Source organism: Triturus cristatus, chromosome 1_2 (assembly GCF_964204655.1).
Source record: "Triturus cristatus chromosome 1_2, aTriCri1.1, whole genome shotgun sequence".
Lineage (NCBI taxonomy): Eukaryota > Metazoa > Chordata > Amphibia > Caudata > Salamandridae > Triturus > Triturus cristatus.
In genome coordinates, this window is record NC_140580.1 from 464,314,013 (window position 1) to 464,386,101 (window position 72,089).

The window sequence follows — 72,089 nt, forward strand, 5'->3', positions numbered from 1 at the left end:
TGCCTGAGGAGCACTACTTTTATACATTACCGTATCAAGAGTTGAAGCATCGACAATCTTACTTGAATAACACTTTCATCCAGATGCTGCATCATACCCACGTTGCTACGAATGCTACGAACTGTTGGATATGTGGGATGATGCCAGCTCATCAGAAGAAAGGAGGAACGCCATTTATACCACTTCCTTTCTCTCATAATGGCTCTTGTAGAGCATGGTATACTTTGCTTTTTGCCACTCGGAAACCGACAGTGGGACGATTGCTTTTTAGACTTAATAAAGAATGCCATCAAGACAAGAATGGGTATCCACAAGCGAATGGGACAATTTGGGAGTGGGAAGAGTACCGACCAGACAATGAATCCATTCCCTACATCTTTACGAACACAAGAGACACTGTAGGAAAAGACAAATTTGTGATCCAAGTAGCCCAAGCTCAAGCGGACCTGTGTGTCCAGAGTGTGGGTTTCATCCCTGTTGGTGTTAGTGATTGCATTACTGTCTTGAATATTGATGGGTTGAACAATAGTACCTTCTTAGCCTCCCATAATACGTACTTTGTGTGTGGAAATAAAGGTTATTACCGTCTGCCGGCTGGGTGGTCTGGGGTATGCTATGTATCATTTCTATTACCTCCTGTATTCTTAGCTCCCGCATCTTATCATAAGGATTTGAAATTATTAAATAATGTGACTGTAAATAGGTATAAACGTACTTTATCAATTGACGATGTAGATCAGACTGATACCAGTCTGCAACAGTATATTGATTTTAACTTAGGACTGTTTTTCTTTGTTGGAGCCGCCCTGAACAGTAGGAAGATCCGAAGATTAACAAGAGTGGTAGAAGCTGTGACAAATCAGACTGCTGCTGCTCTTGGGAATCTTACGGAGGAATTGCAGATCACCAGAATTGTTGCATTGCAGAATCGTATGGTGTTAGACGTTATGCTAGCTGATAGAGGAGGAGCATGTAAAATTATTGGAAGCAGCTGTTGTGTGTTTATCCCTGATCATACGCCATCAGTTTATAATGCCATCAATAAACTGCATAAAATTGCAGCTGAGATCCATACAGAAAACGGCACTTGGTCCTTTTCTGGATGGTTTTGGGCGTTAATTACCGCCTGGGGATGGAAGGTTCTAACTGGTCTCTGCATTTTTGTAGCGGTTCTGTTTTCGTGCTGTATCTGCGTTCAGTGTGGTCCCTTGCTCTGCTCATTATGTATATCATTCTGTATCCCTGATAAGAAAGCTATTGCTGATGTTGCCCACCAAAAACGTTTAGCTAAAGAAGTTGAAGAAATGATGACAATTGATATATATGATGATTATCCTAACAAGCCGGATGTCTTCAGTAAATGCTGAAAGGGTCGTCTGTTGTAAATTGAAACAACGATGTGATTAAGCATTTACTAAAGACATTAATTCCTCTGTTATAGACCGTGTTTTTTCTGTTATGTTGGCCGAAGCTTGGACTCCATTTTGTATTGTCATGCTTCCACGTGTTCCCCACGAGAAGAGTCCAACCTCTGTGTTAGTTGCTCTTGTAATCTGCCCAGTAACAGTCTATAAATAGCTCCTTTGACTATCTGGCACATGCCCAGACTTGACCACATCTGTTATCAGTTAGCCTTGCTTGACCATGTTTTCGCGGGCTCAAGGAGTGTGTTAGCTCCGCCCACATATTGATTCAGTATCGAAAATGACCATAAATGGTAATGTTCTTCGTCTTCATGTTGTATCCACCCACTTATGAGCCCCTCTACTGTGTATAAAAGGGGACCATGTACGAAGGTTCTTTGTACTACTCTATGCAATACTGAAGAGTGTTGTGTGGATTGTAGGACCACCCTTAAGGGTTAATAAATGCTGTCTTTGTACTTTGCAGTTTCCGTGCCAACTTCCTTATAGATTCCATTACAGGAGAGCGAACCCTTGTGTCCTGCGGGCCTAGCTGGGGCCTGTATTCATCACTACCATAGAGGTGTCTGAAATGTGGCAAAGTGAAGGTTTAGAGACTGGTAAGTAGGTTTCCTTACCAAGTCGACATGGCAGTCAGGGACTGCACGCAGGCGCCGCGGTGGCAGGCCTGAGACACATTTTGCACGCTGCTTCTGTGGGTGGCACAACCAGTGCTGCAAGCCCACCAGCAGCAGTTAACTTACACGCCCTTGGCACACGCAGTGCACTAGACTAGGGTCTGAACAGTAAGTCAACCAAGCCAATCATGGTAACACCAATCAATATAACAATTTAACATAGGGAGCACTTGCACTGTGGCACTGATCAGCAGTGGCACAGTGCCCAAAGCAATAAACCAGCAAAAACATCGTAAACAGAGGAGGCAAACAGAAAAAAATGGAGGAGAGACTCATGCCAATGATGCCAGGTCTAACACCTCCTATCTCACATCACTGTGCCATAATAAGAAACGACATATCCCTAACTCCCCCTCCCTTGGCCCGATATGGGCATCTAAAGTGATTACAACAATATCTGAACTCTACGATAATACCAAACCGCCCACCTTACTACAACATAAACACGGCCTCTCCAATATGGACTTTCATGATTTTCTCCGTATTAAAGCTAAAATCTCCAAGCTGGGCTCTATCCATAATTATCCCTTACTACAGAAACTCTAACAAATACTATTGAATGGCCATGCTTCCTAACACCTCTATAGAATTCTCACCACCTCAAAATTACAGCGCCACACACTGCTCGCACAGAAATGGGCCTCCTACTTTTCTTCTAAGAACCTTGTTACTCCAGAACACAGACACATGGGCTAAAATAGGATCACATCTACTCCAACATAAACTGATCCCCTCCCTAACCCAGACCAAATTCTTCGCTACACACTTCCTTCACTGGACCCCAGTGAAATTATTCTGCCTAAACCTTAAGGATGCCAACATGTGATGGGCATGTTACTCATTCCCCGGTAACCAAAAAAACATGTTTTTCTTCCTGCCCTCACCTACAATCATACTGGCAATATATATCGCCCTATATTTACACAAAATATTTAAAACAAATATTCCACTGTTCTTCCCGCTCATTATACTAGGACCACACCTGTCAGATCCCCCAATAGATCTTCTTGAAGCAGATCTCTCCCTTCTTGACCTATTGCTTACCATCGCCATCAAGTTATACTTATTAACTGGAAATCTATCAATAACGTATTGTATCATCCTTGGGGGGCCTAGGTTACCGATCTGAGAAGTACTCACAATACCCGATCTATACTAAAGTCTGCCTCGTTACCGCACAACGTATTTGGGATATGTTAGATCATGTTATGCATAACTCATCATCCAAGAGGGAAACCTTCCAACTTTTTCACCAACCACATGCCCTTCCATTGCCAGCTACCTAGGCTGTTAAATCTTACCTCGATACACATGACTCTTCTCCTTCTCTCCACCCTATACCTTTGCTCATATCAGACACCACACTAGAAACACTTCTGAGTTATGGGCAACATACATACTCATTGAATTGCTTTTTATAAGACCCATTACACCTCTTTCCGTTCCTCACTTTATACCTTTTTCCACTCGTTCACGAGATACTTTCAACTATATCCACTTGTCTACAACTGATGTTAACCTACGATCATATTCGCTGACAGGTATAATGTACATTGTTGTGCATATCTTGATGATAATGCTATTTCATCTTGTTTCTTCCCCCTTTGTTTTCTTAATTATGGATTGTTTGCTTTCTATTAAAAAGACAGATAAAACATCTGGAACACAAAATAAAGGCTGTAGCTTAGAACTTGCAGAAATTTGCAAGGATACTCTCCATCTTTCCTATAAATATCTAAAGCATGAAAAAATGAACATGTTGCCATAAATATCTCCTTTCTGCCTGTTATCACTATTCATTTAGAAAAAAACAGGAACAGAAGAAGGAAAAGCCACGGTCCAATTGCACTGCCTCATATCTATGTTTATAGCAAAGAGTCAAACCATGGAATGAACATGTAGAGATCACTGAATGGTCACCAACAATTGATCATTCAAAAGAGAGACGAAATTGAATGGCGTGATGACTCGAGTATTCATCACTCTGTAGAAGCAAGCAGTGGTGTCAATCTTTACTCCACCCCAAATCAGATTTCCTTAGCAAAGGGTCCAAATATTATGGGGACTTGAAACCTGCATTCATACATCCGGACTACTTCTTGAATGTTCATTCTCTTGTCACTCTATGTGAACCTCCTTTTGTAATTCGAGGCTGCATAGGTGTTGCTTTGCACTGTATGCATGGTTCTGTTGTTTTCTGTGAGTGCGAACCCCTGAGTGTTACTTTGTGGACACGGGTACTTGGCTCTCCTTGACCTGTTTTAGTATCTTGCTACCTGATACTATGATTAATAACTCTCCTTCAGATCTCGACTCATTGCACTATTTGACTCTCTTGATTTATACCTCACACTCGTTATTTCTCCCTTTTACACTCTTTTGAAGCATATTTTCCTTTCCTCCTTGTCAACCAAGCGCCTAAGGTTGGCTACAAATTACTGCTCTGTTTCTAGAAAGGAGATTCCATTCATAAGACATGTTACTTTCTACTCTCTGATCCCCTTTTTCGTTTGTGGCATTGTTTTAAAATACATCATTTTTTAGACAGAGGGCTTGATCCCAGCAAAATAAGAATCTTTGTATTTTTAACTGGGTGTGCCGTATTACAAATATTGAACTACCCTGAGGACAGTCGCAAACTTGTGCTGCCAAGGGCAGTGCATTAGTGAAAAGAGGACCAGCTGTTTGGAGCAGCTGGTCAGTCTTTCTCTGTGCGGGCGGCACCTACCTGCACTTCAGAGGAGGGACAGAGATCCTCTTGCAGGCGGGTGCAATCAGTGACTGGACCTGCCACTGGCAGATCAATCGGACACCCCTTTCCACCCCTTCAGGGTTTGCCCTCAGGGGCACACTGACTGCACCACCTCTTTGTGGCACACAGTCAGTGCGCCTAATGAGAACCTTTTTGCCCGTGTGCCCATGTCTATTATAGGGTGCATGGAAAGAGGCAAAGTGTTTCCTACGTTAGCATGGGGCCACGCCCCATACTAAGAGAACAGACCATGAAGTTAGCACTATATGTTCACTAGTCCTCTTTGTTTTACTGACGAGAGAACACAAAAGTCAGCTTCCTACTCTGTAATACTACATTGCCCTGGGTTGCAGAAAACAGGTACAAAAGCCTGTTGCACCTCCATGGCCCTGAAATTCTGTGTAGTCTAGCAGCAAATTTATTGATGTGATTTAGCTCCTATATGTCTGTACAAAATGTATATGAACCTAGGGTCTGTCTGATTTATTTCGTTCTCTATCAGCTCTTTATTTTTTCAGAAAGAATTGTTCACTTAATAGATGCTGCCGGAGCAATATTTCGCTTCATTAATACTGAATTTAATATCACAGTCAATTGTTTGACACAAGAGAGGGCAGCCTTCATTTGATTTAGTTCAGATGGATAATAGGTGTAACCTTTCTCAGATGCCACTCCGCCACTTCTCTGATATCAACAGACGAGATCAAGGTGGAGAGGTGTCTGGTGCCCAAAAATTAAAATTTCCAAGAAGAAAGTGGAGGAGGCACCTAGAGAGAAAATACATACCAAGTTAGAAAAACCCTCCTACATGGTGCAATACAAGAAACGACACAAATAGATGTCATAACAAAAACGAATAATAACAAGAACGATGGAGAATTCTGAGAGAAAATAGGGAATAGAGTGCAAAGTGCTGAAGAACGAGACAGAGAAGGCTATAGTAAAGCAGTGTGTATCAACTGCATGCATTTGCCACTGCCCAACCTATTACAGGAGACTCTTGATAGCACTCCCTAAGGTGACACACTTGACAGACACCATCTAAAGTGGGTATTCATAGATTTAGGTTCATAAATAGAATGGAGTGGGATAACCGACTAGTCCATATGTACTAAAGATGTCCTAACGCCTACCTTGTGTTCTTGTTCCTTTGTTATGTACCCCAGTGTACCTCAATCGAGGCCTAGATAGCTGCACGACCTTTTACCTACATTTGTCTTACCTTGCTCTGCATAACGGTTCTAGCACTGATATTTTACTCAGTTATGTGATGAATAAATGTCGATCAGTTTGCTTGAAACTAGCCTCATTTATTATGCATGAGTATTCTTAGAAAAGTCCCTGCACATGACGTACATAACAGGATTAACATACTCTGTATAAGAGTCATGATCATCTTCATCATAGGGCGAAAGATCTACTTTGCATACTTGCAGACATTGATTTATGCTCATTTACATAATAGTTCTCAAAAACAATCAATTGTGTAATGAACCCAGAGGCTATCTTTATGGTATAAAAGAACAATACCAAAATGAGATAGGCAGAGGAGAAGCTACCACACTGGCATAAGACGCTGAGGTCCCTACACGCAGAAACTCCAGCACGCAGTGGTCTGAAATCCCTTGCGGGTTGTCCAACTCGAGACAAAGACTGGGTCCTTTGTTCTCTCCATCAGGTAATGGGGTTGGCTCTTTCCTAGGGGACTCTTTACTTTACACCCATATGCAAGCTAGTTACACCTAGGTAGGGTTTGCATCGTAGGAGTGCGCTTGATTACTGTCATGTACAGTGGTGGCTCGATGAGGGAGTGCTTTGGGGCGGTAGAGGGTGCGGGTGAGGGGCAGGGTGGGGGGTAGTGGAGTCCGACTTATGACGGACAGGAGTAAGGTAAGTAAATAAATAAATAAAACTATTTACCTTGTGCACGCTGCATCGCCAATTCGGCAATGCAGCGTGCGCAAGGTAAATTGTTTTACTTATTTATTTACTTACCTTACTCCTGTCTGTCGTAAGTCAGACTCCACTACCCCCAACCCTGCCCTCCCCCGCCCCGCCCTGCAGCACTCCCTCGGCGAGCCGCCACTGGCCATGTATATATATATGCCTGCATATATTCACTGTTTTAGCAACATGGTAGAATTCTACCTTTTATTTACTCTGTTGGTGCTTGTAATCCTATACATTCGTTTCGGTCTAATGATTGTCGCAGCAAACATGTTTTATACTAGAATGATGCTGGTTCAATAAATGCTTATTGAAAAATGTCTTCATTGTTTATTCTGTGTACCTCTCTGAGACTAAGTAAGCGCGATTGACTGAGTGAAAAGTAATGTACTATTTCCACGATCCCTGAAGGATCAAGGGTTGTCATGTTCGATAGTAGCCAGAAACTATTCGCTCCGTGGTAAGGTTAGGGGGCTTATAGTGGCACTGTGAGCTAGCTGATCTAAAGGCTAACATATCCTTTGGGGGTGTCTAGAATCAGTCTGGACATCAATCCCTTAGTTTATGTTGTCTAAACACGCAGATCCTATGTATTTTTAGGAACTACATGACACCTTTGCTTGTCTCGTGAGTCATGCATACAATTTTCTTCTTTATAGCCTGAGGCCAAATGGACCATTGTCGAAATATGTGTGGCCCCAGGATCTAACTTCCTCACCACACAAGGTGTTTATGACCCATCGTTGAAGAGCCTTATCATGAAGGGGACAATGAGGGTATTCCAGTGACCCAGCTTGTTTACGCCTTACCCCCTTTGTTTTCTTGCAAAATATGAGACAAGCCAGGGGAGTAAGACAGGGCACCACTGAGTCCTCCAAACGTAGCCTGTTGTTGATAGGAAACCTCAGGGGAGTAATGCACATCCGTCTTTTCTGGGTAGCACATCGCAGTCCAGCAACTGCAAGCCCACGGTGGAACACTTCCATCACCTTTCAATACAAAATATGGAACTTTTCACATTCTCCCGCTCAAAATCATAAGCATGACATCCCTCTCATTCCAACCCTGTCAAGATATTTTAGGAGCATATAACTATCAAATACCACTGTGCCCTATGAGAATAAAGCTTGAATTCGGAAGCTACAAAATGCATTCTACCTTTGAATAAGTGGGGCTACCAGGGTGGTTTAATTGACTTGAATTATGTCTAAAAAGTGTCATATTAGTCCATAACCTCACAAGGTCGGCCAAGGTCCCCAGTCTGAAGACCTCTACTAGATTTATAGACCCTTGATTGCCAAGCAGGGATCTCTGTTAAAGCTCACTACTCGGCTTAATTTTTCAGCAACAGCCCCTACTTGAAAGTGAGGGCTTCTTCCCATCCCCCCCCAAGAAAAAACATAAACCCTTCATTAATATACAACAGGAATCAGGTATACAAAACTCTTGTATTACATGTTAAGGGGCCATTTCGAGCTCAGTTTAACCATGATAGCGGTAATGCTGCATCACAGTAAAGCACATCCATACCGGTTAGCACCAGCAAATTGCTGATGCTAATTCTGGGCCCTTTTTATATTGAAAAAAACATAGGAAAATTGATTCTACATGCCATTCCCTATTTAAATCTAACTTTGTGGAACTACAGAGAACACCTGCTGGTGGAGTACCTCTTTATCAAGGTGTGGTACTTTCACACCTTTCAGAGAACTCTTTGCACCTAAGCTAGAACCTCTGCAGTCCAGCAGCCCTTCGCTCCCCATCCATCGTAAAAAGATTTGGGTCATTTGCTTTGATCATTCACTCAGTACCCAGGAACATATAAGAGTGTCAAGGATGTTTAAAAGAGATGATTCCTGGGGAGCACCCCCACTCTAGAAAAAGATTCACACCTGGTGCATGTTTCCATATGTGAAAAGTAACAGAAGGTGAGTTGGTCATAATACATGCCAGCATTGCCCAGCCTGTTGTCTAAAGAAATTAATGAGTGCAGCTGGTGTTCCATACTTTTGTGGTATTTCTGTTTTGCATGTAAATTGCTTCATCTGACCCTGTTTTGCATGTAAATTACTTCTGCTGTCCCAATGTGCTAATGGTACCATTCGATGAAGATCCTTAATTCCAAAACTGTGCATAAAATGTATACCCAACCATCATTTACAAGTTTAGAAATGCAGCATATCAGTAAAAGTGACTGGATCTTTAGAGACTGGGGGGGCTATTTATGAAAAGTCACACAACACAGCAAGTCACCTTGCTGATCTGCACTGTGTGACAGGGAACAGGCAGGAATGCACTGTATCAAGGCAATATGACACATTCTTGCTATTTCTCCAGTGCTGGTGCCCTTTTGGCAGCCTAGACCCAATGTAGGGACCCTTGCACAGTGTTGCAAGGGTGCCTGCATTGCAGGCAGGATTGTTTTTATGCTGGAAGAGGTACCTACCTCCACAAAAACAATCCTAAGAGGCATATTCTTCTTTCTATGTGTGCTGCAGAATGCACACTCTCCCATGCTCCTCTCCTGAGAAGGGGTATCTTTTTGGAGCATTCTCAGGTCTACCAGTTATGGTGAATCTGTCAATGCGTCAAAACCCATGAGAGTTGCGTGGGAACACCCATGGAACGCCTTCCTAAGGCAGAGTAAGGTAATGCAGTGATTTACTCTGTGTTGCCCTACTCCAGATTTATGGAGCCACTCAGGGACATGTGAAGTGGCCTTGAGTGGCTTTGTAAATCTTATTTAAGGCTTGTGTTGCACATGTACCATGTTGCATGGTGCAAATGCGTTGCAAACCATCTTGTAAATAGGCTCCTCAGCATTTTGTTTGCTCTGCTGAATTCAACCTATAGTCAGGCATTGCTGGCTATTACATTGTTCCTGAATGTTTGAGTACACCAGCTGTGCCATGCCATAATGCAGGGCCGGACTGGGAACTCAAAGCACCCCTGGCAATTTTGTAAGACCAGCCCCAGGGGTGGGAGGGGGTTGGTGCAAGTGTGAAGCACTGCTACTTTGGTTACTGAGGGCAATATTGCAGCACCACTGCAAAACCGGCCCCCAGTAACAAAACTGGTCCCCACTGCTTCAAAACAGGCCCCTACCCTTCCAGCCTCTCGGGGAAACGCCCGATGCCCGGTACGGCCACTCTATCCCTGCCATAATGTTATCACTTCTGCCATATATTACCACTCTGTTTCGAAGCATATGCTATATGGGAGGTCAAAAGACTAATCAGCTGGTTAGGAAGCAGAAGGGCAGTCCGTAATCTGACCAAGTCGGCCACGGTCCCCCGTTAGATGACCTCTACTTCATTTAGAGACCCTTGATTGCCAAGCATGGATCTCTGCCGGAAACGCACTACTTGGCTTTCATGTTCTGAAATAACCCCCACCTGAAAGTGAGGGCTTATTTCCAAAAAATAAAACCCCCAAAAATCTACCTGATGTGCAAGTAATTCGCTCCTTGCACACAGGCTCAGACTGGGAAACAAAATAGGCCCAGGTACCAAAATTACGATGGCCCCCATAGCGAAGCAGGTAGGCCCAGTTTGAAAAGCATGAAAATTTGTAAAGACACACGGTATAGGTGTGTCTTGTATGATATAGGAGACAGCATGCATTTGTGTTCGCCGCAGGCAATGCTTGTGACAATATCAGGAAAATCAGCAGTAAAAATGTGGCCATTAAGTAGGGTCACAAACTGCTAATAAAGTTTAAAATACCGGCCACATACTGATCTTTCAGACCAGACATCATGCACTGCCCGATTGCCTTTTGGCCAGTTCGACCCTTCTTTCCTGACAGGAACATTTTCTGCTTTCCAACCCGGGATCATCATTCCTACCTTTCAAGATACTAAGCCGCTTTTCCATACGCATCAGCTTTCCAAATGTACTTAATCCTGGCAAGACCACAGCGTTATAGGACCTGCACTCTTTTGCAAGGCCTCTTAAGTTTACCTCAGCTATGATGGCAGTCCTTCCTTCCATCAATATTGGGAGTCAGAGCCTTCCTCAAGGTTGATGAATTTACTCCTTTTCTCTATTCTTTATGTTTTCTTTTCTGCTTACAAAATATGTGAGCTAGAGAACAAGAAACATATTAGTCTTGGCCACAACCTCAAATTCCTCAATGCATAACTATTTTTCTTATGCCAGTTAAGTGATTTTGAAAATAATGACATCTTTGTTTCCATATTTTGCATGTTGTGAATCATATGAAATGTGGGTCATTGTTTGCAGGCTATTTTGGATCAGATACTTAAGGTAATAGTGTTTAATTTGCTAAAGTGTATTGCAGTGTTTAAATGTGTTTTGGTGTATTTCAGTAGCTCTAGTGATCTAGACAGACAGGCTAAGAGGAAGAGAAGACAATGTCTTGTTATTTTATCTGTTATGATCTAAAACGTTATTCCCAGACTTGCTCATGCAGATGGACTTGTAATGGAAGACAGGTGCCTATAATAGTAATTTCTTTCCACTTATGGTAGCTTGGCCTGAGCAATGAATTAGTCCTCAGAACACACCAAGAAAGAATAAAATAACCAACTTAACGAAGCTATTGAGTAAACAAGGAGCGTTTATTGTCCAAATCAAATATATGGGAAAAAGTACTGTCTCTACACATTGCCCCAGATGTTTTTCGCCCAAACTACAAAATTCAACTTTAACCTCCTGAAGAAGGGCTTAGCAATACAGTCCGAGATGCACTAGAAATAAGGTAAGTAAATGGTGTGCACTATTCGATATATGATAAATAAATTCATTGCTTGGCAAGAAATGTGCCAGTATAAAAGCAACGAAATAACTCATAAAATGTTGTGAAAAGACTCGATTCTTCAAAAATAAAGAATGTTAATCTAAAACCAGGACAAATTGTCAGGGTCATTTGTACTAATCAAATTATAATGCAGAAGGTCAGGGACAGCAAACACTTAAAGTGGTGGTGATAACAAAGGGCCTCATTTATGAAAAGTGTTGCATCGCTGCGTGAAAACAGCGATGCAACACTTTTCATTGCGCCCTCCTTGCGACAACATGGATGCGCTGTATTTATGTACGGCTCTCCATGTCACAAGGATATACAGGCACGTCAGGAATACTGACGTATCTGTAGGTGCAAAAGTGGCCTATTACTAAGGTGTTTCTGAAAACAGATGCAACTCCAGCAAAGTGTCCTTTCACATAGGGCAAGCCCCATTCGAAAGGACCTATGTCAGTCTTGCGCCTGCTGTGAAGCAGGCAGAAGGATTTGACGCAGTGGCGTCCTAGAAGTGTTGCAGTGAAATCTCATTGATTTCACTGCAACACTTCTACAAGCCTTTTTTTGCGGGGGAAATGCCCTCCCCGCATACATTATACCTGATGCAGGTATAATGTAGCACTGGGTTTACAAAGTGACATATCTGCTTAGATGCGTCACTTTGTAAATATGGCGCAGTGTGACGCATATTTTACGCCGCTGGTGCGTCACAAAAAGTGATGCACCGGCAGCACAAGGGGCCCATAAATAAGCCCCGATGTACCCTACGATGGGTGGGGCATAACGACAAACGGAAGTCTCAAGATTAAATGACAATAGAGCAAGAAATAGAAAGAAGTAAAAAGAACAGGAGAACCGTGATAATAATCTATTCGAAAAGATGGGTAATGGGTTCAAAATGTATACGGCAAGGGAAAGTAATCAAACTTAACGTAAGACTGGAGAGGGTGTGGCATAATGGGCAGAGTTGCTGGCTTCAGAACTGGAGAGCAATCATCGAGTGTCGACATTGGAACAACGTACTGTAATTTTGGGCAAATCGCTTAATCTCCCCAAGCCTGCAAAAAGTAAATGTGTTCCCATGTACTACAACTGGTGCTAATGTAAAGTGCTATGATATCTTCTGGTCGAGTTTGTGCTATAAATCTTCAAAAGGTAAAAGATGAAATCGATAACAATTGATAGGAAAATTAAGAAAGGCTCAAAAGTATTATTCTTGGCGAGCCTCACAAGATATTTGCAGTAAGTGAGGTCTCAAGGAGACACTGATACTAGAGGATTTTCCATGTCGAAGGTTTCCGTTTGACCTTGTCATTATTTGTTTTTTAAACACAACCAGGCCAAGAGAATTAAGACCCTGATCCAACTAAGACTTAGGTCCTATCTCACTTTAGGTGGACGCTCCAGTGACCTCTGGTCATCTAGTGAGAAGAGTGGGTTCAGAATTATGAAGTGTGTTCTGAGATTTGAAATCCCGCGTGAAGATGTGGTTGGCAATCAATCAAACGGGGGGGGGGGTTTAAAGCACGCTACTCACGCATGAGGGTCTCAATGCCCTGGGGGTGGGTCGAGGGGGGTGCAGCTCCTGTTCAGCTGACGATCCTGGTCTTGCAAGAACTGCCTTCCCTTTGTTGTTTTTACCTATATAGTTTCCTGAGCTGAACACCTGTCGGATGAGGCTATCTCTAAATTGGCTATCTCTGTTTGAGAATTTTTGCCTACTACAGAATTGATGGATTCAAGGCTGTTCTTGAGTCCATCAAGGTCATAGCTCTGTCAGAAGAGTCCTCATGGATTCCTGGGCCTTCTCAAACCTGAGATTGTGGTTCTTTAGTTGTGCAAAAAACATCCAACTAGTACTGTTATCTGAACGTTGGTCAGTTTCTGCCACCAGGTTCGGGCCATCAATTTAAGGTCATAGAATATGATATTTTGTGTTACTCTAAGTGGACAGATGAAGCTTTACACATTTTATTTTAGGCATAACCTGTTTTATGGCGTTTCCATTTTTCTTAGTGGGCATACCTCACCACGTTTCCTCCTGGTTTAATATTGTGTATCTTGCAGTGCCTCGGCAGCTCAGATTTTTACAGCAGAGCGTTCAAATACTTATGTTACAATCAAACCATATTTTATTCTTTTCACTTCAAATACTGTTAACCCAAACATGTGTTTGTTTTGAGAGCCTCCCATAATGATTCCGATGCGAGCGCTTTCATTATATAAATCAGCGACGTGAGCAGGTGCTTTCTTATGTTTTCATTATGTCATGCCCAGAACAATTCCTTAATCTGGCAAAGCAGACCTTGGCCTTCTGCAGACTTCTCATCTACTGAAATGGCATTGTATAAGGTATTTTATAATTGAAACAATATAATTCCTTTGTAATTGCATTGTATAATTACATTGTATAATTGGTAAATTGGTAACATATAATGGACTGCAAATTGAAATGTCAGGGTATAGATTAACAGCTGGGAAGGAGGTGTTGAGCGAAACACTGTGCAAGAGAAAGGACTTCTCCCTTTAAAAGCTAGGAACAAAATGTTAAGGGAAAAGTGCCCTAGCTTAGATTGAACCATGGCCATTTATTTATTTATTCATTAATTTTTTTATTTATTCAGTGAAGGATTTTGCAGAGCCCTTCTTCACAGTTTCACAATGTGGATTTACCATGGAATGTGGGCCTTATGTACATACAATGAGGTCTCAAATATTAGGTGCAAATTGAGCGTCAGTGTTTTGCTACCTGCTTGCCTATTTTCAATGCAACATTTCAACCAATAGGCAGATCACAAAATAACTATTCAAAGAGTATCGCAAAGCGACCTGCATTAAGATTATTAATTAAGCAGGGCACAATGTGTAACCTCATGCAATTGGCTATGAACGTTGCAATGGTGGCCTATATGGCCCATCAGACCTCCATTCCTGCTTTTACATTCCTAAATGGGATCTATTTATAAAGTAGCCTTTGTTCCTTAAAGGTAGAGGTTCTGCATTACAAGATACAACGCTTACTCTTTGGTAAGACATCAGGAGGAGCAGGAACAGCCACCCCTTTCAAGGGCTGGCACGGAGAGCACCCGTTCAATCGCCTTCTTGATTGCCTGAGGAAAGGGTGACTCCTCCTGGTACCCAGAGAGCTACCCTGAGGTTAATATTACAACTAGAGTCTCGTGCTATGAAGCTTGGAAAATCAGCAACAAACATTCTAACAGATGAGCGACAACCGGGCTAAAGCAATTAGAGAACTGATGGATTGCCACACACCCATCACTTGCAGAGGCCTCCTTATACGTGATTTGAAAAGGAACTGACATCACAGGAAAAACAGTTTTCGTCCATGTAGCCCGAGACTCTCTGAGGTTTGTCCCTAGATATATGACCAACTATCAAAGGACGGAATATAAAGCATTTTCACATTCCTCCCTGGAACACACGGCGTTGGTTGGGCACACCAAAAAAAAAATGGGTATATTTATTGTTAGACATTTTACAAATGCAACACTCCCTTCCAATCTGACTGTTGCTAAAACTCACTGAACATCCTTCCAAGAGACCAAAAGGAATGGCAGAATGATTTGTACAATTGCCATGCTTGAGTGTGCACTAAGAATAGCTTTCAGCCGTATACCACCGCCTGCATGCCTGGAGATGCTAGTAACCTGTGAATGCTTTCTTCTTTCTTGGTAAGGATGAAACCTTATTTGAATCCAGTGACGGCCGGCACAGGTAAGAGCGATGAGGCGGGGTGAGGGGAAGTCGACAGACGATGTCGTAGGTAAAATTAAATAAATAAATAAATAAAACCACTTACCTTGCACTCACCGCATTGCCGATTCTTTGATGCGGTGAGCGCAGGGTAAGTGGTTTTATGTAATTTTAACCCAGGGGGCGCAGTTTGGCCTTATCTCCAATTGATCTCCTACCCATATCCAGCTATAAAGGAAGTAACGGGGTACTAGAGGGAACATGCATCAGGTTCCTCAAGAACTTATGTTCTATACTTGAAAGTTCATCACATCTCTCTACGCGCCAAAGGTCCACTCCATAGAGAGCACCTCCCAATGTGGAGTACCCCAACTGTTTGCCTAAGTTTAAGGGACATCTTGACTATGTGCAGTTTCCGGGACAACCTTTCCGACAAAGTAATACCAAATACTTGGACATGTCAACCGTCTCTAAGGAAACCCCACCCAAAGTTGGCCTCCCCATATATGCTTAGTGGGGCTTGATTTCCATATACTTCGTTTTTGATGTGTTTATCTCAACACAGGAAAGTGCACCAGTAAAACGGGTAACACATTGCCAAAAGTTGTTTTTAAAAAAACATACCATTATATTAAAAAATTGCCATAAATTGCACTTGGTGGTTAGTTGACCTAACTCTTTTCTGACAGAGCCCAACCACTTGAAAATAATTGACAAGGACCCTGCCACGAATTCATACTTATTTTATGCACTGTAAGGTGGAAAATTAAAAAAGGTTATGATGGCCCTGATTAGGATATAGGGCAGTCGAACTGCTGCCCGGTATCATGGGGGTCAGAAGACAAGGCCGACAAGCAGATGGTGTTCCGAGTTCCCAAATACGGCGTGAAAAGGTAAAGGGCTGCAGCACAAGCTGGCGTGTAAAGGAGCACTTTTCTGCACATCCATGCACCATGTGGGGGTGTGGGTAGGGTGCTTGGAGGCTCTACATGTGCCCCCTAAGCAACTTTGCAGTGGGTCATGATGGACAGGGACCCTGTTTGGGGTCCCCCAATCCCTTTCCGATATCCTTTTCATGGTGGGCCTTTCTGACGTGAAAAGGCTGTCGGAAAGGTATATCGTAAACCCGATTGTGGTGCCTGCCTGGGCACCGCCTGCATTCAGGATTACAATTCCGACTGCTGCTCCAACAGGATCACTGATCCTGTTGGAGGCGGCGATTTTCCCCCTGACCGCTTAGGGTCTGACCACCAGGCTTGTAATCCAGCAGCTGACCTGAAGGGCTGTCAGCGGTCGGACCGCCACCGAGGGCCTGCTGGTGTGTGGTCCGATTGGCATGAAAATAACCCCCATCGTCATTTTTTCTGATGTTCACTTTGAGCATAATGGTAAAACATTGACATAAAACTAATCTTAAAGAACAAGGAAAAGACTAGTTAAAAAAAGTGCTGATAGCTGGAGATATTTCCCATTGTAACTGATTCTAACCATATCTCTGATTCTGTCTTAAAATTATCTTGCATGCGGATTTGCTGTGCATTTGAAATTCCTCTTCAAATAAGCTCTTAAACAAAACGTATGTAAAATATTCCTTTATATAAATAATGCTAAATATTACCATCACCTTTTAGCAGTAAAATGGTCGTGGAGAAGAACAAAGTTATCTTCTAAAAGAAGGAGCAAGCTATTTCCCAGTATAGTCATACACTAGGATGAAACATGTACTGTATAGTTTGAGTCTTCTCGGTTACTTACACTGTACATCTGAAGCAGCCTGCCCCTAGTTGATATGCTGCACATCAACCAGTTCTCATTTCAGCTCACTGTCTTTCCCATTGACGTGTGAGTCATTCTGTCTAAGCATGGAATAAATCAGATTGCTCTCAAACCTGGCAGAGATTACTAAAATGATCGATGTCCAAACAAAAGGTGAGGTGGAAACAGGTGAATGTTAATAAGCAGAGACTTCAGTATGCACGAGTGTGAAACAATGACAAGGACATGGAAATGCTGCAGCGAAATCTATAGAAGGTGATTATCCGGTCCAAGGGATCATTTAATAATGAAAATTCTCCCATTTCTCATAGCCGACAGGCAGTGAGAACTGACTTCAGGTCCATTGAATTAAATTGATATGTATCTGGCAAAGCTTGCTAGGCTGATAAGCAGTGAATGAGTACCAAAAATGGCATTAATATAAAATATCATTACTGGTCAACGTCAAACATTTTTTTTATTGCTACGTCATAAAGGCCTTCCAGGCTAGGCCCTCTGAGAGCATGTCAGTGCAGTCTGCTTTGAATAAAGGCAGAAAGCACAGCTGCAAGAGGGAGAAGGGAAGCAGGGAAGGAAGGTGGTGGGGGTTGGTCAACAAACGAAGGAAAGTATTTTGTTTACCTTTGGGACAGGGATGCATAACAGAGACCATGTTATATACGGCTCTCATTTACTCCTCTGAGCAGTAGCTGAAAGCAGGGGCAGATGAGTATGGGGGGCCATACATAACATACAATTGTAGATGGGTGAAAAGTGAATTACAGGCATGTTTTTCACCTCTGAATTCTGAGTGACATCATAGACACCTCAAGCTTCACTCTTGTCTATTTGATGTCACTTAGAATCACTTGGTGAAAAACATCCCCATAATATACTGTTAACCATCTTTAATTCCATATGTTATGTATGGCTTTCATGGGAAGCCTCTATCATTTATACCAGATTGTAAATTTGACAACTCACTGCTATGATATAGCAACAGCTGATAACAAAACTCTTTACCCAGTGTTGCTACATCATAAAGGGCTTCCAGGACAAGTGTAGGGGGCTCTGAAAGCCCGTCAGTGCAGTGCTGCTTGTCTGCTTTGCCTGAAAGCGGAAAGAACAGCTGCAGGAGGGGGGAAGGAAGGCAAGGAAGATGGTCGGGGGTTGTTACGAATGGCAAATAAGGTATTATTTTAACATTTGGAACAAGAAGGGGTGGCCACGTAATGCATGGCTGGTCAATTACTCCTCTGCCCCTGCATAACAGTTGACTGTAGGGGCAAATGATTTTGGAAGGCATGCATAACATAAAATTATAGATGAGTAAAAAGTGAATTACGGCAATGTTTTTCACCTCGGGGTTCTGAGTGAAATCATAGACAACTCCAGCTTTTCTCTTGTTGTCTATTTGATGTCAATCAAATGTCTCGGTGCAAAACATCCCCGTAATTCACTGTTACTCATTCTATAATTCTTTATCTTGCAGCTTTGTAAGAGGGGTACACCCACATTCAACACTCCTTTGGAGGCTACAGGCAGGATAGAACCTCTGAATAAGTTGCAGCGTGCGGTAGCAGTCCCCGATGGAGTGTCGAGGAGCGACAGTGACATCATCAGCCTAGGTAAGTCAGAAATGTGAATGCATAAACTTTCATTAATGTACGTTATTTTTATTTGTTTGCTGATTAGTTTTCGTATAGAACAATTCAGAAACTGTAAATAAGGAAAAACAGTCAAAAACTAAAAACTATTTTTTTAAGGACCGTGAGATGCACATAAAACATTTGACTTTTTAAAGGACTTATATGGTAGTACAAAAAATTATAACAGTTATCATCAATAAGTCAAAAGAAAGATGCCCCAGCTAGTATGGAGTTGAGAGTAAAGGACAGATTTAAGGGGACTTGAAGGCCAGGTACGCAACAGCTGTCATTTTAGATTCTTTTTAAACAATTTGACAACCTTAAGGTGGATTAAAGTGTCATTTCAGATTCAGAAGCATTTCATGAGACTGAGTAAGTTGAGGTGGTTTTCTTCCTTAAACTTTTCAAATTTCTGGATTCACAAGAGATTTTTCATTTTTTTCAGGAGGTAGAGGTTAGGGATGTAGATATAAATAGTGTAGCAGGTGCATTGGTAGCAATGTCCATGAGTGTCTTTTCATATAAATCTGATGAAAGTGTGGGCCATTTCCCTTACTTGCATTATTGCCAACATCACCCTGGTAATGTCACTGGTGGGTGGTATTCATCTGCAAGTCTTGGTTGCCATTTTCTAAATTCTGGAGGGTTCTAAATGCAGCAACCCGGTAGAGGCCAGGATAGGGGGTGATATATAATGGCATTACTACTGTTTGCGTTAAAACACACCGCAGATTGACATAAGAATTTTGAGAAAACCAGTTGGGAGCTTATCACCATATAACATGCTTGAAAAAACCATTGCTTTTGACGCTAGCTTGACATCATTCCTTGAAATGAAACGGAGAGCTGTCTGAATTGATACCTTCCCTCTTTGCTAAGACATTTGTTAAGACATTAACATGTGAGTAAGGCTGTACAATGATGACTAAGGTAACACTGAAAGCAATAATAGCAATTAAAACATAATCACTCCATATCTATCAATGTAATCACCATAGATTATACCTCAACATTTTGAGTGAGCCTAACCTCGATTTGCTAGCCCGAAATTACATTTACTTAAGAAGAAAACCGTGTGAACCATTGTTACTTGTCCTAAACAACGTTTCAATTAAAATAAACAGAAGCTCATGAAATAAACAATTTTAAACAAAATGGTATGCTTATATTTAATTATATCTTATTCTTAGCCACGTAACTCCTGTTTCAAACATTCTGAAAATAGACACCCATTGAGGCATGGTGCAAACTCAGCAGTGCCCACATCATTTGAAAGATTTTTAGGTTGAATTCCCAAGGATTATTCAAAAACAATGTAGGCACTCATGGAAAGTTGCGCATCACAAATGCGTCCCAGGATTTTATCCTCAGCAGCAAAAGAAGTTGAAAGGCCAAACAAGTAGGAGACAGAGGGGACATTGTTGGATTCATTGTGTTGATGTTGCTGCCCATTGGGGGCACTTTTGTCTTGGCTTCTTTCAGCTTCAGTCCACTTTGAATCATTCAGTGAGCTAGTTCTTTCATTCTGTTACAAAAATCCCAAACTCTTGTTGTGGTCCTTATACCCACTTATACAGTTGTGTGTGATTGGAATATGAATAATTTTGTAATTTTTAGTCCTGCATTGTTAAAACTATGAATAACAGAGCCCCAAAAATATCAAAGATTAGAGGAGAAAATTGAGACACTGAAGGAACTCAACAGTCCACTTCACTTCCAATGATTAGCATGGTTTCCATGCAATGTGTTAGGTTCTCCCTCACAAAGAGCACCTGAATCACTCTAAGACCAAATAAAACATTCTGGTACCTGTTGAAATCTGTGTAAGTAAAAGAAGGTGATAAACTGGGCTGATGTGAAAAACAAGATGAAGAAAGGGGCATCTTTCCATTGCTTTCAGCTACTGCAAAATCATTAATAAGTGCAATGTGCTCTGTTTCTGTTCCATTTACTGGTGGAAAAAATCACCTATCATTTTTAGTAGTTTATGTTCCTTCAGATGTCTCTGCAATAGGGGGACCACCAACTTCTTCATAATTGTTGACAACCATGGGAGTTCAATCATCTCTTCAAGGGCAACGGAAGCTTTTTTATTAGGTAAAGTAGAAAAGTGAGATCATTTTCTTCAGGCCTTTGGAGAATAGCCCAAGACTGAATGAGGGCATGGGGATTGTTTTTATTATTACCATAAGATGCATGCAAACATTTAGGAGTGGCGCAATCTTGGATGTGGAAATAGGAAATAGTTCTATCACACAATGCCTACAAACATCTGCATAAACCACCTCCAGGAGCTAGGTACTGCAGTTATGCAAATCAAACACACACCCTCTCATGTGGTTTAGTTCTGGGTTATTACATTGCTGATCCGAAGCTTAGTTAATTGTATTTCTATCATGGAAAAATCAGTACTTCAGGGGCCTGAAATAAACAAGGATGCTTTATCATCAGAAACAGTGTCACATCATAGATATTTACTCAAACTGGGACATACCCAAACAATATACATAAGACCGAGAGCTATCAAAATATGTTAATGTATGTTATGTCATAGAGAGTGGTGGATCATTGATAAACATGAACATAGGATTGTGAATTGAGTTATTTGGATATTACTAAACAATAAAATTTGTGACTTATATAGCAAGTCTTCTTTATACCATGTTTTGAATAGTTCACTGAAATCATTTGCCAGGGAAAGTGGTCATTTAAGTCACTTCAAGTGTTGTGTGGGAAATGGGATATGAAAAGTTCCCAGTTAGTCTTTTTGACTTGTTATGTCATAGGGGAGGGTCTGGAGCCTTTTGTTTGAGTTACAAAACTCTCAACGCATCAACAGAACGTCACTACTTTTCATCTGAATGAACATCAGAACAAACAGGCTTTGGAGAAAGGCAGAGCCACCAAAGAGCGCTCATCCTAAAATCTCTGAATTGTGACAATATCTGTGGAACCCTCAACATTATTGGGTCATACCTTTGCTCCCCTAAACAAGATCACTTGTTTGCTATATCAACTTTTCAAAAGTGGTAGCCATTCAGACACAGATTCTCACAAAAATGGCATCCTAATTTGTGATCTAAATAAATGCAACTGTCACTTCTTTCTAGTGTTTAACATCTTCAAAAAGGCATTGCAGGAGTGTGGTCATACCTTTGAGGGAATGTGGTTAGTGTTGGGCTGACACATAAAAGAGTGACTAGAGAGCTTGGTGTGATCACTGGTTGCACTTAATCCAGTGGTGGAATTTATCAGTGCCAGAGCATAGATCAGATGTGTGACCAACTACCCCATCTAAGGTTAATACAACACAAAAGAGTGGGGCAATTCATTTCAAGCGACCTGTGTTGTTTCTACCAACGTAACCAGTACCCTGTTACGTTTATAAGTTTGATTTGTGGGACAAGTTTAAAGAATAACCTCAAAAAATTATCAGCATCACTTTCTTTTATTTTATTTCCATGCAAATTGACAAAATGTTTTTATTCAACTATATCTACATATTCTCCCATATTTATATATTTGTTGTTTTACCTCTCATGTCCATTGCTTAAAATCACAATACAATTATAAATGTATTCTCCATCCAAGGGTCATTGTAAAGTCGCAGCCCATAGGCTGTTTCAGAGATAAAATGTCACTAGACATTAAGGACAACATTAGTGTCAAGATACCACTCACCTGAAACCCAGGTTCAGCAGGAATGAAGATAGTCAGTCCTCTCTTCTACAGGCTAATCGCCAACACCCAAAAGAACATAGAGCGTGGATGACTAGTCCTTAGGGGAAAGGGAGAATGATAGGTTGAATCAAAGGTATAGGTGACAGCTCCGCTGCTGGAATAATGAGTGACCAGGCTCATCCAGGTTGTTTGATGCTATTCCTGGACGTTGAGCACTGACTTTACTGTCCTCATGCACATCATTTAGGAAAACATATAAAAAGGAAAGTAATTCTGAATGCGCACAACCGTACCCACACCGTCTTTTCTTTCTAATGTCGGAAGTCACACTACCACTGCCTATAGGAAGGTTGTCAATAACCCAATACTCCTATTGAAATGATAGGAGTACTTTTAACTCCCCAACAACTCCTATTAGCCACATAGCAGCGATGTACAGAAGAAAAGTCTTGAAAAAGGCTGAGCAAACCTGTCACAAATAAAATGCACAAAACTCTGAGGCAATGAGGATAACATAGAAAAGACATTGTAGCTGAAGGGAATCAAGAACTCCCTGTTTAGGGTAATATGGTATCTTCTCTGTTATGCTGAACAGTCCAAGTGTTGTGGTGTAGTGTACTGACCTGATGCGAGGAAAGTTGATGTGGCCAAGAACAAAAGAAAAAGGAATTCAGGAAATTACTGTTGAGTCAAATTTCCAGAAGCAGCGACAAAAGGCAGCCAGTTGCATCTGCAATACTCTGTCGGGCTGTCGAACACAGAATCAAAACAAAAACGAATCAGTGAAGCCAGAGCTGGCAAGAGAAGATCCTTGTCCATCGAAAGAATATTTGAAACACCAAGCAAAGGGAAAACAGTGGGCACGATTAAAATACGACGCGTCTCCACAATGGCGGCCATATCACGAGAAGTCGAGATCCCATGGTTGTAAGAGATCTCGAGTCCTGCCGCGTCCAGCTGGGCGGATGGAGAGCTTAACTATCCTGGTGAAGGGCAGATTAGTGATTACCAAAAATACGGTGCGAGACTGCCACCCCACAGTCAGTGTCAATGCGGTTCAAAACCCACCATGTCCTCTAGAGCCAAGCAAATCATATGCAATGTCATAAAGTCACACAAAAGTGCGGTAAGTAAAGGGAGTGGCGGATGTGTACCTAGGGGGTCAACAAATGTGCAGAGGAAAGTCCAAAGTATGAAGGGTGTGTACTTATGGGACCACATTGGGTGCCAGCAGGGATGTAAACATATTACAGATAGCACATGTAGCGCTAGATGCAACAATTAGTGCTAATAGTTCCATCGCCTACCAAGATTGTAGTCATTCATATATCACTCTTCACGCAGCAAAAACAACACATGCTTTTCTGTGTGCTACTTCCTTTTAAGTGCTGTATGCGTAATAACCAAAAGGCAACAGAATTTTACCACTTTTCTATTCCATAAACAGGTAGCACAAAACCTATTTCTTAAAAACGTTGGTCCTGCCAAGTCGCCGATCTAAAACTGTCTAGTGCTGTGATGTGAGACTTTGTGACGCTCTGTGTGGGGTCCCTCGAGTCACCAATCAGGAGCTGCACATTGCTGCAATTGAGGCCCTTGCGTCATCCTGCATCGGACTGATGAAGCTGTTGGTCAGGATCTATTAGGTGCTTAGATGTGAGGCCCTTGCACCGTAATACATCGGGTCCATGAAGCCTCCAATTACGAGGTGCCGAGTGCTGCAGATCAAAGGTCTGCATTGTTCTGCACCATGTTGTGTCTGATCCTGTGAAACCTTCAGTCGAGCAGGAAAGAATACATTCTGACTCCAGCCAATTGTCCAGGACCTTGAGAACAGCGCTTAGTGAGGTCACAGCTCACTTCTACAGAGGCTAACGAAGAGGACCAGGTCACATCCAGCTGGGTCTGGTCTGGTCAGATGGAAAGCAAGAAAGGCCTCTGGAAGCTTGTTGTGTCCCTGTAGCTCCCCTCCCATGCCCAATGCCCTTTTGTCCCCTTTCTAAAAGGAATACACATCACACCGCGGGAGAGACATTAACAGTCATGTGACCTCCGACACTTCCAGAAAGTCATATTTGGTTTAGGCAGAGAAATGCCAACTTTCTAAAAGTTTTTTTAAATTTTTTATAAGAAAGGGGCTTGGCCCTTGGCAGCCAACTAGAATGAGCCTCTTCAAATTGTAAACCAAACATAGCATCTAGTTGCCTAATCTTGTTGTACTGACTTTACAAAAAATGGAGCAGTTACCAAATTTTAAATAGCCTTTGTGATTTATTTCACATTTCTTGAAGTTTCACTTAATACTTTTCAAGCATTTTATCATATGTCTTTGAAGGGCAAACATCTTTTATAAAGCTTTAAAGTATACACATCAATTTTGTTAGACAATAAACATAACTGAAAAACATACACATATAATGACAGAACAATAAAGTTATTTCTTCAAACTTAATCAATAATGAGATTGACAGTTCATAGACCAGTCCTTCATTTAAAAAGGATAGTACACAGCGGAATTAACAATTCCTGCTATAACACAGTCGTCTCCTGCCGGTATATGCTACTGGGGACCACTGCTTGTAAATGTATATACTAGAGGAAAAGGCATTTTGCCAATATTTCCACAATCAGGTTGGTTTCTTGTGGATTTTCTTCATGCAGAGACTAGGACAACGAGTTTCATAACCTCCTTGATGACGATGGGGTTCTCCTCAGAACCAAGACTTGGTTGATTCTGTGAAAGGTAATGTATGATAATGTATTACTGGTGTAGAGCTAAAAAGACCCCTTACATCCACATCGATTCAAATCATTTTGAAGTACCTCAATTTCACAACGTTTATTGAATAGCAGAAGTCGATTCAGGGCAGATTCTTTACAAGCCAACTTTCACTGTTTAGTATGGGTACAGGGCTGGCTTTAGCGCTGGTGGCGCCCAGTGCGACAATCATTTTTGATGCTCCCACACCCCATGACCGCTTCCTCGAACTCTCTCATTACCACCGGGCAAAAGTGCCCCTCATCTCTCCAATAATAAGGTATTGCTAAACACAGCGCCCTCCCCAGAGGTCAGCGCCCCCTCCACAGGCCAGCGCCCAGTGCGGCCGCACCAGTCGCACTACCCTAAAGCCGGCCCTGTATGGGTGTGCCTATTGGATGAGTAATACATTTAAATTAAAAAAACATTCTATGGTGCATAGTTAGAAATGAGCATTGCTATCGCATTTCTTAGTTACAAACGTTGTTAAACAAGCACTGGTTATATTTTTTTACGCCGATCGAAAAATCAAGACATGCATTTTCTGTTGTTAGTTCTGTAACGCGTCATAAGTTGTACTCCTGTGGAAGTGTTTGCTATTATTTACAATCTGAAGCCGCTTCGACTTGCCAACAAACACTTTCTGTTTGTAACTTTTACTTGCTCCTAAATCAGTTCATGATGTAAGGGCATTAACACTATCAGAAAAGTAGTCTTGTTAATTGCCTTATGAGTCTAAATTGATTAGGATTTCTTTTCCCTTCTGTTAGCAGTCTGCTTTCACTGTTACCTATGGGTAAACCTGTGGGATGGGTGATATATTTGGGTTTTAGTTGGCATTCTATGTAACAAACTAGGAATTGCTGTCATGTGTCTTGTTTCTAAGCTTTGTTAAACCAGCACTGTCACTTATTATATTTTGTAATTGCTGGTCACAACAGCGGACTCACAATTTCTGTTATTTAATTATTTTTGGCTCATGAGTTGAACTCCATTTATAGTTTTTAATTGCTCCTACACTACAACAGTACATGCTGATCTGAGCACGACCATATCTTATCTGAATCGCAGTCTAGTTACTTGCTGAGTTAAACATGATTCTATTCCATTTTCCTCTGTTAACGATCAGCTCCGGTCTGTTGATAAGCTGGCATTAAGTGTTGTCTTGGCGGTAAATTAACAAGATTTAGGGGTTCATTACACTGGCGGGCGCATCCAGGGCCTTTAACGTAACCGGACCCCGAATCCAGTCTCCGCCAGTGTTTTCATGGTGGGATGACTGCCGCGAAAAGATAGGCGGAAGGTGATATCGTAATCCCTATGGCGAAATAATGGCCTGTGTTTTGGTTTTGCAAGGCGGGCGGAAAAGGACTGCCTTGCGGAACCGTGGCGGACGGACTTTCTGTCTGCTGCGGACAGATTGGGATTCCCACTGCCGTCCTAATTTGGCGGTGAGAATTTCCTTTGTGATGGCGGAAGGACCGCCACTGCCAGCCCGGCGGTAGCAGTCCTTCCGCCATCCTAATGACTATTTGGGCTGTGTCACCACTTTTAACACAGCCTCCGACCAGATCAAACAGCTGATACTTAGAAACTGGCGTATACTGAACTCTAATGGACTTGCCTTGGAAAAGTCTCTATTCTCCTTTGAGAGAAGTGCAAATTTAAAAGACATTGGTGCACACGAGACCTGTTGCCACGAAACCAACACACGGACACAGGGTTCTTGCTGGTCAGCTCCTTTATTACGTCTATCCTCTTCCAGGGCTAACGGCTAACTGCCGTCTCTAGCCCTCCGCTCCTCCCTTTCCGCCCGCCCTAGTCCCCACTCAGGCCGGTCCTAGTGCCTGACCTGTTTGGTCATTGTGCACTGTTACATCGGCGCCATTACATCTCCCCCCTCTGTAAATAAGAAAAACAGAATATGACCAACACAGCAGCTGTCTCTTTAAAGTTCCTCAATAAGGCGAGACGGTTTTGTGATGACCCGTCTGGGGCGTGCCTGGAGTTCAGGATTGTCACGCTCGTTCTCGTCGGCCATTTCCATCAATGCCTGACTGTGGTGCGGCAGTGTCTCTGGTTCTCTCTTCTCTATTTTCAGTTCAGTCAGTAGTTCCTTAATGTTGGGTCCGCACTTTTTAAAATACGTCACGTTCCTGGTGAGTCTTCTTCCGTCGGTCTCTGCAGTGATCATAGTTCCTTTTTGTTGTATCACTTTCAGCGGAACCTCATGATACTTGCTATCAGTCTTCCGGGGCTGCTCTTGTCGTGCCAGCACCCAGTCTCCTTCTTGTATTTGAGGGGACGTAGCACGTCGCCGTTCATCCGCATAGTCCTTCATCTTTTCTTTCTTTATCTTGTCTCTGGCTGCCATCTCCTCATGGTCAGAGTCGGGATACTTTTCGTTCGCTGCCATCGTCATCATCGGTAGTCTGGTGCGCACTGGGCGTCCCAGCATGAGAGTGGCAGGACATTTGCCTGTGGTGGAATGAGGAGTGTTTCGGTATGCTCGCAGTACCTCGTTGAGTGCCATCTGAAAGCTCTTTCCGGTGAGTTCTGCTTGCTGAATGGCTTTCTTGATTGTGGACATGAAGCGTTCAACCATTCCGTTGGCCTGAGGCCATAATGGTGTGATCTTGCGGTGCTTGAAGTTGAGGTGTTGAGCAAAAGCAGCAAAGTTGTGGCTGTTGAATGGAGGCCCGTTATCCGACTTCACCACTAGGGGAATGCCCATGCGGCAAAGACTTCCTCTAGTATCGGTATGGTACTCGATGCTTTCGTGGATGAGCACAGTTGTGCGATGGGAAATCTGGAGTACTCGTCCATGATGACCAGGACATATTGGCCCGATTTTATTGGCCCAAAGAAGTCGATGGCAATGTGTTGCCAGACACCCTCCGGTAGTGGAGACATTTGTAGCGGTGCTGGAGGATCCGGACGGCTCACCAGTTGACATTGTGGGCAATCTTTCAGGGTTGTCTCTACCATCAGGTCTAGTGTTGGAAACCAGACTCTTTCACGTAGTGCTCTTTTTGTGGCAACAATGCCCTGGTGCCCTTCATGCGCTAAATTAATGACCCCTTGTCTGAGTTGTCGTGGGATCACTATTCTGGTGTCTCGTAAAACGAGACCATTTGTTGCTATTGACAGTTCGTCGTGGACATGTTGGAATGCCGCCATTTCTTGGTCGTTTTGTTCACTGCTTTGCGTGTGTCTCCAGCTTTTTGTTTGAATCCGACGTTTCACCTCTTGCAGGGTGGCATCTGTTTGCGTCTCTTCACAAATGGCTTCCAGTGGAACAGCCGGAGGTCTCTCTTGGTCTACTATGAAGTGAATGTATTCGTCCGCGATTGATTGTTCTGATTTGCTGGATCGGATGGGGTGCCGGGACATGTAGTCTGCGGGGTTTGCAGCTTTTCCTGGCTTGTGAATGATGGTGTAGGTGTATTCCTGGAGTCGGAGGCCCCATCGCTCTATTCTTGGTGGCCTTTTTGCTTGCGGGTTTCCAAAAATTGTGGTCAAGGCTTGATGGTCAGTCACTAGTGTAAAGTGTTTCCCAAAGATGAAGATGTGAAAGTGTTCACACGCCCAGACAATGGCCAGGCTTTCTTTTTCTGGCTGCGAATACGCTCTCTCCGTGTCTGTTAGACTTCTGCTGGCGTACACTACTATGTGTCGCTGATCTTCTTCTCTCTCATATTGTGCTAGGATGGCTCCTAGTCCTACGGGGCTGGCATCCACTGTTATCTCTGTTTTCTTTTTTGGATTGAAGTAAGCCAAATTTTTGGCCGACTCTACAGTTCTTTTGATCTCTCTGAACGCCCCTTCACATTGGGTGGACCATTGAAAAGGTTGTCCTTGCTTGGTGAGCATCCTCAGAGGGTAACTTAACGTGGGGTAGTCAGGTATATACCTGGAACAGTAGCTGGCCATGCCTAGGAATGATCGTACATCGCCCACGTCGTCTGATCTTGGTGTGTCATTTAGCGCTGCTACATTTTCTGGGTCTGGTTTTATGCCACTTCCAGAGAATATGTGGCCGAAAAATTTCAGCGTCGGTTTGTGAAATTCACACTTGTTGAGTTTGAGGTTGGCTTCCATGAGTGCATGACAGACCTGATCTAGTGCTTTGTCGTGTTCTTGAGTCGTTGCTCCATATACAAGGATGTCATCGCTGTAGTTTAGGACATGTGGAATGTGATGTATTGTTCTCCTGATTGCCTCTTGGAATATTTCCGCTGCTGATGACACTCCGAAACTTAGTCTTTTATACCTGAATAGCCCGAGGTGTGTCGAGAATGTTGTGATATATCTTGACCTTTCATGCAATTCTAGCTGGTGGTATCCTTTGTTGAGGTCTAGTTTTGAAAATATCTTGGCTCCATTGAGTGACGTGATCATGTCACTGATGTGAGGGCCTGGATGTCTCTCTCTCTCTATCGCCATGTTGGGCGCCCTCATATCCACACATAGGCGGACTCGGCTGGTTTCCCCTTTCTTCGGGACTACCACCACCAGGGAGACCCATGGCGTTGGTCCATCTGTTCTTTCTATGATATCTGCTTCCAGTAGATCTTGGAGCTCCTTCTCCACGGCTTCTTGCAGGTGAAACGGGATTTTCCGGTGATGCTGTGCTACCGGTGTGACTTGTTCGTTTATGTGTAGTCTTATTTGGCAGTCCTTCATTTTTCCCAGCCCTTGAAAGAGCTTGGGGAATTTTTGGATGATAGCTGGTTTGTCAGCCACTCGGTATAGGATGTCAACCAGTTTCAGTCGTTCTGCGGTGGCCAGGCTCAGGAGGCAGTCGGCCTCAGGCCCCTCGATGACATGAATGTAGGCTGATACTGTGCGATCTTGGTACGACAGTTCGGTTGCAAATTTCCCAAGACACATTAGTGGCTTTTTGGAAATCCACGTGTATACTCGTACATGTGCGTTGTCCAGCTTGGGAGGTGACTTCATTCGTTGGTATTCTGTTACGGGCAAGTAGTTTAGTGATGCCCCACTGTCTAGCACGAACTTTGTGAGGTGAGTACCAATTCTTATGTCCAATCGCGGGTACTCTTTCAGCCGATCAGGGTCGGCTACGCAATAAATATATTCCTTTCAGTCTTGAGAGATGGGTGATGTGGATCGGGATTCTCTTGATGACGACCGTCGAGATTGATATGTCCTGCAAGAGTGGCAGCTGGATTGTGACGACCCAGTGGATGAGTCTCGTCTATCCTGGACTGCTCTGACATGGTGACGACTGCTTGAAGGCTGATGTTGCCGGTGCCTTCCCTGTTGATCACCTTTGGGTATCGCCCCGCACATGCTTTCAAAGTGGTTGTCTCTACCACACTACCGGCATTGTTGTCCTAGTGCTGGGCATGCGTCGGCATTTGAGTTGTCTGTCTGATCGTTCCCTGGTGTGGGTTCTGCCTTTGTGTCCTTTGTTTGACTGGTGGTGATGTTTCTTGGATCTGGAGGAACGCACCTGTGGTGGGGATCTTCCATGCATTTGCCGAGACTGCATCCTGAATACTTGTTCCCGTCTCTCACCCTTCCCGGCTTCTATTTTCTTCGCATGTTCATCGGCTTGTTCATCTACTCTTGTCATCTCTTCAATCTCTTCCAGCGAGTAGCTTCTCTTGAGCAATTTGCGTCTCAGTGGTTCCGAGAGGCAACCTTCTATAACTCTCAGCCGAAGGGCGTCTTCGGTTGAAAACTTGTCAAAATCACAGTATCTCGCCAGTCGTCTCAGACGTGTGATGAACACACCCATTTGCTCACCTTTCTCTTGCGCGGCCAGATTGAATGTGTACCGCTCGTAGTCAACGTTCCTTTTGTGTAGGAACTTGCGATTTAGAGCTTCGCAGACTTTGTCATAGGTACCAGAGGACTCAGCAGGCAGTTCCTTTATGATTCGTCCAACTTCCTTGCCAATCAGGTTCTTGAGAGCAAACAGTTGTTCTTCAAGGTCCGTCACCTTGGACGCTTTCATGAAGTCCTCGAAATCTTCTATCCATTCATGCCATCGCGGACCCATGCCCCCACCAGATTCAAGAACGAGGGGCTCGGGGCGGCGCAGGAATGAGGCTCCAAACATGCTTGTGGAAGCTGGGTCGGGCATTGTTCGACTGTTATTGCTGATTGCTTTTACAGACTTTGTTTGCTCTCCGTTACACTCACCAGTGTTTGTTTGTTCATTTTGTGGCACTCGCCAGTGCTTCTTTGTTACTTCTGTTGCTTTCGCCAATGCTCGTTTGCTACTTCTATTGCATTTGTCAATGCTTGTTTGTTGCTTCTGTTGCATTTACCAATGTTTGTTTGTTACTTCTGTTTCCTTTGCCAATGCTTATTTGTTACTTCTGTTGCATTTACCAGTGCTTGTTTGTTGCTTCTATTGCATTTACCAATGCTTGTTTGTTACTTCCGTGTCATTTATCAATGTTTGTTTGCTGTTTGGCTCAGCTGCCTGACTTAAAAATGGCCGCCGATGGTCCCTGACAGGGGAATCGGGCAAATCTCGCACCTGACTTCCAAATTGGCCGCCGCGAGAATCTCGTATGCAGCGAGATTTTGCCTTTTGAATCACCGGAGACACCGCGCTCATCAGCGATTGGTTTCACTCACCGGGGCACCGCTACCACGCCAGGTGAGGTTATTTTCTTCTCTCTTGGGCACTTTTCACCATTGCCGCCGGGGTGGGCTCTCGGTAGGCTCTTCAGTTGTCACGCTCCAGCCCCACACGCAGGGCGAGCAGCTCCGGGCCAGTCGCCGCCGGGGTGGGCTCTCGGTTGGCTCTTTGGGCTTCGCTCTAGCCTCCACACGCGGGGCAAGCTCCGGATTTGTTGCCGCCGGGGTGGACTCCCGGTGGGCACTTCTGTCGTTGCGCTCCCAGCCCCACACGCGGGGCGAGCTGTCGTGTCTCGTCAATAGCTTCACGCACACGTGGAAAGCTTCGTCGCCGGTTGTAGTATCCTCTTGGACAGAAAGAGACACGGACACAGGGTTCTTGCTGGTCAGCTCCTTTACTACGTCTATCCTCTTCCAGGGCTAACGGCTAACTGCCGTCCCTAGCGCTCTGCTCCTCCTTTTCCGCCCGCCCTGGTCCCCACTAGGGGTGGGCGGAATTTGCGGAATTAACCTTCGCAAATTATCGCGAGAATGTTTAAAATTATCGCAAACAAGCAGAAATATCGCGAAGATGCGGAAGTTTTTTTCCGGCATGTTCGCGCGATTTTCTGCATGGTTGCGGGTCGCCAACTTACCCATGTGGCTGCTTGCGGGCGCGGCCATCTTGTTTTGAGTTGTTCTCGCGGTGCATGATCGCGAGAAGAAAGACGTGATCGCGCGACGCATGACGTCACTGCGGGCGCGAACTGTCGCGAGACAGCGCAAATGGCTAAAAACAATACAACATCTCATGGAGAACGCGACCGGATCAAGAAAACTTGTCGGCGAACGCAGGGATTCAGGTAAGGCGATCGCGCGCGCGCGAGAATGTATCATTTTACAGCGCGAGCAAGAAACAAATTATCGCCAAGCTGCGGAAACCGGAATTTTTGACATTTTCGCGCTCTCCGCGGAACGCAAAAATGTCAAATTATCGCAATTTCCGCGACCGGAACGAAATTTTTGCCCAGGCCTAGTCCCCACTCAGATATAGTAACAATGAGGTAACGCAGTATCCCTCAGAACCTGGGCAATAACGTATAATATAAACAATTGGTTCTGTCGGGTACAAATTATCTCTTTAAATTACTAGTCCAGTCATTTGTTTACTTACATGAGAACATCAAAAACAACACACATAGAACGACCATCCAGGGTATTCAGAAGTTTTATAAATTACCTCATTTATAAATACCCACATTGATTTGCGTGGCTGTCAGAAACATAACATACAAGGCGTTGTAATTTGTGACAAGGTGAATATAGAGCTCAGTGACGTAGTGAGGGTGCAATATATACAGAGTGAATTTTTTGCGAAACTGTTGTTTTTAAAAGGCCAGAAAAAGAACAACAATGTTTGAATAGCTCTGTAGGTTGAATGAATAAGTCTTGAAACAGAGTCTTTCAACTGGTCCAGGGAATATGTCGACGTTTCAACCCAGGGGGCATTACTAAGTTAGTCAATGCGGGTCTTCATCAGGACAAGTGGCGGACAGCCTATGGAAAATGAGGGAATTGGTCAAGTGTGTTGTAAAGGTGATTAGTATAACTAGTTTCGACAATAAGGCGGGAAACTCACCTAAAAAGCCCAATTGCAAACAAAGGGCGTGTGTATCTTCAAGAATTCGGACAGTTACCAAATTGTACTGTACATCCTGGATTAATCCAAAAAGGGGGGACCCTATTAATGAAATGAAGCATGTTTAGGGAACCCAAGCGCTACAATTGATTAATAAAAGGCGCTTGAATAGGTGTAAGCATACGCAATAGAATTGGGTAATGTGGGCTTACCCCAGGAGGGATCAATCATCCACGGTTACCACAGGTCCCCACTCAGGCCGGTCCTAGTGCCTGACCTGTTTGGTCATTGTGCACTGTTACATCGGCTCCATTACACCAACCAACACATCAGACCCCAGAGCATTGCCCCCTATCACTGTACACACGAGATGTGGCTCGTGCGATGTATGTCATTTGACAACAAACACAAAAAGTGTGGATGTGGGCCTACAATACCCTTGGGACAAACTGCCACATGCATCAAGCTAGGATTTTGCTAGTCCTTAATTGCGAATATTAAGGATTCGCAATTAAGGACTCGCAAAATCCTATGCATGTAGGAATCGCTATAATAATAGCGATTCCTACACATTCCTTATTTGCGACTCACAAATTGCGAGTCGCAAATAAGGAATAGCTTCCCATTCATTCCTATGGGCCTACTGGCCCATAGGAATGATTGGGAAAATGCAAGCGCAATTTGCGAGTACCAATAGGTATTCGCAAATTGTGCATGCAATTTCAGGGTGTCAAAAGGACACCCTGTTGCACCCCTCAAATTGACTTGTGCACATATGTTGTGACATGTGTGTTCGCAACATGAAACTTTGAAAAATGCACAAAAGTGCATTTTTCAAAGGTTTTGCAAATTACCATGAAGTTCAACTTCATGGTAATTTGCGCCCCCTATTAGCGAAATCGCTAATTTTATTACTTTAATGCATTGCAGTTAAGGAATCTCAATTTGCGATTCCTTAAATGCAATCGCAATTTAAGTAATCGCAATTAAGAGATTACTTAAATTGCGAATTTTGCATTTGGGATGATGCATCCCAAATGCAAAAATACTGGTCACAAAGGGGCAGATTCTGAGAATCTGCCCGTTTGCGTCAAAGTTTTTCTTTTGATGCATGTGCCTGAAAGGACACACACTTATTGTAACTCTGAATATGTGATTTACATAATCACATGCCCTTGTAAAAAACAATACATATGCAAGACCACGAGAAAAGTTAAAACACGCATTATGGAGCATAGAAGCACAATTAGATGCCATAAATCTAACACCACACTGATGACACATTATTTGGAACATCAACACACAAAAATTATCTTACATGGACCGCGCTGGATAAACCGAAATTTAACTTAAACACAGGCAATAACAAGAAACTGCTCCTGATAAGAGAACAAAAATCGGTATATAGACTCAAGAGCCATGAAATTGGGTTAAACGACGAAATCCAAATGAACACCCTGAACAGATAGGACACAGCACACTAAAGGTAACTACATGGTCTCCCTTTCCATCCTTGCTATGTGTAATAATTCTTCAATTATCAGGTGACACATTAGCACAGGACACAGGAGGCAGGGGTTATGGCTATGTACCTCAGGCTGCGCGCCTATGTGGAAATCATTGAGCCAGTCCCAGAGAACCACAGTGTTGTAATTTAGCATCAGCCCTTTTTATAAACTCCATCTCAGACCTTGCTAGCAGCTTGGAATGTATTCATTCTAGGACCACTGCTTTATCAATGGCACAGTTTGCCTAGTGTTGGACCCGGCCTCGTGGCGTGGTCTTAACCCTCTTGGTTTGTGCTCGTCCCCCCGCACCGGCCTACACGGGCCGCCCTTTCAGGCCACCAGGGACCTCTCCTCCCTTCGAGGTCCCCCTTGGATTGTATCCATTTGCCTACACCCGCCTCAGCGGCCCCCTTTTCCAGGCCGCCCAGGAACCCCTCATCTCTTCGGGGTTCCCCCTCATGCTTGCTCCACGCACCAGCCCACGCAACCCGGCTCCCCCCGGCCTCGGCCCCAGCGAAGCCCCGACATCGAGGCACCAAGATCTGGCCAGGGGGCACCACGTGGCCACTTCACCTCTCCCGGAGGAGGAGAGTTTCGATGGGACCCCCACCGTCCCCCCACACCTAGGTGTGATCGTCCTCCGGCCTCTCCGGGCCTGGCGCCTCTCCCGCTGGGCGTCTGGCCTCTCCCAGCCCGGCCTCTCCGCCCCCCCCAGGCACGAGGGTCCGGACATCAAAGAGCTCCAGACCTATATCTGGGGCAACCCCGCAAGGGAACGGCAGTTGTATCCCGGAGTCAAGAGCCCTGCTGATGGAATCGCGGCTGACCCTACGGAGAAGAACTCTTGCTTGACCCTATACCACGAGCCCAGCTGACTGCGTCGTGGCTCCACCTTATTGAGACAAGGAACCTCACGGAACATCGGGGCCCTGCTGACGCCGTCGCGGCCCAACCTCGCTGAAGCCTCCCCCAGAGCCCTGCTGACGTCGTCGCGGCTCGAGCTGAACTGAACCACCTGAAGAACCCTGCTGACCTAGTCGCGGCTCAAGCTCCACGAACTGATCACCAGAGCCCTGCTGACGCCGTCGCGGCTCGACCACTCCGGGACACGGAGTCCCTCCAGCTTGAGGAACAAGAACTGGGCCTAAGGTACCCTCGTACCCCGCTACTACCAAAGACTGTCCCGCTACCCCGTCCCTACCAAAGACTTTGAGACTCTTGCAGAACCCGCGATCCCCCCCTTGTATATATCGATAACCGTAACCTCCTAAATGCTGATAAAGAATTGCTCATTGTGATAAACAGCCTCGAGTCCTGTGTAGTGGTGTTACTGTGCTGGTACGGTATAGGAGAAGGACCTCTCCTAGGAGGCTTCTCAGCAGCGCTCGGCTACTTCGTACAGTGTGGGGGCCCCCTGGGTGGTCTCTCCGACTCCCCCGGGGTCCGCCTTCCAACATTTGGTGGCCAGCGACGGGATCCGAGCCGAACGCAAAGCGTACAAGCAAGTAACCCACTCGCTATCCATCCAGACGAACAGAGACCATGGAGTTCCAACCAGAACGATTGGAAGAGTACACACACAAAGAGTTAAAACAGTTCTGCAAGGACAAGGGCATTGCGACCACAGGCCTAGGTACCAAGGAAGAGATGCAGGAAGCCCTGAGAACCTGGATAGAGTCCGAGGCGGGTCCCTCCCAGAGCGAAGGTCCCCTGCCCCTGAATGCAGCCACGCCACCAGCCCGACCCCCGCGAACGGGGAGAGAAACAGCCTGGAAACCGGCCTCTCCACGGAAGAAATACGAGAGTGGGAGAAGGTTCAGACCCATGAGCTAGAGCTCACACGACTTCGGCTGGACGGCGAACTCTTGCTGGCCGAAAAGAAATTGGCCATAGAACAGCTACGGCTACAAGAGGAGATAGAGGAGAAGAAGCGGCATCGAGAGCTGGAGGAGAAAAGGCTGACCCTCGAACACGAGCGGGGCCTCAAAGAACTCGAGCTCAAGGCCCAGAAGGGGGAGACCGGCACCCCCAGCAATAGAGACGCTCTGCCACCCACCGAGGCCAAGGTCCATATTCCCAAAGATGTCGTCAAGGAGTACTATAAAAACGACGACATCCAGCAGTGGTTTAAGGCGTACGAGGTGGCCATGACCTCCCATCGGGTACCCCGGAAGGATTGGGCTGCCGGCCTATGGGGTCGGTTCCTTAGCGAGGGCCGAGACACCCTACTCCAGCTTCCGGAAGACGTGATGACCTCGTACGACCATATGAAGGAGGCCCTGCTCACCCGCTATGGACTAACCGCGGAAATGTACCGCCAGCGGTTCAGAGACTGCAAGAAAATCCCCGGTACCACGTGGGTAGAGTATGTTGACTTTTTCAGCAGGGCCCTAGAAGGTTGGATCAAGGGGAGCAAGGTCGCCACCTACGGGCAGCTGGTCGACCTCATTATTTGGGAACACCTCTCCAACAACTGCTTCGTGGAGCTAAGACAACACCTCCTCGACAGCAAGCTGACCGAGCCGCGGAAGCTTGCCGCCGAGGCCGATCGATGGGTCAACACCCGAGTCCCCCGGAGCTCAATGGGGGAGTACCAGCGAAACCCCACTGGACCCCCCCGCCAGCGAGGCGGGGGAGGAGGGTCGAACAGGAGTCGGGACATCCCAGCCGGGCCGCCCCGGAGTCCACCGCGAGGGACGGCGCCAGCCAAAGCCGGACCCCGGCCCACGATAACCTGCTATGGCTGCCAACAAACAGGACACCATGCCAGCGACCCAGCCTGCCCCATGAACCGACGAAGTGGGACCAGCGGGCCCCCGCCCCGACAACTAGTGGCTGCCGCCCTGGGAGAAGGGGAGGAAGAACTCCTCAGCGGGGGGTACACTGAGTGGGAGCCGGCGGCCATGTCCCTGGTCTGCCTGGGCAGCCGAGAAATGGTGCCCCGAACCCCCATCCCGAGCAACACCCAGAAGTACCAACAGTGGGTCACTATCAATGGACGACGGGCCGAAGCCCTCCGTGACACCGTAGCCAGTGTCACCGCTGTCCGCTGCCACCTGGTGGCCCCCGAACAGATCCTGCCAAATGTGCTATGCCCCGTCCGGACGGCCGACAACAGCGAGAGCATGTGCCAGATGGCACAGATTCCCTTAGAATGGGGAGGGGTGACGGGCATACTGAAGGTGACTGTCCGCGACGACGCTCCGGTGGACTGCCTCCTGGGGAACGACCTCGAGAGTTCCCCCTGGGCTCAAGTGGAGCAGCGAGAGCATCTCCGAATGCTAGGACTACCCGAATGGGCCTGTGCCACCACCCGGTCCATGGCCGCCCAGGCTCCCCGTTCGTCCATGGCCGCCGACACCGTCGAGCCCGAGGGGCCCGTGCCACCGCCTGCCTCCAGCGAGGAAGAAGCGGACACCGATGCCAGATCCACGGTGCCCCCCCCGGACGAGATCGCCTCTCTCGGCACACTCCCGGAACTTGCCCAATGGCGCCACGACGGGGGCCCCACCAGAGAACAGTTCTTGCAGGAACAGAAGACCTGCCCCTCCCTTGAAGGAGTCCGGCAACAAGCGGCCTCGCAGGCCAACGGTGACCAGACCGGAACCCACTGGGTCTATTGGGCTGAAGGACTACTGTACAGCGAGCAGAAGATTGCCGAACTAGGGGCCAGTCGAGTACTGGTGGTCCCCCTCCGGTTTCGGGAGTTCCTCCTTGACCTGGCACATGATGTGCCCCTCGCTGGGCACCTGGGGCAGGACAAAACCTACAGCCGCCTGGTGACCCACTTCTACTGGCCCCGGATGCGGAGGGACGTGGACAACCACTGCCGGTCCTGCCAGACCTGCCAAGCCAGCGGCAAGATGGGGGGACAGGTCAAAGCCCCTCTCCAGCCCTTCCCAGCAGTCAACACCCCCTTCGAACGGGTCGGAATAGACATCGTAGGGCCCCTGGACCCCCAGACCGCCCTGGGTCACCGCTTCATCCTGGTCTTCGTAGACCACGCAACCAGGTACCCTGAGGCCATCCCGCTTCGAACTGTGACCGCCCCCGTAGTGGGCCGGGCCTTAATGGGGATCTTCTCGAGAGTGGGGTTCCCCCGAGAAGTGGTGAGCGACCGAGGTACGAACTTCATCTCTAAATACATGCGGTCCCTGTGGCAGCAGTGCGGGGTCACGTACAAGTTCACCACCCCATACCACACTCAGGGGAACAGACTGGTCGAGCGGTTCAACAGAACCTTAAAAGGCATGATCAAGGGACTGGAAGAGCCCTTACGGCGGAGATGGGATGTCCTGCTGCCGTGCCTCCTGTTTGCCTATCGGGAGGTCCCGCAGAAGTCCCTGGGGTTCAGCCCTTTCGAATTGTTGTACGGGCATCCCGTCCGAGGACCCCTCAGCCTGGTCAAGGAAGGCTGGGAGACGAAGCCCCGAGATGCCCCTCTCGATGTCTACAGATACCTCCTGACCCTCCGCAACCAGACACGAAGGTTCCGAGCCCTGGCCGAAGCCAACCTCGCAGCCAGCCAAGAGGACATGAAAAGATGGTACGATCAAAACGCCTCTACCATCGAGTTTGAGCCGGGCCAGCAGGTCTGGGTCATGTCACCGGTTGACCCCTGCGCCCTCCAGGACAAATGGACCGGGCCCTTCAAGGTGGAGGAAAAGAAGAGCCCTGTCACCCACCTGATCGACATGGAGTCGCCTCGGAACGCCCTCCGGGTTCTGCACGCTAACCGGCTCAAACCCCACTTTGCCCGGGCTGAACTAAGCCTACTGCTAGCGACCGACGACGGGGGCGAAGGCGACTCCGAGCCCCTACCCGACCTCCTGCGGACGAGCGACCACGACGGGACCATCGAAGGCGTCCAACTCGCCCCCTCCCTGACCCCGGAACAGCACCACGACTGTCAGCAACTGTTGCAGCCCTTTGCGGCCCTCTTCTCCCTCACTCCAGGGGTGACTCCATGGTGTGTCCACGACGTCGACACTGGGGACAGTCCCCCCATGCGACACAGACCCTACAGAGTACCCGACCGGGTGCGGGCCTGCATCCAGGCTGAGGTGGCGAAGATGCTGGCCCTCGGGGTCATCGAGCCCTCCGACAGCCCGTGGGCCAGTCCCGTCGTCCTGGTGCCCAAAGCCGCCGCACCAGGCACCCCCCGGAGCTACAATTTTGTGTGGACTACCGGGCCCTGAACACCATTACCAAGACCGATGCCCATCCTCTTCTCCGGGCCGACGAGCTCATCGACCGCTTAGGGGCAGCCCGCTACCTGAGCACTTTTGACCTCACCGCCGGGTACTGGCAGATCCAGCTCACCCCCGGTGCCCAAGAAAGATCCGCTTTCTCCACCCCTGACGGGCACTACCACTTTCGGGTGATGCCCTTCGGCATGAAGAACGCCCCGGCCACCTTCCAGAGACTAGTGAACAAGGTCCTGGCCGGGCTAGAGGCCTTCAGCGCGACTTATTTGGATGACATTGCCGTATACAGCAGCCACTGGGCTGAGCACCTGGGGCACCTCAAAGCAGTCCTGACCGCCCTCCAAAGGGCCGGGCTCACAATCAAGGCCAGAAAATGCCAGATAGGCAAAGGATCGGTGACCTATCTGGGCCATCAAGTAGGGAGCGGCCAGGTGGCTCCCCTCCAACCGAAAGTTGATGCCATCCAGGCGTGGGAACCCCCCACCACCCAGACAGCTGTCCGGGCTTTCCTGGGCCTCACCGGGTACTACCGGCGATTCATCAGAGACTATGGGAGCATTGTCGGCCCCCTCACAGAGCTCACGTCAAAAAAGCAGCCCAAGAAGGTACACTGGACCCCCCGCTGCCAGGCGGCCTTCGAGACCCTCAAAACGGCAATGTGCACGGCCCCCGTGCTACAGGCCCCTGACTACAGCAAGGAGTTTGTGGTGCAGACGGACGCCTCCGAATATGGAATTGGGGCCGTCCTGTCCCAGGTAGATTCAGAAGGAGTCGACAGACCCGTGGCCTTCATCAGCCGACGGCTGCTGCCACGGGAGCAGCGGTGGAGCACCATCGAGCGGGAGGCCTTCGCTGTAGTGTGGGCCCTCAAAAAGCTCCGGCCCTATCTCTTCGGCACCCACTTCCGGGTCCAGACCGACCACCGGCCCTTGCGGTGGTTAATGCAAATGAGGGGCGAGAACCCCAAGCTGCTGCGATGGTCCATCTCGCTGCAAGGGATGGACTTCTCTGTTGAACACCGGCCCGGCAGTGACCACGCCAACGCCGACGGCCTGTCCCACTTCTTCCGCCTCGACGAGGAGAACCCCCAAGGAAATGGGTGACTCTCCCTGCCTTCGGCTGGGGGGACGCCTGTTGGACCCGGCCTCGTGGCGTGGTCTTAACCCTCTTGGTTTGTGCTCGTCCCCCCGCACTGGCCTACACGGGCCGCCCTTTCAGGCCACCAGGGACCTCTCCTCCCTTCGAGGTCCCCCTTGGATTGTATCCATTTGCCTACACCCGCCTCAGCGGCCCCCTTTTCCAGGCCGCCCAGGAACCCCTCATCTCTTCGGTGTTCCCCCCATGCTTGCTCCATGCACCAGCCCACGCAACCCGGCTCCCCCTGGCCTCGGCCCCAGCGAAGCCCCGGCATCGAGGCACCAAGATCTGGCCAGGTGGCACCACGTGGCCACTTCACCTCTCCCGGAGGAGGAGAGTTTTGATGGGACCCCCACCGTCCCCCCACACCTAGGTGCGATCGTCCTCCGGCCTCTCCGGGCCTGGCGCCTCTCCCGCTGGGCGTCTGGCCTCTCCCAGCCCGGCCTCTCCACCCCCCCCAGGCGCGAGGGTCCGGACATCAAAGAGCTCCAGACCTATATCTGGGGCAATCCCGCAAGGGAACGGCAGTTGTATCCCGGAGTCAAGAGCCCTGCTGATGGAATCGCGGCTGACCCTATGGAGAAGAACTCTTGCTTGACCCTATACCACGAGCCCAGCTGACTGCGTCGCGGCTCCACCTTATTGAGACAAGGAACCTCACGGAACATCGGGGCCCTGCTGACACCGTCGCGGCCCAACCTCGCTGAAGCCTCCCCCAGAGCCCTGCTGACGTCATCGCGGCTCGAGCTGAACTGAACCACCTGAAGAGCCCTGCTGACCTAGTCGCGGCTCAAGCTCCACGAACTGATCACCAGAGCCCTGCTGACGCCGTCGCGGCTCGACCACTCCGGGACACGGAGTCCCTGCAGCTTGAGGAACAAGAACTGGGCCTAAGGTACCCTCGTACCCCGCTACTACCAAAGACTGTCCCGCTACCCCGTCCCTACCAAAGACTTTGAGACTCTTGCGGATCCCTCGATCCCCCCTTGTTTATATTGATAACCGTAACCTCCTAAATGCTGATAAAGAATTTCTCATCGTGATAAACAGCCTCGAGTCCTGTGTAGTGGTGTTACTGTGCTGGTACGGTATAGGAGAAGGACCTCTCCTAGGGGGCTTCTCAGCAGCGCTCGGCTACTTCGTACAGTGTGGGGACCCCCCTGGGTGGTCTCTCCGACTCCCCCGGGGTCCGCCTTCCAACACCTAGAAACAGGTTCTCAAAAACCTTACCTAGTTACAGGGAACACACCCTCTTAGCTGGGTTGGGGGGTTTTGTATACTATACTTTGAGTAAGTGCCTCTATGTAAAACACACACAAGTAGAGTCATATGGTTTATTAAAGCTTTACCATTTTAAACACAATTCTCATGCCATGCTACAAGCTTTATATATATACATCCAGTAAAGTATTACTGCTCATGCAATATCACATGGTGGATTAGACATTGTGGGAAACACCGACACCGGGGCACAAAATGAGTATTACCCTAATGCTGGTTTAATTTCTACTACTCACCGTACTCCGCTCTCATTAGCAGGAGACGCGGCGTCTCCCTGCAACAGAGGTAGGAGGCAACTAGCTCAGAACCACGTGACGCGGCTGGATGACGCGGAACGTCACATGTCTGGAAATCAACTGTATGAGAGGAAGGAGCTCCCCTACAGATCGCCACCTTCACGGCGAGTTGAGGAAACTGTCCACGGCAGAGGACCACCCTTGATGAAGTAAGGGATTTAGCTCCATGGGAGGAGGCCCCGCATGGACGCCTCGGGGGGTTTTCTGAGGCAGCTGGCACTCAAAACACAGTAACATATGAACGCTGGCATACGGGGGTCTCTCATCCAGTTGACCGTGAGCGGCAGGTACTACAAGGGGCATTTTGAAAATCAATAATGTTCCCAACCTAATAGTGCTTTATCAAAAGTTTGGTTACGATTGTCTTTGCAAAAATTCATACCGTTTTTACCTCGCTGTACATAAAGGCGGAATGCTTATCATAATGAAAGTATATATCACTGTTGAACATCAACAATATCGCCATTTGTCTCCTCAGAGTTTGACTACAGGGGGCCTCTCCCATAAACTTGCCATTTTAAGCATTGTTCTTGATGAAACTCGGTGAGTTGTTTGTTCGCTGCGCAGCATGTGTGTGCGCAACGCTGGTACATCCAATGTCGGTCATTCAGAGTCCAATTGTCTGCGTAAGACTTCTTTAATCTTCCGATTACTATATGTATGGCATGTTCAATAATTTTGTTGGACATATTGATACTTATGAACAACCAATTGGTTTCTGAATAATAAATTATATTATATATAGTTTGCAAACCAATACAATAAGAAGGCATCATGTAGGCTTAAACATAGTTACCATGAGCTATCCCAGCACGACGAACCCTATGCCCATCATTATTACATTTTGCACATTCCCCTACAGATAACCAATTATACATTAGGAAGGTATACCCTCCACCTGGAATTTAGTGTTTCCTTACACTAACTACTTGGTAGAGAGGGTAAATATAACACTTGGGATCCGATTGGTCCTGAAGAATGGCGGTGTGACCCTACACTGTGGGCACTTTCAAACACGACGGAAACATGTCGAGACTTTGGCAGTAAGGAGGGGTGAAGGAACTCTTAACACTTCTCCTATCACCACCATCCTACATGTTTTTATACCTATACGGCGGGTCTAGGAATACATTTCTGCACAATAGACACCACCGAGCTAGTTTTATATCTTTACTGCACTTTCTTTCGGTGATCCCAAAGCACATTGAAATATCATTTCTTTTTTATTTGTGTATTGTCTTCCCCTCCCTTATGCTCCACCCCAGGCATCGTTCTGCGAGTATTGTAAGCAAGCCCAATGATGAAGCATGTCACAATTTTGGGAGTGAGGGCAGTATTTTCTTACAGAGTATGTGGCACTTTTTCAACACTGCTCGCTACTCCTCATGATATGTTAGTGCTATATGATTGAGGAGGCCGGAGAAGAGAGTTTTGCCTCTCACCCCTTCTTAGTATGTGGAAATATTGGCAGAATGCCTATTGCTTTAGTATATACACTTACAAGCAGTGGTCCCCAGTACCATATACCGTCAAGAGAAGAATGTGTTATAGCAGGAATTGTTAATTCCGCTGTGTACTATCACTTTTAAATGAAGGACTGGTCTATGAATGGTCAATCTCATTATTGATTTAGTTTGAAGAAATAACTTTATTGTTCTGTCATTATATGTGTATGATTTTCAGTTATATTTACTGTCTAACAAAACTCAAGTGTATACTTTAAAGATTTACAAAAGAGGTTTTCACCTTCAAAGACATGTGTTAAAATGTTTCAGAAGTATTAGGTGAATCTTGACGAAATGTGACATAAATCACAAGAGCTATTGAAAATTAGTTTATTGGTCCATTTTTTTGGATTGTCTGTAGAACAAAACTAGGCAACTAGATTTTATGTTTGGTTTACAACTTTCTAAAAGTGGCATTTTCAAAATAGTAATATAAAATATGACTTTACTATTAAAAATGATTTTAAATTACAATTCAAATTAGTGAAAGGAGTCTTTTTCTAGCTGTTCCCAAACTGAAGTGATCACTTATTAAGGTAACCCAGTGTTAGTCTATGGGAGGCCAGCCTTACCACAGCGAAAAACACTTTTACTGCCAGAACATGTAAGACTTAAGTATACAGAGACAAAAAGTGGCAGGTAAAAATCCAAGCACAATCGTGTCTCATAATGTCACGGATTAATTATGTGTATATGGTGCTCCAAGGTATGGGAGTGGCTTCTCATCCCCTCCAAACAGCAAAGAATTGCCTCCAAATAATAGTCAATGATATCTGAGCACCAGATCCGAGTCAAAATGTCAAAATGTCCACCAGATATTGTCATTAGTACTGTCACTTTATTTTCGATCTTCATTTATACCCAACCAAAGTGCAACATGAAATTGTAGTCAACGTGTTTCGTCTTAAGGTATATCAACCGATGACTTTGTCAGGGCCAAAAGGAAATCATAATTCATCGTCCAGCGTAATTCCATCCTAAGTATCCTCAGGTCTCTCATTGTAGCACCATCCGTTACAACTGACCATTATCCAGCTCTAAATTCCCAAGGCTATCTTAGTTTAGACATTAAACAGTATGGAGAGTGCTCCAATACTCACAATCTCGGCGTGCTGAGAAGGCTTAAGTACACATATCCTACTTTGTAAATACCATACACCACGCCCTATGAGCCTTTAGCGCCTACCTTAGGGGTGAGTATTAAGTGTTAAAAAGGAAAGTTTAGGCCTGGCAAAATAACTATATTGTTATCTTAAAATAGCAGTTTTAAAACAGCATTACATGTTGCAGTGGCAGGTCTGGGACATGCGTTAAAGTGCTACTTTAGTGGGTGGCACAATGAGTGCTGCAGACCACTTATAGGTCGTACAGATTTACGACCCGCCAATTAGGGAGTCACAAATTGCAGCGCATTTGCAACTCCCAATTTGCAACTCGCTAATTGGAATGCACAACAGTGTCTCAGACGCTGTTTGCGATTCCTAATGGGGTCGCAAATTACATGCCTCATGAATATTAATGAGGCAGGTGCAATTTGCAACCCCGTTAGGAATGGCTAGCATTCACAGGGATGGTGGCCTGCTGAGGTCAGCAGACCACAATCTCGGTGACTGCTTTTTTAATAAAGCAGGTTTTTTTTTTTAAATGCAGCCCGTTTTTCTTGAAGGAAAACGGGATGCATTTAAAAATTAAAAATTAAACTTTTCAGTTTAATTTTTTTAAGGGCAGGCAGTGGTCAATGGGACCACTGTCTGCTCTTATAAAATATTTCCCCACATACTCACAAAGGGGAAGGGGTCCCCTGGGGGCCCTTTCCCTTTGCAAGTGGTTTACCACCTACTTGAAGTAGGTGGTAAACTGTGAGTGTTTTGCAGCCTCAAATGCGGCCGCAAAGCATTAGTACATAGCATGCAGACTCTCTATTAGGAAGGGACACCCCTTCCTAATAGAGAGAGTCGCAAATGCTATTTTGCGAGTCAGTGACTTGCAAAATAGCATTTGTACATGTTATTACCCTTTTTTGCGGCCACAAACGGGAGGATCTCCCGTTTGCGGACGCAAAAAAGGGTCGTACATCTAGCCCTTCGTATTTAATTTGAAGGCTCTGGGTACATGCAGTACCATTAACTAGGGACTTGTAAGTACATTAAATGGCTCAATTACATTTATACCAATTTTGCCATGTTTGGAAGAGAAGCACCAGCACTCTACCACTGGTTCAAAGGAGTAAAGTGTGCATATTTAAAGCCAACATAAATGGATGCAGCACAAATAGGATGACAAAGGCAAAGATCTGGGCGTGTGCCACGCAAAAGGTGGTCATTTCAAACACTTTCCTACATACCTTTACAATTCCTGGAATTTATACATCTTCATAGACCATGATTATCCTAGGTAATAGATTGTAAGAATGTAAAGATTTGATTCCATATGTATAGGGCAAACAAAATAGGCACTTACACTTCCCAAAACATATTAGAACATTTGAATGTTGAGAGCTCCTTTGAAGACAATGGAACAGCAGTGGCCTACATGAACTGGTATAGGCCCGCCGCACTCAGCATTTCAATGCTCTAATACACAGCCTCTTCTTTTCTCTTTCCTCTGTCTTTTTAAAATGCATTAATTAGGCAGAGGAAAAAGAAAGGCAGAGGCCATGCATGCAGACACACGCAGCCTTCACCCTTCCCTCCTCCTGCAGCTCAGTCTTACTAGAGTTTTAGATGGCGGGAGGGGTGAATGATGCTCAGCTCCTGGGTCTCCCTGGCTTGACTGAACTACATAAAGCAGTTCAGCCAAGCCGGGGAGAACCAGGGGCTGACTTCTGACTCTTGCTGTGAATGTTCAAAAGCTAACAGCCAGTGCCCTGCATTCGACTGTCAGCTGTAGAACATTCACAGCAACAGCTGTGAACAAATGCTTCGAAGCCGAAGGGATTTAGACCCCCTCGGGCTCTGTGAATCCTTTGTTTTACAAATTGGAACATTCCGCCCTAATGGGCGGAATGTGCTAATAGCTTTATAGCCCACCGTAGCTGGTCTATAGCGGCCATTAAAGGCCCTCTCCCTTGTTAATGGTCCTCGCCTTTGGGTCTGGCCTTTAAAGCTGGAGCGGGCCTTTAAGGGTCAGTATAGCCTTCTACGGTGGGCTCTAAAGTTATATTGATATCAAAACTTTCAATTTGTATGTCCCTGATTCCTCTTACCAGTACTTGTGAAATAGCATGTTCAGTTTTTTCTAATACTTGAACAGTAAATTATAGAAAATCGCTAACACACAAAGACCACACAAATCAGTATCAAGTGATCTCAAAATGAAAAGTAATTTCATCATGTGCTGTAGTCTTGATCAGACTTGTGATACCCATTTCGGCTTTACCTGCACCAATTTGCAAACTCTGAACATCTTTGCCATTACAAAAATATAACTGCTTCTGTATTACTTCTTTGTCCTCTGAAGTATCAGGGTACCATCTGGGAAAATATGCCTATATAATTCCTTTATAGCGAGGGAGAGCTACTGTTCCCATTTACCAATAAAAAGTTTACTAAATAAATAGTTTGGAAAACTAACTTCTGCACATCTAAAAAAGAACTGAAGGTCCCCAATCTTATGTACATTTCAAATACAATCTGAAACATTTAATCTCATTATCTTAAAATCCACAAAAAATACCCCTATTCCTAAGGAAAAAAAACTGAGGTTACAATGTTCTTTCTATGTATCTTACCACATGCATCCACATGGACTATGAAACTGTGAGTTGACCTGTTGGTGCGTGTGGAGAACTGCTGCCCTGACTGCTGCTTTTCCTTGCAGCGCCTCGCGGAACCCGCTTCGCGGGTCCCGCTTCGAGGGGTGTGCTGTCCCGGACCTTTGGACCCCTGGAGTTGTTTCCTTGCCAAAGCGGAGCCTGCAGTGGGTGTGAGTGCGCGTGGGCAGGGCTGCGAGCTGCGGGACCGGGACTACCTCTCCCAGGAGTCCCCGCCAGCCCTAATTACAATCATCTGGGCCGCTCTCCCTGCCTGCCCCGCCCCCACCAACGAATTTAAAACCTGTGGGACTCCGTTATACTTTGGGACGCCTGGCTGACCTGTTGGTGCGTGTGGAGAACTGCTGCCCTGACTGCTGCTTTTCCTTGCAGCGCCTCGCGGAACCCGCTTCGCGGGTCCCGCTTCGAGGGGTGTGCAGTCCCGGACCTTTGGACCCCTGGAGTTGTTTCCTTGCCAAAGCGGAGCCTGCAGTGGGTGTGAGTGCGCGTGGGCAGGGCTGCGAGCTGCGGGACCGGGACTACCTCTCCCAGGAGTCCCCGCCAGCCCTAATTACAATCATCTGGGCCGCTCTCCCTGCCTGCCCCGCCCCCACCAACGAATTTAAAACCTTTGGGACTCCGTTATACTTTGGGACGCCTGGCTGACCTGTTGGTGCGTGTGGAGAACTGCTGCCCTGACTGCTGCTTTTCCTTGCAGCGCCTCGCGGAACCCGCTTCGCGGGTCCCGCTTCGAGGGGTGTGCTGTCCCGGACCTTTGGACCCCTGGAGTTGTTTCCTTGCCAAAGCGGAGCCTGCAGTGGGTGTGAGTGCGCGTGGGCAGGGCTGCGAGCTGCGGGACCGGGACTACCTATCCCAGGAGTCCCCGCCAGCCCTAATTACAATCATCTGGGCCGCTCTCCCTGCCTGCCCCGCCCCCACCAACGAATTTAAAACCTTTGGGACTCCGTTATACTTTGGGACGCCTGGCTGACCTGTTGGTGCGTGTGGAGAACTGCTGCCCTGACTGCTGCTTTTCCTTGCAGCGCCTCGCGGAACCCGCTTCGCGGGTCCCGCTTCGAGGGGTGTGCTGTCCCGGACCTTTGGACCCCTGGAGTTGTTTCCTTGCCAAAGCGGAGCCTGCAGTGGGTGTGAGTGCGCGTGGGCAGGGCTGCGAGCTGCGGGACCGGGACTACCTCTCCCAGGAGTCCCCGCCAGCCCTAATTACAATCATCTGGGCCGCTCTCCCTGCCTGCCCCGCCCCCACTAACGAGAGTCTCTATTTTTTCAATCTGTTATTCCCGCTGCGCGGGAGCGCACGCGGGAGCGTCCCGGGAGAAGCCCGGGTCAAGGGCGGGACCGTCTGTGGCCGTCAGAGGCCGGAGTAGGCCGGGCTGGGCCTACTCTCTTGGGTCGTCCATTCGACCCCTGGTCCTATTTACTGTCACAGCCCCTTGCCGATTATAATTCATCACTCACATTATGCCGTCTCCGGCAAGGGAGAGTACCCCATTGAAGCCGGGAGGAGTTAAAAATAGGACCCTAGAGAATTATTTCTCCCGGGCGGCGGGGGAGGGTGACAAAGAGTGCAACCTGTCCCGGTTAAGGGCAGAACGGAGACGCTCAATAGATAACTTGAAAAACATCCCCCTTGGAGAACAACCCACTACGCCCAGGGAGGAGTTGTCCCTAATAGATGAGGTCCCACTCCTGCTGAGGGATTGTATAAACACTCCACCAGTTGCAGCCATGAGTATAGTCCCAGCTACCAGTCCAAGCCCTACAAGGGTGACCATTGATTTAGTCTCCCAACCCTCCCCAGTCTCTAAGGCTAGGAAAGCTAAACCCAAGCCAGTCACCACACAAGGAGCACCGGGGCCCCCTCCTAATAAACGTAGGAGGAAATCGAAGGGAGCCCAGGGAAGGAGTAAACCCAAGATCTCTCACTCGGACTTTGGGAAATCTTCAAAACCCCCCGTATTAGCAGCGAAATTACCGGCTGAATCACACCCCAAATCTATTGCCCGGGAGGATTTAGCTCCCGCCCTGATAAAAGACATAGGAACTAGTACCGCTAATGTCCCCCTCTCTGTTGTCCCGCTTGGAAATCTGGAATTCTTGCTAAGGTCTCTATAACTACCGATTAGCGAGAGTATAAAAAAGATTGAGATCAGACTAACTATTCTAGAGGCCACACTAGGTAGTCTGAAAATCCCGGCTGGTCATCAGGGAAGGCATCTAGAATCTACCCCCGCCACAATAGCCCCTCAACAGCCTGTAAATAGTGCAGCAAACGTAGTCCCTCCACAAGCCGCAAACGCGGCGGCCCCGCAAAAACCCCTAAGGCCCAAGCCTGCACCAACTAAGCCCCTTAACTCTAACATGCCTACTCCTCCTTCAGGCCCTGTTCATCCGGCACAGCCGGTAGATAGTACTACACTGACTCCCCTAATGAAGCTTCCCTTGAGACCACGCAGACCTAACCTACCCCCAGAGACTAATGATTTCACTGTAGTCATGGCGGGTGTCCCCCCACTCGAAGAAGGTGAAACTGAGGATTTTTGTGCCCTGAAAAGTAGGGTTATTAAGTGGTTAAACATAAACAGACCCCTCCCGACACACCTTAATAACGAAATCATAATGGTAAGAAGGGTGCCATGGGTGGGGAGAACATACAAATCTATTATAGGGGACTGCATATTGCTGAGTTTTAGGGACACAGGAACCGTGTCCTACATATGCCAAGGGAAGAATAGATCCAGAGAATCCACTATCCAAACCCTTCGTGTATCTTTCTTTTTCCCCATTATTCCAGTCCCATTGCAGCCGCCCCAAATTCATGACAACTGGGAGAGGGTTGGCAGGAGGGGGAGACACTGGGCATTCAACCCTAGGCCACTATTTGGCCGACCAGAACCACCCTTGTACACCTATAACCGGTTTAATTGCCTGAACGGTCTAGAGGGGGTGGATTGACAAACAGATAATGTCCTCCAGGGTTACATGGATAAGGGCGTTTTGGTAGAGGTGGTGGAGGAGCAAAACTCTCAGGCTCAGCAAACTCTACCGAGTGGTGTGGGGAATTCCATGTTTGCTGAACCTAACGCTACAGCCATAGAATGTATAGGAGGGGGACATGGGCTGGCTACGCAAGGGGAGATACCATCAAGGCCCCAGGGGGGTTCAAGACGGAGGGGAGAGGGAGTGAGATTCATCTCCTGGAATGTAGCAGGCATAGCGGGCAAATTTAATAACAAGGAATGGGTTGATTTTATTAGAAAATTTCAAGTCATATGTGTACAGGAGACATGGGCCTTGGTGAATAATTACCATCTACAGGGGTACAAGTGTTTTTTTGTCCCCGCCCGAAAATCCAGATCAGGGAGAGCAATGGGCGGTTTGTCCATCTACGTAGATTTAGACCTCCCAGGCTCCTGGTCCTCCCCAGATTGGAACTCACATGGGATTCAGGTAGTTCGGTTCCTTGGAAAGGGGTTAAGATTTTCTGTTTTTAACATCTATAACACTGAGATAGTAAACAACCATATCCCGCTACTAGCTGAACTAGACCATAGGCTGGGACAAGAAACAACATTCCAAAACAAGGGGCCGCCGCACGGGCTGCTTTTAGTGGGAGACTTTAATTGCCACCTCTGTCCGGCACTGGTCAAGGTAAACACAGACTGGTCACAATGCCCAATGGAGAAGGGGCCGCATTTTTCTCACACGCCTACTGGGTTGGCTCTTAGGTTGCTTCGGCTTAAGTACGACTTAGAGCATACCATTAATATGATAGACCCACAGTCGGATGGTACAGTTCTACCAACTTTCAAGGGCAGGGGTTGCTCATCTATTATAGATTATATTTTGGCCTCGAGATCCCTGATAAACAAAATAATCAGTGTAGGGATAGATTGGAGCAGTTTCAGTGACCACAATCCCCTTGTTTTGATGCTCTCGTATAGGGTGGGTGCTGGAACTAGAGTCCACCGCTCAATTGAGGAGAGGGTCACAGATCAAGGTAGGAGACTGAAATGGTCCAAAATAGATGGGGTAAAGTTTTATAAAATTTTGGGTGACAAGGGCCTACTGGCCATTAACGACTGTCTAGACCTAGAAGTCCAGGGACCAAGGGTACTGGAAGCATTTGACCAGATCGCTAACCTGGTCGATGGCCTACTTAGGACCAGTGCGCCCACACGTAATCTGGTAAATCCCCGGTGGTTTGATAAAGATTGTTCTAAGGCATTGAGGGAGTTGAAATGCTCCCTTAAGCTAAAACCAAGGGACCCTCAAAAAATCTAGGTATGTAGAGAAAAATATAAAAAAGAGACCAAAAGGAGGAAACTTGCCCTGCAGGCAGAAGCTTGGGCAGACTTAAGAGAGGCAGGCGAAAGAAGGGATCTAGCGGGATTTTGGAGAATCATTAATAAACCGACCTTTCAAGAAAATGATTCCCCAGAGATAGGGGTTAACATCCTCCCGGAGCAGTGGGTCACACACTTTAGGGGTCTATATAACCATGAGCCCGGTATCCATGTAGAGTCACCCGTAACCACAAGTCAGGTTCCCTCTGTAGTATTTACTCTTAAGGAGATTACTGCAGGGATGGAGGGTCTGACTAAAAATAAAGCCCCGGGGCCGGATGGAATTCCCCCTGACCTGTTTCTTAGTAATATAGAACTATGGGCCCCGCTGATGACCAGGGTCATAAATACTGCGACCACTTGTGGCCTGCCGCCATCCTGGTCTAAAGCGATCATCGTGCCAATCTTCAAAAAGGGCAATAGGGATGACCCCAAGTGCTACCGGCCCATTTCCCTGATTGACGTATCGGCTAAACTTTTGGGTAGGGCAATCCTCAACAGACTGTCTGAGTGGACCGAAGAGAATAACACCTTCTCGGACACTCAATACGGGTTTAGGACAGGGAGGTCCACCAGTGACCAATGCCTGAACCTTTACATGCTGACTGCCAAATATACTCTGGCCAGTGATGAACCCATTTATATGGGATTCATGGATCTGGCAGCAGCATTCGATCACGTCAATAGAGGAAAGCTGTGGGATATGATGTCAAGCATGGGGATTGAGAGTGGTTTAATTACCATATTAAGGGAATTACACAGCGACACCACGGCCAAGGTTCGATTTAATAGGGAGGGAAGATTGTCTGACTCTTTTCCCTGTAAGAGTGGAGTCAGACAAGGTTGCATTCTTGCCCCTTTTTTGTTCTCCCTTTATATCAATAACCTGGAGCAGTTCCTTTTGGGGTTAAAGGCAGATTCCCCAAGGGTCGGGGCGCGGCATATTCCTGTTCTGCTTTACGCAGATGATGCGGTTCTGCTTGCACGCACACCCCGAAGCTTACAAATCCTGATAGACGGGTTTGTTAGGTTCATGAGTACACTGGATCTATCTGTCAACCTGGGCAAATCATATGTACTCCTGGCCGGCAAAAAACCTTCCTCTAAATTTACTTATACAATAGGCACCCATACTTTAGAGGAGGTCAAAACGTTCTCTTATCTTGGAGTAACCTTTGATGGTGTTTTGCAGTTTAACTCTCTAGTGGCGGAACGTTGTAGCAAAATGATTGCCTCTAATGGGGCTATAGCTGGATATGGAAGGAGGCTAGGTAGATGGAGCCCGGAACAGGTGATGAACTTGTATGGCTCCGTATCATGCTCCAAAGTAATCTATGGGGCAGAAGTATGGGGCTTTGTGAACACCACTAGAATCCAACAGGAAGAAAACAAATATCTGAAATCTATCCTGAGGGCACCACCAAGTACCGCTGAAATCATAGCTCATAGGGAGCTAGGGAGACCATACTTGGATGACCTGTTAAAACTTAGGCCAATTGTGGCCTGGCTAAAAATATGGGTTAATCCAGATGCGCATCTAAGCAGAGAAATTTTATTGGACTGCTTAGATAGGACCCATTGTATGCGCATCCCCTGGCTTAAATATGTTAGAAACACCCTTGAAGATTTAGGCTTTGGAAACCTCTTCACGAACCCCACAACAATTTCAGCCCAGCACAAGAAACAAGTAGGGGAAATTTTCCTAGAGCGGAAAACCCAATGTAGAGCTGAGGCTGAAGGTGTTAAAAAGACGGTGAGGGCTCATAATTTGGTAAAGAGTGTGGAGGGTATGGAGCCTTATCTGTATCTTGTGCATAATGCACAGGATAGATTTCTTATGTGCCGTTTTAGACTGAATTTACTTCCTTTTATGTTGGCCTCACCAGCAGGTTTCACCACGTCAATTGAGCAGAAGGGACCCTGCGGCTGCGACAACAGGTCTCCGCAGGATTCCCTCCATTTTGTTCTGCTATGTCCCTATTTCTCTATGCCCAGGCGCAGATTTCTTGTAATTATTTCAAAAAAAGCCCAACAGGAACGTGCCAGGGACGCATTAGTCTTTTTGCAAAAAGCCTCGGATCCACTAACATTGTGCTGTATTATGAATTTTATTAAGGTTGCAGTCCGATTAAAGATTACTAGGGGAGAGGAATGAAAGACTTTGGATTTTCTATTTTTATGACCCTGTATGTCGGTATCTCTATTTGCACTAACTCTGTATAAGGATCTCGATTAATGTTTAATGACTTTTTACCCATGTATATATATGTGCTTTTATGGTGTTTTTTAATCACCGAATAAAGATTCTTAAAAAAAAAAAAAAAAAAAAACTGTGAGAACAGTGATATATAAATGACTATAATCCTGTAATGAGAAGGTAGCATTAGCACTAATATTGTCATTCACATCTAAAGTTGACACATAGTCCCCCATCAACAAATATTCTAAATATATTCCTGCAGATTTAGAATACATTTATGAATTTGGAGGAATTATCAAAGAGTACCAGAACACTCCTCGGAAGCAGTGGTAGTCACAACTTTCCAGGAGCACTCACATGTGTAGTCATTAAAACATGTAAATGTGTGTGTTCTTCTTTATGCCGATGTAAATGCACAGCAAGTGCATATTTAGAGATGCCACTTTATTTTCTCATTGATGTAGTTTACCCATGAAGGAAATCTTGCATCTCCATCCACTAATTCTGGGGGAGTTTCTGCCCCCTTTTTCTACCATGGGTAAATATTTACTTCTCCTTATGACAGGAGAAATCTGTGATAGTATACAGGATGGAAGTGGGTCAGAGAAAAGTTTATGAATACCGTCAGACTCACACTTTAGATGGAGTTTTCGTGTTAAGGCAACCTTGTCTTGTAACACCCACTCCCTACCCCGGGAGCTGATTAACTCCCTTCTTATAATAAACTGTGCTAGTGCAATATTATGTATGAAGTCATTGAAATACAAGTGCAAGTGTGTCCTTAGGTATGGGCCACACGTTGCTTTCATCACTGTGTAATTTATTCTGGTACAATAATAAATGCTTCTATCCTATCTATGGGCCGATTCACAAAAGTGATCTGAGACAAAATCCTAACTTTACGTATTCACAAAGGGCATTTAGGAGTAGTAAAGTTAGGAATCATAACTTTACTACTCCTAAATGCAATTTGTAAATACCGAAAATCGTAAAGTTAGGGTTTTGTCTCAGATTACTTTTGTGAAAGGTGCCCACGGTTTTCACATTTAAAATGTTCTTTTATTTTATGCTGGGCTGGCGATACAATTGTTTATTACACGTCACAATGAAGTTATGGGTTTTTTCCCCAATCATAATCGCCTCTCTTCCTCAGAAACCCGCTAGGTACACGAACCGTGTTTCAAGGTTTATGAAAAAAGAATTTAATGTTTGTGAAATATGCATGCACAGCACCCACTCCTTGCAAACATTTAAAATTAATTCTGATTTATATTATCAAAATATAGTCATATTGCAGTATTTATAACAATGTTGTCGAAAACAAATGATGGTTATATTTGTAGCTATGTACCGTGGATATGAGCATCATCTCAAAGTTGAGCATTATTTCATCCATTTTTTCTAAAAACGACACAGAGTTAAAAAAAAAAAATATGTGAGATTTCCTTATGCCATCATTCATAACTACCGAGTGTCAGTGTCCGTACAGCTATGTGATGTTGGAAGAATGAAAATGTATGGGTAATATTGTAGGATCCATAATTGAAGCCTAACTGTGCCTGACACACTGCAGATGTAAGTGATTTGCTGTGCAAATAAAATGCCTTCCGGTGGCCGATGATGGCATAATTGCCTGGGGACCAAGATTACTTCGTGGCCGCATCTGTAATGTAAGGCAGAAAACAAAGGCCTATAATTAATGACTGCGCCTGTTGTTTTATGGGTAAGGTGTTGCAAGCAGGGATATAATAAGTGATAACTCGGCATGTGTCTCAGCAAGGGTTACTATAAAAGTTTTGGGAGCCAAGGGACATTATTCTTGTATCAAATTTATTATCCGCTGGAGCCTATAACAGCATTCATTCCACACAGAGTAATGCATTTTACACAACCACTGCTTCTGTGTCTGTTGCTGTAATTACAGGGAGAGCGAGAGACAGGCCTTCGGTAATTGATGGGCCAGAGGCTGCCAGGCAGATATTCAAATCTTCACAGAGTTCACTGACATGGCGGCGACGAGGCTGTTTCTGTTTGACCCTGGGTGAGATTACAATTAACCCCTTTTTTATCATCTGCCCAACTTCTATGCATTATAATATTGAGTATGACTTGAGCATTCATGAACAATTATATGGACTGCGTGAAAATTAGCAGCGGCGGTCTTGTACAGAGAGAATCAAACATTATTTTGTGCCCCGGGTGTTCATGTATAATTATCCACTTTAAAAGAACACCTTGATGTGGACAAATGCGTCTGTGTAACCATAACATTATAGACACCTTTTGCTGCAAACAGATTCACTTGTGTAAAATTTAACATCTTTTATTTATTCTGTAAATAAGTGTGAATATTCCTAGATTGTTCACCCTTACTGAGCATACTAGAAATATATATCTTCCTTCTGAGCCGAGCTCTACCAGGCAAACATCCATGCAGTTCTAAGGTACACACTAGACCTCTCAGGGGCATATTTATCATTGTGTTGTGCCGCACTTGGGTCATCCTAGGGGGCGCAAGGGCGATGCAACAATAAATTCAGATTTATCAAGCCACCTTGCGTGGCCCTGAGTGGCTTGATAAATCTGTAGTTGTTGGACTTGGCCCTTCTGGCAGGTTCACCCCTGGACTTTTTGCTTTTATTGGTGACCTGGTGGTAGTGATTTTTGGTTTCTGCACACTTTCCCTGTGTCCCAGAGTAAAGTGCGTGCGCCCTCTGAGTGCATGTGGTGAGATAGGCCTGCCCTCCCATAGGAATGCATGGAGAATGTATGTGTCCCTGGTAGTTCCTGATGCATGGGGTGTGCAGGTTCGAGTTTGGTATGTGTGGACTCGTGTGATCGAATGCTTCGCAATGATGTATAATGCGTGATTATGTCATGTGCGGAAGTGCCACTTCTAGGAGTTGGCATATTAGTGTAAAATGTGCAGTGACTGCCTGTCGCGTGATTGGCTGGCTGAGGTCATGTGACGGACTAGGGAATCCCCAGAGTCAGGAGGAGTCACCCAGTGGTGAATAGGGAGATCAGCAGCTAGATGGGTGGGAGGAGTACACCTGGGTCCTGAATAGGGCTGGGTTTTCCACACACAATGCTGGCTCCGCCCCCTGTGGTACGACTGATGACCCTGGCCTGCACTCTGAATAGGGAGAGGGGCTGAGCAAAACAAAGTGCTCAGGAACCAGTTGTAACTGGTTCGCCCCTTCCCTGCACCTTGAGACAAAGGAAAGCTATGTATAAAAATGGGTCTGTGTCCCCACAGAATCTGTTCTCTGCCAGGATCCTGCCTGAGGGGGCTACTGCTATTGCTGGGCCAGAGGACCGCCACTTGGACTACCTCCCTGCCTGGAGGCCCAGTGAGCTGGCTCTGGGCCCAGCCTTGCCCCCTGCCTACCTTCCTAAAAACCTTGCCAGGACTTTGTTGTGCTGGACTGTGCTTATAGCGCTGAGAGCGCTTCATTTTTGGGTGCGGGGCGCTGTTCTCCGCCAAGGAGCGCGTGGGCTCTGCAGCACTGAGCTGCCTCATCCACCGAGGGAATCCCGCCGTAGGGATTCCCCCGCAACTGCCCTTTGTCAAACGGGAGCCCACCCCGCGTTATGGCTGCTTTCACGGATTATTTCTAACAGCAGGTGCCCACCCTGCATCTGTGCTGTTTTGTTTACCCAATTTATAATTCGAGGGAGCCCACCCCTCATCGCCGCTGTGGAGACGACGAAAATCACCGCTGCAGCCCGGGCCGGGATGGCCAGGAAGTCAGGCAGGACAAGGGCGGGCCTCCGGGACACCCATGACCGGAAGTAGGAGGGCAGGAGCCTACCCCGCCTCCCACCAAGGACTCGCGTTGAATTGCAAGCCCCGGAGCAGGCAGGTGCCTACCCTGCGCCCCGGGGCCCTGAGGAGAGAAGCTGCCTTCCGGCGGACCGGCCAGGAGAGGAGCGGAGTCCCCGGAGAACAGCCCGGTGAGTAGGGAAGGGCTGGGGGACTCCGTACATGCGCTGTGGGTGCCGGTCCCAGACCGGCCTATTCCTCGAGCGGCCCCCCACCGGATAGTCGGGACCGCTCCGACGCCCCCCATTCATTGCAGAGCCCCGTGAGGCTCCAGCACAGAGCCCCGTGAGGCTCAAAGGGTGATTAGAGCGCTAGACGCTCCAACGACGGGGAAATTATTCTTCTGTGCCAGAGCCCCGAGAAGGCTCTAACGGGGCACCTTTGTTTATTGAGCCACGAGGCTCTAACGGGGGACACTTGTCTTGAGCCCACGAGGCTCCAACAAAGGGGGCAGAGTATTTGTTTAGAGCCCACGTGGCTCCTACGTTGTTTTAGGGGCATTAGTCATGCCCAGAGCCCGGTGAGGCTCCAGCATTGGCCCCATCATTTGTCTAGAGCCCGGAGAGGCTCCACGTGACTGCTATATTTGATTTAAAAGGCACAGTGGTGCCCACGCTCATTTCTCCAGCTGCCTAGCACTTAGTGGGCAGCTGCAACGTGTAGGTTGTGCCTTGTGCGCCCTGGTTTGCGCAGCCTGTGCAGACGCGCCCTGACTCTGCTGGACAGGGCGTCCTAGTCCCGACAAGGCCAGTTGGCCTAGGGACTGCCACAGATAGTGGTTAATGTGAGTTTTGCGCTATTGTTCCTAAACCTGCACCTCTGAATGTGTTTTTATGCGTCATGTGCCTTGTGTTTACACCTCTGAAGGTATTTTATGCATCATGTGTTTATGTGCTTAGACCCCTACAGGTATTGTGATACTTAGGTGGTTGTTTTCTCCTAGTACAGGTGGTGCTAGCGAGGTCCTGATTCCCTGCGTGACATTTTCCTAAGGTGGTTAGGGTTGCGTAGGTGGTACTTACCTGTTACCAGTAGTTACTGGTTGTGTGCTACATGAGTTATTTTGTGCTACAGTAATTTTCTATCCTATGTTCTAAGTGCCAAGTTCTAAAAGTGCTAATTCCTGACAGTGGTCCATGTGGCCCTGTCCCCTGTACATATAATCCCTTGTAAATTCTGCCCGTGCCTGTTGGCACATTGTAAAGTGTGTGTTTTTATCTAATGTGTTTGGTATAATACAAAGGCTATTTTTATATAATACCTTGTGTGGAGTTTCCTTTGTGGTGGGCCTTGGGTGTTGTTGCTGGGTGCGCGCACAAACGCTTTACACATTGCCTCCGGGATAAGCCTGACTGCTCGTGCCAAGCTATCAAGGGGGTGAGCAGGGGTTATCTTTGGCGTGTAACTACCCAGCCCTGACTAGAATGGTGGTTTCTGCCTGGCTTTGGCGCAAGCCTTAGCCAACCAGAAATCCCATTTCTAACAGTAGTAATGCAATGCAGTGCGAATCCTGTGTTCCATCAGGGGCGTACCACAGGCCCCCACAGCCCACGCGGTGCGGGGGGCCCCCGCCCTGCAGGGGACACCCTCAGTACTGTACTCCAGCCTGAGAGCTCCGGATTGAATCCGGAGTGGGGGCAACTTCAATTTTCGTTGCGCCACTGTGTTGCATTACTCTGCCCCAGGAAGGCATTCCATGGGTGGAACGTGGGTGTTCCCACGCATCCAACCATGGTTTTTGGCGTATTCTCAGATTTACCATTAGTGGTAGACCTGAGAATGCATCAAAATTTGCACCTCTCCAGGTGAGGCATACTGAGAAGAAATACCTTGTTTTCTCCTCGTATTATTCTCTTTCTATCTATGCTTTCAAATCCGGTATTCCTAGAGCCTCATTTACAAATAAATGACGCAGCACTGTGACATAACCCATTTTTATGTGCCGAGCTGCATCATTTTAAAAGGACAGGGATGCGTTGTATTAACAACTATGCAATGCATCCATGTGCTTTCCCCTGCACTGGTGCACAATGGGCTGCCATGTGCCAGCGCAGGTGCCCTTGGATCATGTTGCAAGGGTGCCTGCATTGGGTGGATGATTGCTTTTGTGCAGGAAGGGCAACCTTTTTGCACAAAAACAATAATTGATGTGATTTTCCTCTTTCTATGCATGCTGTAGAATGCAGCACGCATATGAAGGCGAAAAAATGAGGAGAAATTAAAGTACTTCTTGTTGCGCCACTCCTAATCCTCCCTTGGTGAGGCATAGGATTGTGACACATTCCCAACTCTACAAAACTTTGTAAATCTGGGAATGTGTCAGGTTTCATGGATGTTGCGTGGGAACACCCACAGCAACACTCATGGCACGCTCCTTTCACGCAGAGTAATGCATAAAAGGGGCCTATATTTACAAGGCCATGAAAAGTCAAGCAGGGTGAGTGTTCACAGCCTTGTAAATATGGGCCGGCACACAGCGCAGCCGGTGCATCAAAAAAAAGTGACACACGGGTGGAGCAAGGGGCTTGTAAATGAGACCCCTAGTTTGTTGCCCTGAGCTGCGTCCTTAGGGCAGCAATTTCTGCCATTCAGAATTACTACTTTTCAACCATTCCCCAAAAATTTGAACAATTTTAACTTTCCTCATTTCCTCAACATATTCCAGGACTGGAGTTTCTACACTAAATAAACTGCTTGAATATTTGGTTTAAAGTTGCTCTTTCCCCAGGTACTCTAAGACTGGAGTTGGAATAGTAATTTTGACCTTCCAGTGTCCACCACACCCCCTGCTGCCTCTAATGGATCCATCCCTGCAGTGAAATGTCCATTGCAATAAAAGGCTAGTCCGGACCTGGACAATGGGGGGGGGGGGTGATGATTCACTATATAAGTGTTCTGGGGGAGTCAGTCACCCTGTCAGCCATTGTTCATGCAGTCTACCTGCTTCATTCTTTTGCAGTTTTATACAGCTTGAACTTGACCCGAAGGTACTGGAGCGCTTACGTGAGCACTAGTTACATTACGCAAAGTCACTATCAATACCCATATGCACAGGTGTTATAAGCACAGGTGTTGTGTCAGGAGACTATATGCACTAGGACCTTTGCGATTCTGGGTTGACTTAACAGGAGAATTACGTAACTTGCTGGGAGGTGTTAAGGTGTGGTTATTAATGGTTTTGACGTAATCAGAATGCATTCTGTGATCATTTGCTGAGAAAGAAAGACATCTATTACAGAGCTCCGTGTGTGGCGTATTCATTTGCGTGCTCCCTGGCTGGGGAGGATGCTACAACAGGGAGATTAAGTTATTTGCCCAGAATAGCCGAGGCTCAAACCTGGTTCTCCAGTTCCAAAGTTGGCAGCTCTGGCCGTAAAGCGATATCCTCTCCCCCTGGATTTTTTCGCAGCGGCGGCTGCTCCATTAGAGCTGAGGAGCGCCACCCCCTGCCACCACCAGTAAATTAAACAATAATAAAGTGGGTTTTAAACCCATTTTATTATTGTTTTATTTTAATTCCCTGGACCCACTGACAGGACGAGTCTTGGGGGTGGGTCCAGGGAATGACACTGCTGGTGGGGGAGTGGTGTGCACTCCCTTAACTGCTCATGAGGTGTTTGGCCAGCCGTCTCAGGCCGGCCAAAACCATCATGTGCAGGGAAGCCTCACCTACCTGCCTGCCCAGACTGCCTGGGAGTGTAAGTTGCAGATGCTCAGGCCAATCCTGATTTAGCTCCCATGTGAGCAGCATCATGATTGGCCGCAGGGCAGGCTGGGAGCCTTTGACCCAGAGCCCCAAGCAAGAATAGCCAATGCTTTGGAGATGGAGGCAGCAGCATTAAGATACGTTTAAGTTTATTAATACATATTTTATTTTATTTCTTGTACTCAAACACTCTCACCTCCCCACCTCCCACCTCCCCCCTCCGGTCCGACCCGTCCCCCACTTTGGCAGGAGACACGCTGCTACTGACTTTTGGCACATCTGCTTTTAATCTTTTCATATGGATCTCCTCACTGCTGGTAAAGCAGCTGATGTGTCCTTTCCTAACAAAAGTTCTTTCACGGTCCACGCTACAAGAAATTTGATAAAACATTGGTCAATTAGAGAATGCCCACCACAAATGTGTGGCCTTGCAACGCTCCAGAAGCACAGCCCATCACTGAATAGCTATGACTGACTATCACAGAAGCCAATTGGAAAAGTATCAAGCAGCAGGCATGCAACACACAGAGAGATCTCTGTAAAATACCTTGCTGGAACATGGCTGCTCCTACCTGTGAGGCCAGTGAAATGCTAAATGTGATAATCAAGTTGGATTACGATTGTTAATCATAATGATATCACGACGAATGGCACCATATGCTGTCAGTTTTTTTTTTTCTTTTTGTTCGTCCTGATTCACCTTAGGCTCCAAAGCAACCACCTGGTTCTTATGAAACACCCTTCTATGGGGGAGAAGAATAAAAAGGGCATGGAGGTGTTTGTCTATCATTCGGGTTACCCCAATCCAGGAGCCACATAGTTTCAACCATAGCAGTGGAAGGTGTAATCAATGGCCAGTTCGTGAGCTCACCACAGTATTCGCAAAAGTCTTCACTGTTCCAAACCCCAGCACCTTAACACGGGGACCCAAAACCTTTTGCACTTAGAAAGAGACCCTGCGAGAACCATACTAGATATGTAGGAAAGAGCACTAAGCCAATCTGTATACAAGGGAGGGATATCGGCTACCCATTTCCTAAAAATTTCTCTTCGGGCAAAAAGCATCATAAAAACAAGCAGCTTGGACTCATCACTCCTGAGACTTACAGACTCCTCTGCTGCTCAGTCTGAGGCATACCTTTGAATTTATCCCCAGTATGCTTGTGAAGGTCTTACCCACATTCTCCCAAAATTGTTGGATCCCGGGGCACTCCATAAACATATGGATGTCAGTTGTCTTCTCTAGCCCACATGTAACGCATTTAGCGGGACCCCCCCTTTCCCATCTTTGCAATCGTATATGGAATCCAGTAGGCCCTGTGAAGGGAAAACAGGCTGGCTTGACAATGCTACATAGTGTGCACTTTGATACTTGCCATAGATCTTGGAGCTGCGTCTTCGGCAAGTATCCTACCCAGAGGATTTCAGAGAGGGTAAAGTCCAGTCCAGATTTTCTAGCAGCTCCCATTACCATGATCATACTTACTTCTTTCCATGCAGTATTTTGAAGTATTTTAAAAAGCTGTTGCTCCAAATGGTTGAAGGTCCCAATAACAAAACCTATGTTCTGGGACCAACTTTATAGTTGCAAGTACTCAAACCTTGTGAGGTAGCCATCCATTATGGCCAAAGGTTCATGCCTGGGAAGAAGCTTTTTGTCAGATGTAAGTTGACTCCTTGTTTGAATACCAGCTGACTTAATTGGTGGAGCAAATCTGTCTTTAAGACACTCTGGGATAAACACTAATCCCAGATAGTTGCTATAGTATTACAGTTTTATGGTACTTCTATTATGGGACCACAACCTAGCCATAGGCTGTAGTACATTCAACATCACTTTTTAAACATACATAGGGGGTGATTAGGATGGCGGGCGGACTTTAGTCTGCCCGCCTCCCTAGCGGTAACAGGACCACCCGCCTGCCATGCGGCAGTCCCGCCACCCCAATTATGATGCGACCGCCACCGCGGTGGTCGCATCTGGCATTTTAACATTGCGTCGGGTGCTGCTGGCTGCAGCACCCGCCGCAATGGCAAAATATCATGTTGTGCATTGCTATGCACAACGTGGCAGGCACCGCACAGTGCCTGCCACCTTGTACATGGCAATGTACAAAGTGCAGACCCCCACCCCCCCACCCCCTTCCAAGGGTGCACAATGGGCCCCCAAAGCGAATCCCTAGGCCTGGAACACCGCCACCATATATGTGCCCCAGCTCCTCCCGGCCGGCAATTGTAACAATTGCAGACCAGCGGAAAAGTGGAGGACGGACTTTCCATCCACCGCGTTACCCACCACCATTGTAATCTGGCGGTGGGTAAATCAGGTTATGATGGCGTGATGGTCGTCACCGCCAGCACAGAGGTGGCGATTGTTACGCCATCCTAATCACCCCCTAAGTGTCCCCAAATGTATACAAAAAGTGGTTACAAGCTCCAGTGAGATCTTTTAGCATGGCTTTGAAGGGCAAGCCTAACTTTGAACATTCAGGGGAGATACATTGCATTCTTCAATTCGAAAGCCTAAGCATAGATCTGCATTGTAGGAGAGTAGGGTACCTTAAATGGGACACATGTTAACCTATAAGTCACTCCTATGGCAGGCCTTAACAATCCTGAAGGCAGAGTGCTTGGTTCCATGTGAGATGGTGCTCTGGCATGAGTTGAGCCTGTCTGCAGTGGTCGGAACCACTTCCTTCTACTGTTTCCAGATATCGTCATACCATATACTCTTAAGTGCATTATGAACCTCGCGGTTAAATGCTAACTTTGGTTTGGCTTTATCAAAACATGTCGAGTAAGGTGTCATACGAATTGGGATACTAACCCCTCACCAATTCTGGCGACGGGGTTAGCATTCCACCCTTCTAGAGGGACACGACATGTACAGTACCTGAAACCCGGGTAAAATCAGGCATAGCCTCAGCTCCACAAAATGGATGCTGCCACCACAGACACAAGTCTGCCCTCCTGCTGCTGGGAGTCCTTCCAGCTTGGGAGGTGTGGACAAAGGGTTTCCTGCCAGGGGAGGTGCGTGCACCACCCCAGACAGGATTTTGTGTATTGGTCAGGTAGGGCTTGAAAGAAACCAGACATGCCTGAGGCTCACAAGGAGCCTCGGTGCATATGTCAGTTCAATCCGGTCCTGGGGCACACCAGTCCCGGGCCTGGGGCGAGCTGGACAAAGGATTGGGGGTGTAACCACCCCCGTTCCTGGTCCCACCCTTAGGGAGGGACCTAGCAGGTAGTCCGGCCCCTAGAATCCGCTTAAAAGGTAGGAGCTGTGTCCTAAGACTTCAGACATCCTGGAATCAACTTGAAACTAAGAAGAAGACGGGAACTTCGACGCTCTGCCGCACAGAGGACTGAAGCCAATCTCCCCTGTGGTCAGGGAGTGACCACCTTGCTAACGCAAGCACCATCCAGCGAATCAACGTCTGCTTTGCCGCCGCCTCCCGCCGGAGCCCAAGCCCAGAGACTGACAAGACCTGGACCTCCAGACCTCTCACCGCCCGATCCACAGTCCCTGAAAAGAAGGAACCCGTGGAGGCACCGAGACACGTGGAGCCAGCCATCTTGAAAAGACCACAACAAGCTGCAAGCGCAACAACCGAGGCTCCCTCCAAATTGTGCTTTGGGTCCTGAGAAGCCCAACACCTGAGCAGCATCTGCACCAAAGGTGAGCCCTCCAGCATATCCACAATCTGCGTGGGGCCCTTCTGCATTTTGCCACATGACGCGCCTAACCGGTTGCTGGCCCGCTGGCTAGTGGCCATCTTGGCGACGAACTTCAAGAAACATACTGCTGGTCTGGTTGCTCCAGACTGGCCCTTGCTCCCCTCCAAAGGAGCAGTCCCTCTGACCTTGCTGGTCAGAACCATCAGCTTATTTCGTTTTCCGCAACAATTGCTTTTGCCAAGGCTTGTTTGCTTCAATCAAGTCGCCGACACCGCCGACAGCGAGAGCCTGCGTGGGACAGCTCGTGAACCGACTCATGGACGTTGTAGACCTTCAGGGACCACGTGGCTGCAGAGACAAGCTACACCTTTCTTCCTGTTTGCACCCGACATCGCCTGGTACCCACCTGGTGCCACGCTGGTCACTGGCTAGTGACTGTGAACACTGTCCCCTCTGCTTACAGGTCTTCTACAACTCCGATCCACTCTTGGATCCACCGCATCCCTTCCGGACCGACCGCCTGCAGCATCTTTGTCCACAGGCTCCATTGAACAGATAGAAGAAACCCGACGCACTTCGAGGCCTATGCACCCGCTTCCTGTGGGTGAGGTAAAGCTGGCACTCTGGTGCCCAAGTGTAGAGAATCATCTCTAGTGTCTGTGTTTCCAATCTTGAGTTCATAGTCCATCCGGAAGATCCTTTTTGCAGTAACTTTGTAACTTTTACGCACCCATTGAAAACCTATGGGAGCTCGCGTGTGACTATTTGCTCTGCACACGCAACCCGTGGACCTCCTGGTCACTAACTGAAGTTAGCTCCTTGTAGGCCCAGCGATTCTAGAGGCCCTAGGCCTTTTCCCTTTTCTGTTCGTGGTACTTATACCACTATTTTAGTATATGGTTTGAGCGTCCACCAGGGCCTATCCATATAAAGTGCAACTTCTGTGTATTCTAACGTAATCTTGTTTGACGATTTGTGCTCCTGTGCTCATAAAGAGTCTAGGGGTTACTTTGAGAAATAAATGCATATATATTTTCAATATATATCTGTGTGGTGTCCTTTCATTGGTATAAAAGGGGGTTACATTTGGTAAAACAGCTGGCTTAACACGCTTCACGAGTTTAGCCTCAAAGACTGCTTAGCCTACGCTACCACTAGGGCAGCTAGTCCGAAAAGGTTGACTTACAACCACACCATAAGGGTTGCTTGGCATGGTACAAGGTGGTCACTTTAACTAGTGAACATCATATACCAGGCCAACTTCTCACATTGGTGGCAGCGGTGGGATTTGAGCTTGCTGTGTTTTACCATTGTAATCTCTTGGTTACCAATTGAAAGATCACATAGGTACCTGTAGGTACATATAAAACAAGATTAGATATACTTAAGTTCTACTGAACTTAGTTGTTGTAGAGCAAAGGGAGTAGCACACCCTGACTACAACTACTAAATAGGTTTTAGTAGGTAAACCCAAGTGTAGGTAGATTGCAACACATCCACCCACACTTAAGAGCAATGGCTGGGGCAGAGGGGTCCACTGTACCCATCTCTGTTGAAAGTGACCCCCAGAGGGCACCATCCATCTTTGCTACCCTTAATCAAAATGAGCTCAGGCAGTTGGCAAATATCAGGGGCCTTAAACAGCCCAAGAATCCTACTTCTGCTGAACTCAGGGAGCTTTTACAGGCTGATGAAGATCAGAAAGCTCTCAGGAAAGCCTCCCAGTCAGGTCCCTTAGGGACAGGAACAGGAGGCCCCCCTTCTGAAGATGCTACTGAAGTACCCCTTTCCAATAGCCATCCCTTAGATGAGAATCATACTACAGAGGAGGAAAGTGGTGGGGATACAGAAGGTAGTGAGGATGAAGGGAGAACTAGCCCAGTGCCAAGTGTTATACGTGGCCCAGCTAACTTAAGGCTATTGGGGACTGACAACGGGATCACCCCATTGGATCTCCCCAGTGGACTTAACCAGGGGCTTGGGAGGCAAAGGAATCACTCAGGTGAATCCAATGCTTCTCATACCTCTAGAGGCTCTCAAGGTCACTCCAGGAGAAGGATGACCACCCCTCAGAGGAGGGAGCATGAGGCCAGAATGCAAGAAGCCCAGCTGAGGATCAGGAAGCAGGAGCTAGAAGTAGCTCTGATGGAAGAGAAACTGAGCAAGGCTAGGCAGCATAAAGAGAGTGGGTCTATACCCACTGGTGGCAGCATTGTCCCTAAGGACAAAGATAGGGTCTTTGATAATAGGAACCTGTCTAAGGTTGTGCCCCCCTACAAAAGTGGGGATGACATCCACAAATGGATGACTGCTCTTGAGAGAGCCTGCAAAGTGCAGCAGGTTCCTGAAGACCAGTGGGCAGCAATCGTCTGGCTCTCCTTTGAAGGAAGAGGCAGAGACAGACTCCTCACTACTAGAGAAGAGGATGTCAGAAATTACAGGGTCCTGAAGAGTGTCCTAGTTGATGGGTTAGGCTTAACCACTGAACAGTACAGGTTAATGTTCAGAGACACCCAGAAGACACAGACTCAGGACTGGTCTGAATACATTGAATGTGCCACTAAGGCTTTGGAGGGTTGGTTGCTGGGAAGTAAGGTATCTGATTATACAGGATTGTACAATTTGATGATGAGAGAACAGATTTTAAATAACTGTCAAAACCAGCAACTGCATCAACACTTGGTTGACTCTGATCTGACCTCTCCCCAAGAATTGGGAAAGAAGGCAGACAAATGGGTCAGAACCAGGGTTAAGCAAAAGAACCAGAACCAGGGCCAAGGGGGTGATCAGAAGAAAACAGACCAAAAGGGTGGAGATCAGAAATCTAAAGACCAGAAGTCTTCAACAGGGCCCCAAACTACTGCTAAGGAGGGTGGGTCCCCACAACAATCTAAGGGAAAGAAGAAAGAAGGTCAAAAGAAACCCTGGTGCAATCATTGCAAGAATACAACTCACTGGACTAGTGATTGTAAGAAGGGTGGAGCTCCCAACACTGTTGCCCCTAAGGCACCTGCTCCCAGTACTACTGTTAGCAGTGTTGGTCCCCAGACAAAGGGTGTAGTGGGAATCACTATGGGAACTGAAGGAGATTCTGACTTAGACAGAACCCTGACACAGGCAGTCCTGATCTGTGATGGGGACATAGATTTGTCCCTGACTGTGAGCCCCAGTAACCTGGGCAAGTACAGACAGACTCCTTTAATTAATGAAAAAGTGGCTCAAGCCTACAGGGACACATGTGCCAGTGTAACTATGGTGACACCAGGCTTTGTGGACCCTGGACAGTACATACCAGGTGTGAACTACCTGGTGACCAATGCCAGCAATGCCACTACTTCACATAGTGTGGCAGTTGTTAACTTCTCATGGGGAGGGGTAACTGGCCTCAAAAGGGTTGTGGTTAGTGCAGACCTCCCAGTAGAATGTTTGTTGGGCAATGACCTAGAGAGCTCTCTATGGTCTGAAGTGGAGTACAGGACACATGCAGAGATGTTAGGTATATCACCACATGTCCTTGCTGTGACCAGGTCACAGGCCAAAAAGTGCCTTACTGAACCACAGGTCTTGGATCCTGGAACAATGGACCAAGCACCTACCAAGAAGAAGAACAGGAGGGTCAAGGCTGTGCCTTCCCCCCTGCCTCAGAGTGATGATCAACCTTCCCAGGAAGCTGATCTAGAGGACCCTGTAGGAACTGTCCCTGAAGAGCTTGAACCTGATTAGGTTGAGTTTCTGGGGACAGGGGGACCTTCAAAGGCTGACTTGAGGCAGGCTCAGTTATCCTGTCCCTCTCTTGAACCCCCCAGACAGCTGGCTGCTGCTGAGGCTGCTGGGAATGCTCAAGGTACCCATAAAGTGTATTGGGGTGAAGGGCTCCTTTATTCAGAGGCTAGAGACCCCAAGCCTGGTGCTACCAGGAGGTTGGTTATACCTCTGCAATTTAGGGGCTTCCTTCTTACCTTGGCCCATGATATTCCTTTAGCAGGACACTTAGGCCAGAACAAGACTTGGGACAGACTTGTCCCTCACTTTCACTGGCCTCACATGAATGAAGATACCAAGGAATTTTGTCGCTCCTGTGTGACCTGCCAAGCCAGTGGCAAATCAGGTGGCACAACAAAGGCCCCTCTCATACCACTACCTGTGGTGGGGGTCCCCTTTGAAAGAGTGGGAATAGATATAGTGGGTCCCATGGATCCTCCCACTGCTATGGGCACAGATTTATACTGGTGGTAGTGGATCATGCCACCAGGTATCCAGAGGCAATTCCCCTTAGGACCACTACAGCTCCTGTTGTGGCCAGGGCCCTGCTGGGAGTATTCTCCAGAGTGGGGTTTCCTAAGGAGGTAGTTTCTGACAGAGGTACTAACTTCATGTCAGGATACTTGACAGCTATGTGGAAGGAATGTGGTGTCAACTACAAGTTCACCACCCCTTATCACCCACAATGCAATGGGCTTGTTGAGAGATTCAACAAGACCCTAAAGGGTATGATCAAAGGATTACCTGAAAAGCTCAGGCGAAGATGGGACATCCTTCTACCCTGCCTTCTGTTTGCTTACAGAGAGGTCCCACAAAAGGGGGTTGGCTACAGCCCCTTTGAATTGTTGTTTGGGCACCCTGTAAGAGGCCCACTGTGTTTAGTGAAGGAAGGATGGGAGTTACCTCTCAAAAAGCCTAAACAAGACATAGTGGACTATGTACTTGGTCTCCGCTCCAGGATGGCTGAGTATATGGAGAAGGCGTCCAAAAACCTTGAGGCAAGCGAGGCCTTACAGAAAGCTTGGCATGACCAAAAAGCTGTCTTGGTTGAGTTTCAGCCAGGACAGAAGGTATGGGTGTTGGAGCCAGTGGCCCCAGCAGCACTCCAAGACAAATGGTCTGGACCCCATACAATCCTGGAAAAGAAGGGAGAGGTCACCTACTTGGTGGACCTAGGAACTCCCAGGAGTCCCCACAGGGTACTCCATGTTAACAGGTTAAAAGCATATGTTGACAGGGCAGACATGGGCTTGCTCATGGCTACAGACGAGGGACAGGAGGAAGAGAGTGACCCTCTCCCAGACCTGTTGTCTCAGAACCCTGAAGATGGCTCAGTTGAAGGAGTGACCCTTGGAGGCAACCTCACTGCCCATCAGCAGACTGAATGTAGACAAGTTCTACAATCATTTCAACATCTGTTTTCCCTAATACCTAGCCAAACTGACTGGTGTACCCATGTGGTGGACACTGGTGACAGTCTGCCTGTAAAGAACAAGCTCTACAGACAACCTGACCACGTCAGGGACTGTATAAAGGCTGAGGTACACAAAATGCTGGAATTAGGTGTCATTGAACCCTCAGAGAGCCCCTGGGCTAGCCCAGTGGTTCTGGTCCCCAAACCTCACACCAAAGATGGCAAGAGAGAGATGAGGTTCTGTGTGGACTACAGGGGTCTCAATGCTGTCACCAGGACAGATGCACACCCTATTCCAAGGGCAGATGAGCTCATAGACAAACTAGCTTCTGCTAAGTTTTTGAGCACATTTGACTTAACAGCTGGCTATTGGCAAATCAGATTAGCTGAGGAGTCTAAGGCCAAAACAGCATTCTCAACCCCAGGTGGGCATTATCAATTTGTGGTGATGCCCTTTGGTCTGAAGAATGCACCTGCCACCTTCCAAAGGCTGGTGAACCAAGTCCTTACTGGGTTGGATGACTTTTGTGCATCATATCTTGATGACATTGCTATCTTTAGCTCCACCTGGGAGGATCACCTGATCCACCTGAAGAAGGCTCTTGAGGCTCTGCAAAGGGCAGGCCTCACTATCAAGGCTACTAAGTGCCAGATAGGGCAGAGTAAGGTTGTGTATTTGGGCCACCTTGTAGGTGGAGGCTAAGTTCAACCACTGGAGAGTAAGATACAATCCATCAAGGACTGGTCTCCTCCAACCACCCAGACTCAAGTTCGAGCTTTCTTGGGCTTGACTGGGTACTACAGGAAGTTTGTTAAGAACTATGGGTCCATTGTGACTCCTCTTAATGATCTGACATCCAAGAAGATGCCCAAAAAGGTTCAGTGGACAGTAAGCTGTCAAAAGGCATTTGATGACCTGAAGGAGGCCATGTGCTCTGCACCTATCCTGAAAAGTCCTGACTACTCCAAAGAGTTTATTGTCCAAACAGATGCTTCTGAGTTGGGTGTGGGAGCTGTGCTGTCACAACTTAATGTAGATGGTCAAGACCAACCCATTGCTTTTATTAGCAGAAGGTTGACCCCCAGAGAGAAGA